At 31.7% G+C, this 63,463-nt stretch overlaps 7 protein-coding genes across 7 annotated transcripts in view; 5 read left to right on the forward strand and 2 right to left on the reverse strand.

Annotated features, from left to right (window-relative positions):
- The first annotated feature begins 5,128 nt into the window (after window positions 1-5,128).
- Window positions 5,129-9,788, forward strand: HELRODRAFT_193036 (hypothetical protein). The gene is given in 15 exon segments (XM_009025391.1): window positions 5,129-5,768; window positions 6,018-6,473; window positions 6,587-6,639; window positions 6,794-6,884; window positions 7,055-7,154; window positions 7,391-7,467; window positions 7,653-7,730; window positions 7,856-7,978; window positions 8,267-8,359; window positions 8,489-8,569; window positions 8,728-8,899; window positions 9,053-9,121; window positions 9,266-9,310; window positions 9,415-9,639; window positions 9,659-9,788. 14 exon segments carry the CDS (start codon window positions 5,309-5,311, stop codon window positions 9,533-9,535), a joined length of 2,019 nt encoding a protein of 672 aa, XP_009023639.1. The 5' UTR covers window positions 5,129-5,308; the 3' UTR covers window positions 9,536-9,639; window positions 9,659-9,788.
- Window positions 9,789-10,045: 257 nt separating this feature from the next.
- HELRODRAFT_193037 (hypothetical protein) lies at window positions 10,046-13,997 on the forward strand (the record flags this gene model as incomplete). Its single annotated transcript, XM_009025392.1, has 11 exons — window positions 10,046-10,163; window positions 10,469-10,569; window positions 10,783-10,952; window positions 11,483-11,592; window positions 11,826-11,902; window positions 12,056-12,193; window positions 12,552-12,687; window positions 12,954-13,051; window positions 13,116-13,325; window positions 13,449-13,551; window positions 13,806-13,997. 11 exons carry the CDS (start codon window positions 10,046-10,048, stop codon window positions 13,853-13,855), a joined length of 1,311 nt encoding a protein of 436 aa, XP_009023640.1. The 3' UTR covers window positions 13,856-13,997.
- Window positions 13,998-14,780: 783 nt separating this feature from the next.
- Window positions 14,781-15,309, reverse strand: HELRODRAFT_84705 (hypothetical protein; the record flags this gene model as incomplete). Its single annotated transcript, XM_009025297.1, has 2 exons — window positions 14,781-14,865; window positions 15,215-15,309. 2 exons carry the CDS (start codon window positions 15,307-15,309, stop codon window positions 14,781-14,783), a joined length of 180 nt encoding a protein of 59 aa, XP_009023545.1.
- Window positions 15,310-16,245: 936 nt separating this feature from the next.
- Window positions 16,246-19,839, forward strand: HELRODRAFT_185861 (hypothetical protein). Its single transcript, XM_009025393.1, has 8 exons — window positions 16,246-16,418; window positions 16,519-16,560; window positions 16,757-16,905; window positions 17,396-17,605; window positions 17,820-17,874; window positions 18,225-18,347; window positions 18,777-19,071; window positions 19,135-19,839. Exons 1-6 carry the CDS (start codon window positions 16,379-16,381, stop codon window positions 18,326-18,328), a joined length of 600 nt encoding a protein of 199 aa, XP_009023641.1. The 5' UTR covers window positions 16,246-16,378; the 3' UTR covers window positions 18,329-18,347; window positions 18,777-19,071; window positions 19,135-19,839.
- Window positions 19,840-29,732: 9,893 nt separating this feature from the next.
- Window positions 29,733-30,735, forward strand: HELRODRAFT_84698 (hypothetical protein; the record flags this gene model as incomplete). Its single annotated transcript, XM_009025295.1, has 2 exons — window positions 29,733-30,348; window positions 30,455-30,735. 2 exons carry the CDS (start codon window positions 29,733-29,735, stop codon window positions 30,733-30,735), a joined length of 897 nt encoding a protein of 298 aa, XP_009023543.1.
- A 22,780-nt stretch (window positions 30,736-53,515) lies between these two features.
- HELRODRAFT_113932 (hypothetical protein) lies at window positions 53,516-58,565 on the forward strand. The gene is made up of 11 exons (XM_009025394.1): window positions 53,516-53,616; window positions 53,709-53,882; window positions 54,412-54,511; window positions 54,832-54,890; window positions 55,025-55,157; window positions 55,502-55,558; window positions 55,894-55,986; window positions 56,175-56,273; window positions 56,420-56,499; window positions 56,749-56,877; window positions 58,145-58,565. The coding sequence occupies exons 1-11, from the start codon at window positions 53,575-53,577 to the stop codon at window positions 58,370-58,372; spliced, it is 1,194 nt and encodes a 397-aa protein (XP_009023642.1). The 5' UTR covers window positions 53,516-53,574; the 3' UTR covers window positions 58,373-58,565.
- Window positions 58,566-60,770: 2,205 nt separating this feature from the next.
- The window catches only part of HELRODRAFT_185863 (hypothetical protein), a 4,046-nt gene continuing 1,353 nt past the window's right edge, over window positions 60,771-63,463 (reverse strand). Inside the window, exons 4-8 of the mRNA XM_009025395.1 lie at window positions 63,116-63,282; window positions 62,485-62,709; window positions 62,215-62,292; window positions 61,868-62,010; window positions 60,771-61,635 (exon numbers count right to left, since the gene is read on the reverse strand). Coding sequence (XP_009023643.1) covers window positions 60,963-61,635; window positions 61,868-62,010; window positions 62,215-62,292; window positions 62,485-62,709; window positions 63,116-63,282 — 1,286 coding nt within the window. The 3' untranslated portion in view covers window positions 60,771-60,962. The remainder of the gene's footprint in view (window positions 61,636-61,867; window positions 62,011-62,214; window positions 62,293-62,484; window positions 62,710-63,115; window positions 63,283-63,463) is intronic.

The raw sequence follows: 63,463 nt of genomic DNA on the forward strand, positions 1-63,463 counted from the left end.
TCAATCGATCAATCAATCGATTAATCAATCAAACATTTAAACAATCAATCAATCAATTAATCATCAATCAATCAATCAAAAAATCAGAACGAAACATGAAACCAGCCAGCCTTCCTAGCTATCCATTATATTCACTCCGCCAATCGAGCAAACATCCACAATATTACGAACATTAAGTCACACACAATTACATACTACATACACCTCAAAATTTTAAGCGGTAGCTCATACGTTTATGCACGTACAAATACTAACCTAGGTGCACAATAAACTTATAATATACAATAATAAACACAGAATCACAAAAATCCGCATACACAGGCATATCAATAAACTACAAATGCACACACACACACATTAAAATGTAGGTACTTCATGCACAAAACAATACAAAAACATGCGCAATAATACACACACATAAGAACGACAAAAACCACACGCCCAAACCATAAAAATTCAAAACCGCAGACGCACGCACGCAGACAAACACGCACGGTTCCACTTTAACAAACACAGGACAGTTACGTTTGTGTAGATATGAATGCTAAACAGATGATGACAATCTTCTAATGGTAGGGCAAATAAGCCATCCTCATCACCACCACCACAGTCGTTTCATCATCATCTTCATTTTATATTCAACATCATTGTTTTATGTCATCGTCATCATGATCATCGTCATCATCATCATCATGATGGTCATCATCATTGTCGTCAAAATCGTAATTTCATTTCACACCGCCATCTTATTTCGTCATCATCATCGTTGCTGTTGTTTTCTATGACTTCAGTTAAAATACTTTCGAGGCGACATCTCCTAAAATTGGATGACTTCCTTTCGCAAATCCACTATATCCCCCATTGTTGATATTTATCGTGCGCACAATTCACACAACTCAAAGAAACGTTCGTAAAAATGTTCAGAACTAGAAAAATTTGTTAAAAATTAAAGATTTATCTAACAATATATTTAGGATCGATGTATGGTTCATTAGCAGGTTCATTGAAGTTTGTAGGGGGCATGAATTGGTTTGACTTTCGGTTGGCTTAGGGACTTTAAAACGTGCCCTGGGACAATTCCTTATTCGCGGTCCTTGATTGAAATTTTAATGGCTGGCACCCTCTCACAGAATCCTCTAATTTATTTTGATCGTCTCAAGTGTAATGTTCTCAAAAACAACCTTATACTTTAACTCATCTTTAATTAATAAATGCAACAAATCGTAAAACTTTAATTAGATAATAAGAACAAAAATATTTCTTTTATGTTCTATATTATTTTTAATTTTTATTGTTATTCACAAATTTTATTTAAAGTAACTATTTTCTTTATAGAAGTACTTGAAACTGCCCTCTTTTAAAATGGCAAACCCGAGTTTTTGCCCGGGTTTGCCCCCTCCCACCTCCTCCTACAAAGCAACCGTTGCTCTTGCCGAGTTGGTGTATATGAATGATGAATTCTAATTGAAATTTGTTATAAAATATTATAACGCTGATGATTTTTTATTAAGTTTGCATCTGGTTTTGTAATTTAAACTAATTGAAAAGCAGTTCACGGGTTTCATAGAAAATGAGAATATACCTTTAGAATTTAAATGTTGACTTTAGAATTTTATAAAAACGTTTGAAATTTAAGAAAGTTTCATTAAATTTGAAATACGAAGTTCTAAACTTGGAAAATTTTGAGAAAAACTCTGAAAAATTTGTACTTACCTACATCAGGATAACGAGGCGTTGAACAATGAATAATTCTTGGAAGAGACTTATTGCAATTTTTTAATTGTTCGCAATAAAAAAATGTCGAAAATAATTATTTAATGCAATTATTAATAAAAATAATTTTAACAATAACTAAACTGATACACTTTAGTAATCCATTTTACTTCGTTTTTATCATTTTCAATTTGAGGACTGTTAAAATCATTAAATGTTATTTGTCTTGGTTACCAGCTGAACTTTCGAAATTAGTGAAATTGTAGCAGCCTAGTAGGCTTTGGAGAAAAAGTAACCAACCAACTAACTAACTAATTAACTAACTGAACAAATAAAAAATAAAATAAATAAATACCTCTCTGAATCCGACGGTGATGATAACGATGGTCTGACCTGACGATGACGTCACTGAAAACCAACATGACCATGATGGTCAACATTTCAATTTTATCCTTCTTCACATAGGTCATTTTGTTAATGGAAAAAATTATTTTAAGTGAATGTTGGATGATAAGAAATAATAATTTTTTTTGATTACTCAGTCAGTTCAACGCTTTCAAACGGTACCCTTCAAATATTTTCTTGCCGTACTTTCACACATGTACACGCAAAACTGTTTGATTTTTACTGAATTCTTGTACTGACATATACACAATACACAATACATATAGGTGCCATATACATACATCCATGTACGTACAGTACACAGAAGATGTGCCTAAGAACAAATATGCATAGAGATGCGGACATTTACACACATACAACACGCACACACAAACACACGCATACACACTCACACATATATATATATTTAAATATTATACAAAATTCTTTTAATTTATATGCGTGCGTCAGTGCTTGCATTTCGACAAATTTTTTTTCTTTTTTATAAGCGACATCGTGGGAGTTTGTTAGTTGCAAGAAAGATGGACTGAGCGAACGTAATTGAGAAATTTCATTCATTCGCTTATTTGTCACATATTTCAGTGTTTCATCATTGGATACGTCCTACCAAACACTCAATAAACAACTCACACCAGCTAGGTAGTTAGCAATCCTACTTACGTGTCATTCTTCAAATATAAATAACAACAACGTACGACAAATCAATTTTCTCGTGAATGTATTTCTAATCTTCAAAGGTAAACACCATCGCCAATGCACAGAGGCCATGTTTTCAGCGACGGAAAATGAGATGCATAAGAGGGTTTTAATAAAAACTTTGTAAGAAAGAAATAACGAAAGGTAACAAATACAATTATACGCAAATTAATTTACAACACATCTCAAAAACTACATTAATACATTAACTCACAAGAAGCGCAACAACAAAAACATTCACAACTCCTATATGCTAATTTAACAGCAGAAACAATTATCCCACACACACTCACTCATACCGTACACACACACTCAGAGGCCCACAGGCGCACACAGACACACTCAAACACACACACACACACACAGGCATACACTCAGGCACACACACACAAACAAACAAACGCACACACATCTGCATACGAACGCAGGCAAGCAAGCTTAATAACGCACGTGTGTATGCGTAAAGTTACGAACGAACAACTGTTGTTAAGACAGTGCAGAATGCGCGAGTTCATTCATGTGTAAAAGGTTGCAAGTCATGCGTTATGAACAATGCTTGCAAGCTGGCTTGTTGTTAGTTAGTTAGCGGCTTGTAGATATTATCATGTGTTACTTGTTCACTGAATGTACAGTTATTAACTGTTACGTATGCTTGCATCTGTGTGTGTAAGTTTGTTTGTGTGTGCGCGTGTGTTTTGCGGATGTGAATAGGATTATGAGTGTGTGCAATTAGTTATTATTATCTGTATATGCTAACCTACTCGTTAAAATATATAAACGAATTTAATTTTTTGCTCTCTTGGCTTCAATTGTTAAGTTTTAAAAATTTTCTTCGTTGAATGCTAGCGTAAATAATATTTGCGTTTTTAAATTTCCATTGATAAAATTATAATATCACCATTGATAAGGAGAATAACATTTCCGACGGTAACCTAACTTCCAAAATACCCCCAAATTTCACCACCTAATCGGATTCCGAACCCCAGGACCAGTTCGAAACACCACTGCTAGTTGTCTTTATAAAGAAGCAAACTAATTTTATTTTAAACCAATTTTCAATTTGATTGATTCTGACCGAGACTAAACATTTCTGAGTTTTATCCTTGTTTTCATTTTACATAAAATTTCAATTTGTTTAAAATCTTGCCCATTATATGAATGTATATTTGTTTAGGTGGTTTTGGATATTTTTGCATGCTTTCCACTGAGTAATCCGATTCGTTCTCTGTTTTGTCTGTGTTGATGTGGATGTATTTCTGTGTTGCATTTATATTTGCATTCGCGATTAAACTGTGTTGCTTGTTTGTGCACAATTTTAATTTTTTTTAAATCAAACAAGAGACAACAACTCAATCACTAAGCAGAGACTATACATACACATACATCGCAAACTGCAGCAGATTACACTAACAGTCTGCTAAAGTGCTAAAGTATAGAAAGAAGACTTAACATAAAAAACACCTCACATGTGTACAATACATTTCTTGAATTCTTCAATTTCCGACAGAGTTCTAAAGCACAAACTGAACAATGAAAATATTGAAAATTAAAATTTCAACTATTTTCAACAACTACTTTTTAATCGTTGCAGTCTTTCAGTAAACGACCAATTGATATCAATATAAACACCAGACATTTAAACCACACACTCAAACACACACACACACTAATTTTTACATAAACACACACACACACGTACACACGTATAGATAAAATTAAAATATAAAAAGCTTATGACGACACATCATGTATAATACATCAGACTTAATACTATGTAGTTAGGTTACATTGAAATATAGACTTATAGACAGTACGGCAGGAAGCCCATACTACAAACATTACACACACGCTCAACTGCTCAGGTATGATTGCGTGTTAAACGTGTTAAACTTTTAGCCTGGCTTTTTCATAAGCTGTTCGTTCAAAATGCGACTTTTACGTGCGCTGTACACATGCCTTTGCGTGAAAGTTGCTCGCCATGGTACAAAACTTCACGTACGTGTGTGCTTCGACCAGTGCAACTATTTAAAAAGACATTAAGGAATAATTTGAATTCTGCAGTATAATAAGTGTGGTAGAATTTGAGCGGGTATTCAATCGCTCGTCAGGCTCATGTTACTTCGTCTCAATTAACATTCACTGGTCTGATAGGTGCTGATAATATATTTAATTATAATTTTAATATTTGTTTGATAAATTGATTGAGTCATAAATTTCAAAAGTTTATATAGCAGCTGACAGCTAACAAACGAAGTGTATATTTAACGCAGAAACAGGTAATAATTTTTAAATTCTCAGGTGAATATACCGTGCAAACAAGTCTTTCAGAAAAATCTTTGCAATTAGTGCAAAAGTTTATTGCTGACAAATTGATCAAACTATAATTTAAACATTTGAGCTTTTTCATCATATTATAGAATAAATTGAAATAAAATATAAAAATCGGATCAGTGTATTAGACGTATGTGAATCTGTTTAAATCGGACAATCCCACATGAACGGATCACTGAGTCGTCCCATCCATCAGGTACATCACATCCCTATCCTGAAGGATGGACTCATCATCACCAACCAGGAACATGCACCGGATTTCAACAACAACACCTTTTATGATTACAACAACAATCCAAAAAGTAGTTTCAGAAACACCAAAAATGACTCGCTGCTGATTCAGGATAATTCATTTAGGCGAAATGGCTATCAGAAGTATCAACAACAACAACAGCAGCAACAACAGCTGCAACAACAGCAACAACAACAGCAACAGCAGTTGGAACTTCAAAAGCAGCTTTGGGAATTGCAACAGCAACAGAAACTACAGCAGCAAAAGATTCTGGAACAAGAACAACAATTGATACAACTAAAACAACAATCATCTCCACAAATTCTGCAAAACTACCAACAACAAAATCGACTAGAGAAAGAGCAAAAACACAGCCACCCACACAACTGCAGTTCCCAACAATCAAAATCCAGCAACACTCCACACAACAACAACATTCGCAAACACACATTTCGTTGCTAAGACGACGACAACTAGCCCTATCACCACAAAAGTTCCAACAACAACAAGACCAAAATTTTTTCATCTATGATTTCGAACCAGGTCCTTCAAGACGCGTCACCACCGGCGGCAATTCACAAACGCTGACCATTGACGTCAACAAACCAATCCCCAAATTAGCATCGCCATATTCCTCCAGTGCCGTGCAAAGAGTTCAATCCATTCCCAGACAAGCTCGCAACCAAAAACCTGACAACAAACCAGATGAAAATTACATTAAAAATAGAGTTTGAAAAGAAAAATTTACAATTTGAAAATAGTTTGCTAAACACTCTGAGAGACTCCCGTAAATATTCTCGAAGCAAACCAACAGTTGTCACCAGCAACAACGTAACAAACAATCGCATGAGTTACGATGCTTCGGACAGCAACGATGAGTTAGATTCCATCAACAAACTTGAGGGGAACAAAAGTTCCAAGAGCTACCAGGCCAAGAAACCTCCATTTGATACTTTGAAAATTCAACCGCCTTCCTACCAGAATTATTCATTATCTTCAATTCCAACTTTTCAACCAAATCCCCAAAACAACCTCAACAGTAGCAGAATTAAGAAGGAAAGTTTCGACAATGTCGTCAAGCCTGGTTTGCTACATAGTTAGTATTCTTTATTAGTGAAAATTATTATCAAACGTGCAATTGATTTTGTTTCTCATTATTGTTAATGCTTTTTTTATGATGCAGTTAATGAATTACTATTTTCACTTCAGCCCGTTCGAAGAGCATGCTTGTCCAGCAAAGCCCCAAATCAAATGTGACCTCTGTGAGTTTCCATGCTTCAACATTGTGTACCAACTTTTTCATTATATTTGAATTGCTCTTTAATTCATCCGCACGTGACATTTTTATAAAAAAAATGTAATTTATTCCACGTTTCAAGAGCTTGAAAAACAAAATCTTATTCCTTAACATTCCAGGCATTCAACGAAAGTGTCGAACTGATTCCAATAAAGCTCAAACATCTGGAGACCTACGTGCCTCGACTGACGGTGCAGGACAACAAAGCATGTATGACGGTTACATTCTTATTATATTGCTCATCACTCATTTTAACAAATCAGTTCATGCAGTTTAGTTAAATTGCACAACAATTTAAATAATTTTCACTCACTAAACTTATATGAGTTAACTATTGAAGACCTAAAAATGTTGTTCAGTTTCAAACAAACTCTATTCAGCAACTCAACCCTCAAGGAGCAAATCATTAATAAGAGCCAACGCTTTAGATGAGACCACCTTCGATAAATCAAACTTGGTGAAGAAGGTGTCATTGGAGAGGTAGGGTTGTCCTTTTAATTAAGACGGTGATGAATTTTATAATTTATTTCATGCAAAGATTTTTATAAAATTAAGTTTATACATTTCTTGTCAATCAAATACTTTCTATGAAAAATTATTAGGAGTCGCTAATTTGTTCATATAACTCTAAATTGAAACATTTAATCAATATCAATCCGATTAGAAAATTTCCACTATGATAATTAAACAAAAATGAAATTCAATCATATCTTCAGGTCGGTGGTTGAAAACAAACCATTCAGAAGTCCTCAGGTATCTGAGTCGTCAAACGTAGTTGGAAGTAACGTTTACGGTAAGAAGTGAATACTGGACTCGCTATTATCGAAAATGGAAATTAACAATAAACTATATATAGGCTATCTGCCTAAATGGTTTTAAAATACAATTAATGTTATTTTATTGTTTATTTTAATCAATATTACATAATAATTCATGTTAATTATTAAAAAAAAAATTAATTAATAAAAACCCTCAAAGAGAGTACCAACGTGAACGAACCGGTAAAAGACAGTAACGAATTCTCATGGTACAGACCAAATATGACCAGAGATGCTGGTGGGTTTTTTTAACAAGTCAATTTTTGTTTGAATAAAAAGTTATTTATAACGATACCTTCGATCAATCCAATCTTATAATAATTTATTTCAACACATCCTGATGCAAAAGTAAAATGTTTCCAGCAATTGCCTACCTGCTGAAAAAGCCAAGCGGATCATTTGTCGTTAGGAACAGTTCATCGTATCCCGGTTCGTATGCTCTCGTCATCAAGGTTGATCCCGTTCACGGATCCAAGGAGCAAACAAGTGAACATCCTTTTGGGAATAATTAAATTTGAATGTTCTTCGTTGGCAGTTGTCATTTTCCTGTTTTTATAAATTTTTTTATCAACAGTTAAACAGATATTAGAAAAAATATCATACAACTTTTCAAAAATTGAGTTCTATATTAAATTTATGTTTTCTGCATGTTACTGTTTTAGTTTTATTTCATTACATTTTTTTCTACGTATCTTGTTTAAAATAACATCGTTCTTGTAGCAATATGAATAAATTTTCCATTGAAATGCAAAGCAAATTGAAAATAACTTGCAGATGAGAACGACGTGAATAGCGTGCGTCACTTTCTCATTGAAACCTCGCCAACCGGAGCCAAGCTGATGGGTTACAAAACTGAAGTAGAGTTCGGTAATTTGAAAATCTTTTACTTACACATTGAATATTTCACTTTAAAATTAATTATTATTATAAATATTGCAATATTGCAATCTTCGAATGTATTTTATATAAAAATAACACTGAATAACTTTTATGAAGATAACTTGAAAGCCCTGATTGATTATCATTCAAAAACTCCACTGGCCCTTCCGTGCCGTCTGCTTCTGCCATCAAATACTCGTTAGTTTTGAGTGTCTGAAATATTTTTTATAAAGTATTTTCATTTAAAATTTTTAAAAAGTTTGCAAATAGTGAATTTAGTCTGAATCATTTTATAAACATTGTTCAACAATTGAATAAATTATTATAACATGAAACAAAACTCTACTCTACATTAGAGTCGCTGGAAGCCTTACACGTCCTCTCTGTACCCGTTGAAGTGTCATCTGACATAATTGCCATAAACAGGACATTCGAAATTTGCGTCACCAATATCTGCAGCATTGGATTGTCCAGAGTGAATCTTAACACAAATATTAACGGCATTCAAATAGACTCTGAACAGAAAATGTTAGTCCAACTAAATAAAACCGCTAATGTTAGGTTTCTCTTTTTCTTCTATAAAACATACTTAACGTTAAATATACACATCGTCTATTTAAATAAATTTAATAATTATTTCAAATGAAGGAATTATTTAATTATTCATCTAAAAATTTGAAGCACACATTTGAAGAGGTTCTATCCGTACGATGACATAACGTACTGTGGAGTTGATCCTCAATTGAAAAGGTTAATTTTTATTATGGTTTGCAATTTGACGTTAATTCTTATCACCTAAAATCGTACATATTCAAAAAAAATGTTAATTTACTTTGATTTAATCCTAAATAAACTTGTTTGTTAACTTATTCATTCATTACAAAAAATTACCAGATTACCTATTAGTAAGGAGATCAACTCTCGAAGCAATGGATACTTGTACGTTCTAAATCTTTTCTATATGTAATTTTTTACAATTTACTTTTTTAAAATAGTTGTAAAAATAATTTTTCTAATCTTCAAATCAATTGAACGTGTTGCAGACTGTTCGGGTTTTTGGTAAGAGGAAGCAGCGAAGGTGACGAATGCCACGTTTTTGCCGTCAATGACGACCACCTCCCGCTCTTTATTGAAACTGTTAACAAAAACTTAAAATTTGTCTGAGTTTCATTTTTAAACTGACTACATATAAATTGATCTAATGCTTGCTGCTTCTTAAATGTTATTATTAATAAACGTTGATATTAATTTTTGTACATACATTCATATATTTTTGTACATTCATTCAATGAATTTGTTATTTGAATGTGAATTTATTACATTTTTATGTTAACAATTTGCTTGATATTTCATTTTCTATTTATTTTTTAGAAGCTAATTTACTAATCTGATGGAACTTCAGTAAACAAAACTTGGCATAAAAGTTGTGTCTCTGTTGATGCATTAAAAATAACAAAATGTTCCATTTTTCTGTTTATTGTATTGTATACTATAATTTATTGCATGTTTTGTCACTTTCTATACACAACAATCATCACAACATAACATTGTAAGTGAATTACACGAATAACAAACCTAGTCAATTGTCCATTGATTAGCCAACAACAAAACATTAGTAACATCCATAGATATATATGGTAACATTCCTACTATATTGATACAAAATAAACAGTAATGTCGGTGCTTTTGAAGTGTGGGTCGTTCGCCTGCCAACTCAATGATAATTTACTTAGAGCAAGCTTTGGGTTGAAAAAAATTGTAAAAAACTTTCACGAAGCTTCATGTGTCAGTGGTAAGTTTTGGATTGGAATGCCATTGCTTCGTTTCTGAACAATTTTGAACTAAAATTGGGCACCATCTTCTCTGATGATCATCATTATTATAATTATAATATAATACATAACGATGATCATATATTTCTATTCTATTTCTCTTTATTAAGCAAATGAATTTTAATTTTTAATGAATTAATTGTAATCATCCGATAATATAGTGTTGTGTGTGCATGTTTACTGAACAACCTGCAATATCATTGTAATGTAAATTAATAATGAATAATCAAACCAATAAACTTCTGAAATAACAAACATAAAAAAGCCACAGATAGATTGGAATCAGAAGATAAAGACATTTACGAACATGCTCTGGAGTTTGCAAAAAATGAATTGGCCCCAAATATGAAGAATTGGGACAGCAAAGTTAGCTAATTAGTATGAATTCAGTTAAATTAAATATGCTACTGAAATTGTCATTTTAGATCTTGAAAATTTTATTTATATTATTTTATTGACAATCACATCCAATATCAAAAGTCATTTTTTCATAGTTCATTCTAGCTAAATTGAATAAAAGACATTTTATTCATGATATTTTTAAATACAAAATAAATTTTCATGACCAAACATTGTCAGAACATATTCCCTAAAGAAGTATTACGACATGTTGGAGCTCTCGGGTTTGGTGCCATCTATTGTCAAGAAAAATTTGGAGGATCACACATGAATCGACTGCAAGCATCAATCATCTTTGAGGCTCTGTCGCATGGTTGCCCATCAACAACAGCTTATATCAGTATTCACAAGTGTGTATGTTTGTTGTATGTATATGTGTATTTGTATGTATTTGTCTGTATGTGTGTGAGTTTGCTTCTAAGTACATATCTTTATGCATGTTATATATTTCTTGTATGTTTACATCTTTATATGTGTGTTTATGCATGTGTGAGAAGGGGAATGGTTTTATGTGGAATTTTATTTCTACATGTTTGTAGGTTTTTCTTAACACATACTTCATGGTTGTATTAAATAGTTAATGTAAATTTCCATTGTTAATCTAGACCATCAACCTTTATATTTTCATCCTCATATCCAGAAGTGGAATTTTGGCCACACTAGCAAACATTTGGTGTATATATTGGCCCGTCCTTAACAAATTTTTTTAAAAATTTTTACATTTTTGAAATACTGTCACCATTGTTTAGATCCGCCACTGCTGACATCTAACAATCACCATCAATTTCCGCCCTCACATCCAATTTTTCTATCATAATCACCATCAATTTTTATCCTAACATCCAAATTCTCCATCACAATCACCATCATTTTCCAACAGCATGTGTGCCTGGATGATTGATACATATGGATCAGATGGGTTGAGGGAGAAGTGGGTCCCTTCACTGGCCACAATGGAAAATTTCGGATCTTATTGTCTTACGGAACCTGGTATAAATATTTTGTTAGTTTAGTCCACATATAACTGTTCAGTTACATGTAGTTTAGTGAAGTGTCAAATGTACAAAATTTGATTGATCTTATGAATTAGTTTATTTACGATTAGTTACAGATATATCACTATATATAAGTCAGTTTTCTCTATCAAATTTATATATTTTTCAAATAATTTCTTCTTTCATTTTATTTTAATAATTTTTTATTGAAATAATATTTATTTGAAGATAGTGGAAGCGATGCATCTTCATTGAAAACATCGATTGTTAAGAAAGGTTCTGAATATGTGCTAAATGGTACCAAAGTATGCACCAGGACATTATTCTATCTTTTTTCATTGTATCCTCTGATATATTTCCCTCATAAACAAACATTTTATTTGGCGAGATTTTTATAATCTAAACTACAGATTTAAATTATTGTAATAATTCATTACATCTGATTATCTGTTGTTCAGAGTTTCATCAGCGGTGCTGGTGAGAGTGCCGTGTATTTGGTGATGGGCCGGACAGGAGAGGGAGGTCCGAAGGGGATCTCTTGCGTTCTTGTGGAGGCTGACCGGAAGGGTCTGAGTTTTGGAAAGAAAGAAGAAAAAGTTAGCAATTAGATGTTTGCTGTTCGTCTGTGTGGCTTGTTGCATTGCTAACTTTGACAACTGTCTATTTGTTATCGTTCATTGGATGTTGTTTTTAGTTTATTTTAGTTTTATTTGTTGATGTTAATTTTTAACAGACTAGTAAAATGAATGAATATTGCTAATAACAAACTAAACAAACAATACCCATCCGCCCACAAGACCATCTTATCTATCCACACAGCTAACCAAACAACCAACCATCTATGCAATCAAACATCTATACAATCAACCAGCCATCTATACAACCAACCAACCAACCAACCATTTATATAACCAACCAATCAACCAACCAACCGACCGACCATTAACACATAAGGTAGGTTGGTGCACCCACCCAGCACGTCAGGTCTTCATGGAGGATGTTGTGGTACCAACTTCGAACTTGTTGGGGGTCGAGGGCCAGGGCTTCAACATTGCAATGCATGGTTTGAATGGAGGAAGAATAAATGTTGGTATGTTTACGTTAATATGTCTCTGAATTTTTGTATGTTTTTTTGGTGTTTGTTTTTATTCTGCATGTTTCAATACGTTGGTTTGCTATGCATTTACATGTTGTGTGCCACACCAAACTGTTTGTTGGGCTGTTTTATTTTCATTTTTAAACGTTGTCATCTCTTAAAAAAGATGATTTATTTATTCAAAGTTTATTTTTAAAAAAAATTTAGTCGATTAAAAAGGTAAAAATTAAAACTACGATAAACAATTAAATGATCGACAGCTTCTGTATCGGTGGGAGCGGCTGCAGCGGCTCTCGAGGCAGCCACAAAACATCTAACTGTTAGGAAACAATTTGGACGCAGTCTCAAAGACTTTCAGGTTCAGATTTTCAATATTTTTGGCGACAAATATTTAATCCGTCATGCTATGACACGCCAACCAGCCTTACATCATGTCACATCGCCTGCAGTACTTACAGTTCAAACTGGCCGAAATGGCCTCCAGCGTTGTGAGTTCACGTTTGATGGTCAGACATGCGGCCAGGTCGCTGGATCTTAAGACGCCCAATCTCGTTTCTCTTGCTGCCATGGCTAAACTCTTCTCTACAGAACAATGCTCCAAAGTAATTCTTGCTGTCGAAATGATTTTGCATGTGAGGCGTTTTTGAAGAAAGATGTGTTTGCTACAAAGTCTTTATCTATTCCTTTTGGGTTATATACTTGAAAATAAATACTTATTTACGATTATATTTATAAACATTCTTTTCATAACTCAGGTATGTGATCAGGCGATACAAATGTTTGGCGGGTACGGCTATTTAAAGGAGTATCCGGTCCAGCAGTACTACCGGGACATCCGACTTCACCACATAATTGAAGGTCGTTACCTGATTTCAATCCTTTACCATCAATAGATTTCAACCATTACTCAATCCTTACGTATAAAATATATTTTCAATTCATTAACCATCAACTAATCTTCAATCTTGCGATGTATTGTTTAAAGAAGTTGAAATGAACAACATTTCAACACTAACTTTCATTTCACAACATTTGTTTCCAATACAATCTAACAACACACCGAAAAGCAGTTTGTATAACAATTAAAGATATATTATATTTTCTATTTTCAGGAACCAATGAAATGATGAGAATGTTGATAGCCAGAGATCTTTTAAAATAGTTATTTTTACTGATTGATTTATTATTATTAACATTAACAAAATTAAATTTCAAATCGTGCCTTCCGAATGGTTCTTTATTTAATTTTTCGTGTTTCTATAATACATCTGCATAATAAAAATCCTTATTACGATTAATTTATCATCACGCATTGTCTTCGTCGTTTGCATAAAGCCACAGCTGTAACCATCAGAAGAAAAACCATCTCATTTTCACAACCAGTTTTGTTATATCAATCTTCGTTTTGCGTCCAGAGACCCGGTCACCCGGGGTAGGACGTTGTTTTCTTTGCCATCAATTAGACGATCAGTTGTATCCATTTCATTTAAATTTAGAAATCATTCTTAATATTATTCAGTATTTCATTTTAACAACCTAGTTTTGTTATGTTGTAGGTTATATTATTGCGTAAACTTGTCTGATATATCGGTCTTTTTAAATTTTCTTTCTGCTATTTATTATTATTATTATTATTATAAAATTTTGTTATTGCACATTATATAATATAACATATTATATAATATATTATAAACTAACATAACCGGTTTGCTGTGAGCATTGTATTGCATGAGTGGAGGATGTATATATATGTGTATTTAAATATATCACATAGATATGTATACATTTAAATACCTAACTTAGAAATAAAATTTTCTGAAAACTGAAACAAGAAGAATAATTGAAATCAAGGTTTTAAGTACAACCATACCATAAATATAAAATGAATCAATATATAAAACTTAACAGAAATAATTTGCTTATTTTCGCAAGGCTAGATAGATAAAAATATAAAAACTACAATAATAATACATAGGTTACAATATTAATAAGTATAACAATAATTATCATTTCGTAACCATAATTTCATATAATAATAATAATAAGTAAAAACTAGAGCAATAGGTTGGAGAGGTGCATTGTGTAGGTTATATATTGAATCCATGTCTTCTCATGCATTCCTTGTGTGCTTCAATTAAGTCCTGGCAGTTCTCTTCACCTTTCTCCGCAATGCTATTCGTTTGTTATTCATTGGTGTAATTGTTGCGATTTTTGTTGATGTAATTTTTTGTAATTTGTTGATGTAATTGTTGTAATTAATTGATGTAATTATAGTAATTTATTGATGTAATTGTTGTAATTTGTTGATGTAATTGTTGTAATTTGTTGATGTAATTGTTGTAGGTTTTGAAAAATGCTGAATTCATAAAAAATATTTAGTAATGATTAACAACAAACAACATGGATCTAATCTTAAAATCTTAAATGATTTTTCTTGATGAATATTAATTATTAATTATGGTCTTATTGTTCATACAAAACATCTTGCTTGTATTTTTTTAATCCTAATGTACCAACTTACCATTCATCTCTTGGTTTTCTGGTTTCAGGACAAGCACAGCATGGCTTTGGTTTGTTTTCTTTGCCCTCTGTCTTGTCTTTCACTTCATCTGGCATCTCTGATTTTTAACAAAATGAAATAGAATTTTCAGTAATTTATTTATGAATGAATGATTGAATGTTCAGCTTTTGAATTTTTAAATTTAAAAATCAAACTTCCTTCGTGAATAAAAAAATGAATGTTGCAGCTATATTAATTGTATGTTAGGGTTATGTTATTTTAATAATTAAAATTTTACAAATTTTAATTATTAAAATATAATTTATAAAATTACAATTTTTACTCAAGCTAAAAAATAAAATAAGACTAAAAACTCAACATAAATTCAATCTAGGATTATAAAAGTTTAAACAGAGTACAGAATAATTAATAATATTATTTATTAATATTAAGTTTAGAATTTAACTACAACCAAAAAATGGAAAAATGTTTCAAAAAACCAAAAAACCTGCTATGAAATTTTAGGATTTTATTTTTTCGATTTGTTAATCTTCTTTCTTACTGTTAATTAAAAAACCTTCTTACTTCTTAAAGTCAAGAATGAACTTTCGCAATGCAACACGACAACACCTTACCGTCCCCAACTAACACTAACTGACTGACACTGAACTTCAGTGAAGGTTAACTTTTTAACAACCACTTGCTATGGCTATATTACCGTTATAATTATTATTTTTATTATTTGACTTTAGTTACATGTTTCGTATTCACCCGGATAAAACGTGTAAAAGTAACGTAAGACATTTTGAAGGTTTGATCCAGTCTGACCATTGAATTATGAGGCTGGAATTGTGGTGTAAAAATAATGGATATGGCGGATATAGCTACGTTATTTATATGATACTAACACAAACTTAATTGTAAATTACGCATTTTTATTTTAAAACCATATGAATTCACAGTTTTAGTATTGAATAAATGTATAAGATGACGATTAGAAGTTTGATCTGCTAGTCTGCTGTTTGGTCAAACCTAGTAGTTGACAAGTCAAAAGTTAATCTACACTAGATGGATTAGTAAATATTGTTAATATTATATTATAATAATTAAAGATTACAATTTAATTTAGGAGCTAATTAGATCTCGTTCGCATTTGAAAAAAGTTAGGATTAAATTGAACTTTTGATGGCCTGCAATAATAAAGAACCTTTGTCACTTGCTAGGGGTTTGTTTCCAAAATTCCAAGTTTCAAAAAATATTTTTCATTTAAAATTATAATTATGAAAATTAGTTTTATTTAATATTTTTATTTCTTTTTTCTTCAGATGTGCAGAGGGCTGTGGAAATATTGGATATACTTCAGAAATGTTAGTCTATTTTATTTTTTACATTTACAAAACTAAAACATATATAATATTTCATGTATAGTATACATGCAATATTATATATGTTTTAGTTTTGTAATTGTATACTCTTGCTTGGTCATGTAAGTATGTGTGTAAAATGAAGATCGCTAATTTTAAAGTTTAAATTTTACTACAAATTATTTTTCCACCACAACAGCTGGTGATTTTGACAATTTCAAACTTGCATCCCTTCAAAAAATCCTACAAAGTGAGTTCTGTGTAGCTGTTCGAGAAGTTTACGAGCATGTGTACGAAACTGTGGACCTCAGTGGAAGCACCGATGTCAGGGCCAATGCCACGGCTAAGGTTTCTCTTTATATTTCATCATTATTTGAATATAAATTCTAGGTATAATTTTATTGAGAGTTTTTGCTCCCGTTGGAAAATGCTCCATTTTGTAGTTGTTTCGGTAAGCAGTTGTGTAAAAATTTTTTTAATGTTTTAATTTTTTTTTCAAACTATTGATTGTCAAAGCAAATTTTAAATGATCTGAATGAAAAGGTACTGGATAAATGCACTTATTGTTGTCCAACAGCGCTATTCGTAGACAAAAGCAAATAAATTTGTATACAATTTACTTATTTGAAATATATAAAGTAAAGTACATAAAGAAATAAATAGTTGTACCGGTGGGTATAGTTTTATATCATCACCAAACATACAATACAATCACATCAACATTTTAGCTGTTTATACTAGTGTTATTTCATTCACATGATGTTGAGTAGACATTAGGAACATTTGCAAGAACACTATTTGTTAATGGATCATCATTCCTCTCTCTCTCTCTTTCCAGGCGACAGTGGCAGCGTTTGCAGCCAGCGAGGGCCACGCCCATCCTCGAATCGTCGAACTCCCGAAAACGGAAGAGGGATTGGGATTCAACGTGATGGGAGGCAGGGAGCAGAACTCGCCGATCTACATATCGAGGATCATTCCAGGAGGTGTGGCCGACAGGCATGGAAGCCTGAAGAGAGGCGATCAACTGCTCAGTGTCAATGGAGTTGTCAGTGTTGTTGGCGTTGTTGTGGCTGCTACTGGTGTTGCTGTTGTTGTTGTTTTGTTTTTTTTGTTGTTGTTGTTGTTGTCAGAGTTGTTGTTTTGTTGTTTTTGTTGTCATTGTGGTTGTGTGTCAATTTAAATTTATTTAATTATCAATTTATATTTATTTAGTTATTAAGTTTTGATTTGTTTGATGTCAACTTATTTATTCAATGCAGAGCGTTGAAGGTGAGCCTCACGAGAAAGCTGTTGAACTTCTGAAAGCCGCTCAAGGTTAGTTATTTTTATTATTATTATTATTGTTTTTATTGTTTTTAATGTTTTTTTTTATTATTTTCTTGTTGTTGTTGCTGTCATTGTTGTTGTTGTTGATGTCGTTTCTGCTTGTGGTTGTTGTTTGTTATTTCACTGTTGATAGTTACTAGGTTTCAACTAACTTTATCATTCAGTGTGGTTCTGTTGACCATGTCACATATTATCTTCTTAATCTTTTCAGTCATTATCATCTCAATTTTTTCATCTATTATCATCTTAATCATTTCGATAAACATTACTCTCTTTGTTGTTCAAATTGTTGTTATCTTGATCTTCTTAATCACAATGCAACACACATTTCACGTCAGGTTCGGTGAAGCTGGTTGTTAGGTACACTCCAAAAGTCCTTGAAGAGATGGAGGCGAGATTTGATAGGCAGAGGATGGCCAGGAGAAGACAGCAGAGTCAATGATTGGTTGATTAGCTGATTGGTTGGTTGATTGGTTGGTTGATTGGTTGATTGATTGGTTGATTGATAGGTTGGTTGGTTGGTTGGCTGATTGATTGATTGATTGATTGATTGATTGATTGATTGATTGATTGATTGATTGATTGATTGATTGATTGATTGATTGATTGATTGATTGATTGATTGATTGATTGATTGATTGATTGATTGATTGATTGATTGATTGATTGATTGATTGATTGATTGATTGATTGATTGATTGATTGATTGATTGATTGATTGATTGATTGATTGATTGATTGATTGATTGATTGATTGATTGATTGATTGATTGATTGATTGATTGATTGATTGATTGATTGATTGATTGATCGATTGATTGATTGATTGATTGATGCAAAATTTAGCCCAGAAGTCCAGTTTTTTAATGATTCCATGTGTATTTTTTTAGAAAATTGTTGGTATTAGTACGAAACAAAAGCTCAACTGAACAAAACAACTTGTAGATTTAGAAAAAATTATTCCGACGCATGCGTAATGGGATGATAATTAGTTAATTAATTAGTTCTTAATTAATTAATTAATTAATTAATTACTGACCGATTTCAGGCAAATGTATAATTCAATAATTTATTTTAATTTTTTTAATAATTTTAGTACACATGCATCTGCATGCCAGTCACAATTCAATTTCTCAAGTAATCATCATTTTATTGAGTGGGTTTATTTCAATAGTTCTAGATTTTGTGTTTTTGTTTCAGTCAATCAATCTTCGTTTTGCGTCCAGAGACCCGGTTTCCCGAGGTAGGACGTTTTTGTTTGTTAATATTTTGTTGAAAACTTTAGTTAGTCGGTTCATTTAATATTTTTCTAACTTTTTCATTCATGATATGTTATGGTTGAGTGAATGATCAGTTAAGTAGATGAATGAATGAATGAATGAATGAATGAGTGAGTGAAATGAAAGAATGATTGAATGAATATTTAATTGAAATAATAGTTTTAAAAATGAATATCAAGGCGAATGAACGAACGAACGAATAATTGATTGTATGAACGACATCCAGATTATATCATCTTTTTTTTCATTCCAATGCTCATTGTCAAATTTGTTGCTAATTTTTTTTAAATTTACTTAAAATAAACTAAATTAGAATTCCGTCGGTATATGTACGTTCTAAGTAAGCTGCACAGCACAGCGGTTTAAAATAACTTCTCAAGAGATTGAGAATTGTACATATTTGATTTCAGTTATTTTCGATAAAAACTTCCTAGCCATGATTTTGTTTTTGAAGATCTTGTCAACATGCTCACAAGTTTTTACCTGGTTCTATCGTATTGAGACATTTTAAAATTGAAAATATGTGTATAAGTAAATGGAAAAATCAATTCACCATTGGAGATAATTGTTTGAGTTAGTCATTTGTTGTTGTCATTTATAGAATAGTAGTTATTGCATGTATTTATTATTGTTCTTCATCTTGTAATGTCATGAATAAATTTATTTTTATTTGAATGAGATTTTGTCGTTTCGGCCTTCGTCATCAATATTAGTTTGACATCGGCAAACATGCCGAAATTTGATGTATGCTTGAGGTGCAGTTGTATTTTCTGGTCAAGCAGTTTAGTTTAGATTCATTTATCGAATAGTGCGTGTATATGTATGTTTATGTGTGTTTGTGTGTGAAAGAGAGAGAGAAAGAGAGAGAGAGAAAAAAGAGAGAGAGAGAAAGAGAGAGAGTTTGTGAATTATCTGTCACAACATGTGACTAACATTGTAAGAGAAACGAAAATCGTGATTAAGGATTTATGTGTATGTAACGTTATGTGTGATTATGATATCCGAATTTGAAGAGTTTCTTGTTAAAACACAGCACAGATTTTTGATTTTATAGTAAAACAAAAAAAATTTCAATTAGATTAAAATTTTACAATGTGTGTTACGACTGAATCCCACAAAGTAGTACATCATTCAGTGGTTTTCTGGGAACTAAACGCTGGCTACCTTAATGCACCTAACGCCAAACAATTAAAAAACACATATTAATCTTGTTCTTTCATTTTCTTCTCCAATGATTTTGCATTGCAATCAAAAATTAAACATTTTTTAATTACTTTGGTTGAAATAGATTTGAATGAAACGTTTTGAATGAAACGTTTTGAATGAAACGTTTTTACTGTGGTCTAACAGAATTTATAAAAAAAAAGGTTTAAACGCTGCCAGCAAGAGGAAAATGGAAAAATTATCTCCAAGAATTTTTTGTAATTGGTTTCATGCCAACACTGAATTTTAGCTTCAAATTTCTGTTAAAATATTCATGTATGTATTGTAGATTTCTGTGGAAACTTATAAATAGTTTTGTGTATGTGTGCGTGTATGTATGTATGTGTGTGTGTGTGTGTGTGCCTGTATGTGTTTTTTTATGAAAGTGTATTTTTGAATGATCGATGAGTCATGAATATGACAATCCAATCACGATAACATGAAATCTGTTTGATAGTTTGTGTTAGTCAGTCGCAATTAGATGTGATGAAAAGTTCCCAGGCTTGTTGAGTCACCACTTTAAATGACATTTCTTCATTAGGCCATTGACCCGTCAATGGTCCGTTTGTTTGTCTTTGGTCGTTCACCTGCAAGACAATTCATCTGAGTGTTGCTAACTGAAGAAGACATTTTATCATGGATCTCTAGACATCTCTGGTATAAGTATGTCAAGTGATCCATACTTTTTATTACCAGCTAAAACAGGATTTATGCTAAAAAAGTTTTACTCGTATGGACTTTCTGCATGGAAGTCGCATGGAAGCGGTAGCCGCAATCTGCAGATGTCATTTGGTCCCATCAACAGCCAGCGATTGGAAAGGACAGTGCCTCAATTTTGATATGTGACATTTCAATTGGACGTAGATAGAACTTTTGAAAAAAAAGGCGTTTTTTATACGTTACTAAAATATTTTTTGTAAAATATATGCATTTAAAAACGACAATAAATTAATTAAATAAATAATTAATTAATTAAAAAGTAAATAAGTTTGCTCATATAAAAACTGAAGTTAATGAGTTCGATTTACTTATTAACAAGTGGATATTTGTTGATTGCTTTTGTCGACGTTGGGATAAATAACTGAACGATTGAATGGATGAATGAACGAATGAACGAACGTGTTGGTGAATGACTGACAAATGACTGAATAAATGACTGAATAAATGAATGGATGAATGAGTGCATGAATGAGTGAATGAATAAATATATTTAGAGTGAATCATAGAGAGATGCAATGCCGACGACGATGATGACATTGCATATTGTTCGCCTGCTACAAGACTTCTTTGTTTAAGCTTGAGACTGTCTGCAATATTTCAAACATGTAACGTTCTGAATTGCGTTCAATTTTTCATTTTTTCAAAATATTGTTCAATAAAAAATATGCAAAAAGTGATCCACTGAATTGTTTTACTCAAATTATTGTTATAGATTTTAACGACAAATTTTGAAAATAGAAATTGTATAAACGACTATTTAACATAGCGGGTTGTTTTTTCTGATGTTTTAATTATTTCATGCTTCTTGCTACACGTTTAAGTTTAAAAAAAAAGAACTTTGAAAATGTTACGTTAAATTTTTTTATCCAACCGACCAACCACAGCAACACCATGCAATCATCCCAGCATATTTCCTATCCTCATTTTCAAAAAAACTTTAGAGAAGGTTAATTTGGTCCAAAAAATTCAACATGCCATTCACAATGGAAAGCTTTCAGTCTGGCGCGTTAGGCATTGGGTTAAAAATGGTCCTAGAGGTTAAAAGTTCAAGTTTAAGGCCGGTTTTCTGAGAAAAACATTTTTGACCTGTAACCTCTACTGGTAGTGCAACTTCATGAATTAAGATATTGTAGGGGGTGTTGGTACCTATCATGGATGTTGAAAAATTTAAAATGACCATCTTGAAATGCAGCAGAGATTAAAACAAAAACAATAGCTATGTAAGACAGTGCAAAAAAAGTATTTAATTTTTTCAGTAGTTTTATAAAAAATATTACGTCGAATTATATTTTTTATAAATATATTTGTTTTCTAATTGTAAGGTGAAATTTGGGAAAAAAATTCAAGAGTCGAAATTTTGGAGTCTGAAATTTTTTCAAAAAGTCGGATTTGGTGAAATTTCGATCTGACTCGGAAACACTGGATAAAATCGGAAGTTTGCCGATGTGTTTCGCCACAGAAAGCATTTTGGACAAAACCATTGTAACGAACTTAGTATATAAATCAATATTTCACACGCAGCACAAAGAAAGCATCGTCGTATCCGCAGTAGCACTTCTATACATCATTCAAATGTTTAGCAACACTACTACTACTAGTACCATTGTTATTTTGCTATTGCTACGTGTATCATGGCATGTGATAGTCAGGGATCTCGTTGTGATCGAACCCTGACACTGCAGCAGCGGTGTCAAACACCTTAACCATTATACTATCGGGTACATCATGTTTACTTGGGTACATTTACCTCTTTTGACGTTATCTATCTCAATACTTATAGTTAGCTTTTCTTTGAGCTTTTTCACTAAATAAAAATATTCAAAACCCTAGTGAATTAATTGACTAATGGTTGTCCAAGTGCTAAAAAGAGAATACCACTTTACTAGAAACTTACTTATGCATTCTTAAAAAATACATTATTAATGACAAATGACAAATACATGCAGAGTGTTTATAAACATTTCGTTGCTGCCTTCTATTATTTCATTACTCTCTTTTAGTTTCTTCTATTTCTCTTTTTTTATTGAGCTATTTCACACAGACAAACACACACACATACACACGCACACACACACACACACACACACACACACACACACACACATGCACCTATGATTCAACGAGGAACCTACTTGAGTGTATATATACGTGACCAAAAATAACTTAATTGCTTAGAACTTGCTTCAAAATTTCGATTGACTTAAAATTAGTCTTGTAATTTAAACTAAACAATTTGACTAAGTGTTTGTTAGACGTAGTTGTTGCTCTGGTTAAACTGACAAAGAGTGATTCAGGCGAGCAAAATGAAGATATACTTTGCAATACTCTTCATGATTCAAGTTCGTTTTATAATTATTGAAAATAAGTTCAATAAGAAAATAAATGAAATTAATTTAATATTCATTTTAATTTTTTCTTTCGTGAAAAAGGTTTTGCCGTTGGGATTTGCCAACCCTCCCTCCGACTGTGTACCCATGCAATACGTCAATCAGTGCAAGCAAGTCAAGTGTGAGGGTCCCAATTCCTTCCCGGTTCGATTTGCATTGCCGATCATCAAAAAATAAAATTGTTTTATTATTTTTTTAAATAATATTTATCAAATAAGAGTTTCTGATTATTTATTATTCATTGTTTGTGTGAATTCTATCTTCATTCTCTCATGAAAGCATCAATTGTGATCAACTTTTCATCTATCGAACCAAAAACGTTACTTACACTCTTTGAAAATTTATCATTCGAGTCATACAAACTTCGCAACATTTTCTGCCATAGCAATTCTCTTGATGTTGAATGGCTAGTTACATGCATGTAATTTTTCCACAGAGTGTATCTTCACTAAATATTTTTGCTACGTCCAAATTTTTTTGTTTTAAACTTTTACACACCTCTACTTACATTCACAATATGCACACGCACACACATACACATATTCACAAAGACACACACATACAACACAACACACACACAAACATACACACAAACACACACACACAAATACATTCACACAAACGTGAGCAGAACTGCCAAAAAAAGGTAAATCCTTACATAGGAGGCAACCAATGTTGCGACCAGGAGACTGTGGCAGCCTTTCGAAGGGGTAGATCGAAGAGGCAGGCATACAATTTCGACAACTACCCTGCTGCTAAATGGAACAAGCTGATACCATACTATCTCAATTTCACTAATTGTTAGTCCGCGCGTCGTACCTACACAGCTCATAGTTGAAATCATTTGGTTCCCAAATTTTAATGAATTAATTATAAAATCGACACAGATAGCCCAGAGACGGAACCTATGAAAAAATTTGCAAACAAAAAAGTCATAAATAACAATTATTTTCTTTCCAGTAACCTACGCATCAGCCATAAAAACCGCCATCAACAACATCGAGATGAAAACATGCGTCCGCTTCACCGCTTCCTCGACGATTCCAACTGAGTCCCACATTGTCTTCCAGACGTCAAATGAAGGGTCGGTAGAGTTGGGAAAGAAATTATTTGTCGCTATATAACTTGGAACTTAAATGGTTGGGGTTGATTTTTTTAACGCTTGAATAACTAATGTTAGTTGGTTTCAAAAATAATAAAAGTACAAAACAAATGGATTCAAAGTAAAATAGTTGTAATATGAAAATAATGCGTTATTCAGATGCGTTTCGTTTGTCGGGAAGTCAGAGAAGGTTGCATCTCCAATTTTCGGCGACAGCAAATGCCTCAGCAACGTTTGTTCTTTCTTCTTACGACTCCACCCAAGCAATTCACGCTAAACACCAACAAACAAAACATTGAAACATAAAATTTCAAACGCTCCAACAAACACCATCAAACATAACATTGAAAACATAATTTTAAATGCACCAACAAACATAACATTGAAACAAGCAATTTCAAACTCTCCAACGAACAGCAAGGGCAGATGGTATACTTGATCGTGCAGACGTTGGGACTGTGGCACCAGAGCCAGAGACCAGATGCCCCCCAGTACGTGAGTGTTGATAGAAGCAACATGGATCAAATTCATTGGATGGATTTCAACACTGTTGACCAGTCGTACCTCACCAGCTTCGGACTGGCATACGATTATGCTTCCATAACTCAATATCCAGCTAAAGTTTGTAGTGACATTAATAACATTTGGTACGACGCGTATTTGTTTATAGCTTCTGGCCATCCAGTAATTAGGTTCAAATGCAAAAGGAACCCTGTTACCATATGCGATGTTTGTGTTGTGTGGTTTTCACGCGTATTCACACACGCTGTGTGTATGTGTGCGTGTGTGCGTGTTTGTGTGTGATCACCTTTTTTATACAAGGTTTTAATAATAAAATACTAAGATATTGCAAACGACTTAATTTTGAAGGCTGTATTTTAAATATTTCATTACGGAGAAAACAGTTCGAAAGTATGTTTTATATTTCTGATAGATATATTGTTATATTCGTTAATAACATTTGTTATATTTGATATTTCTTGTAGATATTTTCGAACAACGGCAAGCCAACTCTGGTCCCGAAAGACGCGCGTTATACCAGCACGATGGGACAGAAGGTTGAACTTTCATTCATCGATGCCAAACTCTTGAACTACATGTACTGCAAATGTAAGACTTGTTTAATTTCAATTAAAAATTATTTTCAAAGATAATCATTATTTTTATTAATATAAAACTCTTTGATGTGGAAAGTTGTTGGCATAATTTATAAAAACATAATTTGAACTATAGTTAATTGATACGCCATCAAATTTTAAACATGACAATTCTATTTAACTCACGTTAGCTATCAACATAAACCAGATTTTTAAACTTTCACACCAAATTTAAACATTTTCATTTGAATATTTCTACTTCTATTTCTATATTTAAATCTTAATGTTTAAATATTTAAATGTTAAAATTAATCAAAATTAGCTGAATGTTCCAATGTTCCAAATTGTAAAAACGGTGGTTACGTAAATTATAACAACTGTACCTCATGTATTTGTCCTCTGGGCTATCAAGAACCTTTTTGCGATAAGATCAGTGCACCAGCTAATCAAGGTATGATTAGTTTCCATAAAGAAATCTATTTGAATCTTGAGTGATTGAGTGGTTGATGGGTTTTTAATTACATAATAATATTTAATGATATTGAATAATTATTAAAAATATTTAATGAAATTTCAGAATTTTTCATAATATTTGATAATATCCTAAAATGTGTAATAATAATTATTACTGAATTTTTGATTAATTTAATGTTTCAATAACGAGTTTGTTGGTTTAGAGTAATAAATTAAAAAAAATTGCAAAAAATCTAAAACTGTTAAATAAATTCATAAAAATTTTTTAAAATTTTTCACCAGTATACAGTCCAAATGACTGCGGAGGCGAACTGTTCGCGACGAACAACGAACAAACAATCATGTCGCCAGGCTATGGCGTAAGAAATTACGAAACTATCATGACTTGCAAATGGAAAATTTCTGTAAGTATAATTTAATTATTATGCCAGAGTTTGGCCGTAGCTACTATTTTGTTCTGAAATATTCAATTGTAGGTACCGGCAAATAGCAAAGTCTCTTTGAAGTTTGTCGAAAGTTTCGGCATATATTCCGACGATTACGATGCCTGCCAAGATTGGGTTGAGATCAGATACGACAGACCAGCTAATGAAACTGGGCAGAGGTCTGTTTTAAATATTAGAAATAATTTTTTTTTAACAACTTGGTCATCAATTAATTAATATTCAATCAGATTTTGTGGTTCAGTTCTTCCAACTGATGCTTTAAGTTCAACTCTGCCAGAAATCCTCATCATCTTCCAATCGAACGATCCAGCAGCATTGTTTCAAGCAAGGACGGGCTTCAAACTTCAGTTTAAAATCGGTTGGTTGATTGAGCAGCACATGCTAGATGTTACGACTCCACCTGTTGTTTATCAAATGTTCATGTTTAGCGAATCAACATTCACATTTCATTGAACTGTTTTATAATTTTCTAAATATTAGTTTTATTATATTTTTATGAAGCCTTCTTAAAGGAGTGACTGACTATAAGTCGCACTTAACAATTTAATAAATAACTGACGGGGTCCAGGTAACAGAGCACAATTCAAGTTTGGCATATTGCCATTGAAATATATACTTCTCAATCGATATAAACCGCTCGTTATGACGTCATTGTGAAATAGAGATGTACAAATATTATATTTATATCTTATTATCTTACTAAATTCAACAATTAAATTTCCACTATACCTTACGACAAAATTTTTTCCTCCTAGAATCGACAAGCGTTGTTGGCTCCTGCAGTATGGTTGACTGCCAGAACAATGGAACCTGCGTTGAAACGGGCCAGGGGTTCAAATGTTTATGTCAGGCGAATTTTGCTGGCAACTTTTGTGAAATCGGTCAGTGGTTATTATTTAGAATAAATATTCTTTAGTGCTGATAATAATAATAATCCAATTCGGTATTTTTGGTGTGTGTATGTTAGTGGATTTAGGATCTGAGAAATTTGTTTTCAATTTTTATTCAACAGTATTAAGTCATCATCATCACTTTTAAAAACTTCAATCTCAATTCGTCACTTTTAGTTCGTCAATTTTAAAATTACTATTGTCATTTTCTTAGTAATTATCATCGACCAGCCTCATCTCCATCACGCCGTCAACGTGCTCCCATTCATCAGATTTAGGAACTTCGGGCAATCCATGCGACGCGAAACCATGCCGTAACAACGGCACCTGTGTAAGGAATGGTTCAGGCAGTTACGAATGTAAATGTCAGAGCGGTTTCTCGGGAAAGCAGTGCCAAGATAACGGTAGACATCTTCATCCAATTTTATTCAAACTTTCATAAATCTTTTTGGAAGTATTTCAGTTTTGTTTTGTTTGTTCCACAATTTTCCTTAGCGTGTAAATAATGGAATCAATAGATGCTAAATCACTAGAACTGTTAATTTCAATGTCAAAACTTCAAATTATAAACACTTTAGTCGAAATTGTTAACTTTGGTTTCATTTATAACAATTCAACAAATTTTGGAAAAAAATCTATCGCAGAGTGTTGTGGTGGTTGTAACATTCCGCCTGGTTACAGATGCGGAGCGGACAGGCTTTGTGACATCAAGTTCAACCCGTCAAAGAACTGCACTGAGGAGCGTCTTTTCCGAAAGTTTTCAAGCAACAGATGGTGGAAATTTGATTACGAGTAAGTTGCTGATGATAATTATCAATTATAATTGAATTGGCAATTGAAAACATTTTTTGACCTTCAACCTTAACGTTAATATAGAAGAATATTTCGTAATTTTACAATTTCGTAGTCTTTTAACTAAGTTATCTTGTATTGAGTTTGCCATCAAATTTCTCACAAGATACAGGAATGTAACCTTTGAATGCATACAATATAAGGCCTGTTGCGATAACGCTGTCCAAGTGAATTCAAGATGTCTTGGTATGTTACTGTCGTTGTTATTTCTGGCTATATAATACTTGTGTAATGTTATATGTGCATTTGCCACAGATTATTGCAGAACGTGTAACACAACCACATACTTCAGAAAGCTCATTAAACATTTTTTATTCGGCAATAAACAAAACCACACATTGCAACACGCCATTCCACAACATTACACAACTCTACAAAGTTTTATTACATGGTTCTTATTAAAGTTTATTACGCACAAAAGCCCTAGGTTGGACTGATTGGTCATACTGTGGCGCAGATTGCACGCAGAACAGGTACATGTATGGCATGAAGGACGGAACTTATCAAATGTACGCTTCTATTAATTCAGTTTTTAAAACAAAATTTGATCAAAATAAAAAACAAAAACAAAAATACATATTAATTGATTGGTAATAAAACCAAGCATTAATTTACACGCATGAATCATATTATTATGGGAATAAACGTTCCTAACAATAACAGACTGTAATATTTAAAATTAAAATGTTAATGAATCTCTTTTTTTGTTAAATTGTTTTCAGAGTGAATTCTGAGGAGAGAACGTGCTCAGACGGTTTCTGCAGTTATCATCGGTGGGACTGGGGCTTCTGGGGTCCTTTCGATGACGGGTGAGTCCATGTTTGCTGGAGTTAGCGGAGTTGTGTTTTAGCATTGTTTGGGGTTTATTTAAAATGCGATAACCTGTAACTGTATGGTGTGTATAATATAATTCCATTAAATATTTAATGCACGTCTCTTGCTATTTGGCTATCAGAAAAATTCTTCTATATTAGTTTAGAATTTGAAATATTTCAGTTGTTTTCATACTTGCTTATTAATATAAATTTGAAAATATTAATTCTTTTAAAGAGAAAATAACATGTAACACATGCTTCGTTGGTCTCTATGTTCATATTTATACTACTCTATCTTCATATTTTTGAGTTTTAAGTTTCCAATGCTAGCGTCTTTTCCTGTTGTTAGTAGCAGTAATTTAAATGATGTTAAATGCGGTTATTACGGTTATCAATTAGTAATTTTTTTAATAATATAATTTTCAGTTAAATTATGAATTAATTTTAAACGGTTACAAGAGTTATGACCAATGCTCTTACAACTATAACATGACGTAATAATGAAGTAATAAAAAATACTGAAGTAATGATTAATAATGAAGTATTAAGAAATATTGAAGTAATAAGTAATAATTAAGTAATGAGTAATAATGAAGTAATAAAAAATACTGAAGTAATGAGTAATAATGAAGTAATAAAAAATACTGAAGTAATGAGTAATACTGAAGTAATAAAAAATACTGAAGTAATGAGTAATACTGAAGTAATAAGTAATACTGAAGTAATAAGAAATACTGAAGTAATAAGTAATACTGAAGTAATGAGTAATACTGAAGTAATAAAAAATACTGAAGTAATGAGTAATACTGAAGTAATAAGTAATACTGAAGTAATAAGAAATACTGAAGTAATAAGAAATACTGAAGTAATAAGAAATACTGAAGTAATAAGAAATACTGAAGTAATAAGTAATACTGAAGTAATGAGTAATAACGAAGTAATAAAAAATACTGAAGTAATGAGTAATAACGAAGTAATAAAAAATACTGAAGTAATGAGTAATACTGAAGTAATAAGTAATACTGAAGTAATAAGAAATACTGAAGTAATAAGAAATACTGAAGTAATAAGAAATACTGAAGTAATAAGAAATACTGAAGTAATAAGTAATACTGAAGTAATGAGTAATAACGAAGTAATAAAAAATACTGAAGTAATGAGTAATAACGAAGTAATAAAAAATACTGAAGTAATGAGTAATACTGAAGTAATAAGTAATACTGAAGTAATAAGTAATACTGAGTAATAAAATAATAAAATACGAAGTAATAAAAAATACTGAAGTAATGAGTAATAACGAAGTAATAAAAAATACTGAAGTAATGAGTAATACTGAAGTAATAAGTAATACTGAAGTAATAAGTAATACTGAAGTAATGAGTAATAACGAAGTAATAAAAAATACTGAAGTAATGAGTAATAACGAAGTAATAAAAAATACTGAAGTAATGAGTAATACTGAAGTAATAAGAAATACTGAAGTAATAAGAAATACTGAAGTAATAAGTAATACTGAAGTAATGAGTAATAATGGAGTAATGAGTATACGAAATGTGGCGATGTTGTTGGAATTATGTGTGTAAATAATTTTCATTTTGGAACCAATTTCAGGCACGACCGCGGCCGCAGGCACTGAAGAGGCTGGTAGAAAAAAGGAACCAACTAAAATGAAAACCGACATTTCTAATTATTCCAGATAATAAATATAACAACATTATTAAAACAATTTATTAACTGTCATTTCTACACAAACTAAAAGGTTCCTAATAAATTTTGACTCACCATTTTGACGAGAAATATTTCATTTCATAGTTATTCTACGTACTATTTTAGAGATTTATATATTTGAGGAGTTCTTTTTTTCTGCTGTTTGACTATCAGAAATATTATTCTATATTAGTGTAGAAATTAAAACAGTTTAGTGTTTTTTCGTACTGCTTATAAATATAAATTTAAAAATGTTTTTTTTTAAAAAAAAAAACATAAAATGTTTGCAGCACAAAAAAGAAGGTTTCGCCTTAACCAAAATCGATACAAAATGATTGACTTATTCTTACAATTTTCGTGAGATTATTTGTTAGCAGTTTTTACATTTGTAACAAATTAAATTCTCGAAGGTTGGAATAGAATCTATGTACCACTGTCGGAGCCTGCGATATGTTTGAGTGTGTGAGTATCTCTATATTATATATCTGTGTGTGTGTGGTGTGTGTGTATCTCAATATTATATATCTTTGTGTGTGTCTTGTGTGTGTGTGAGTGTGTGTGTGTGTCTTGTTTGTATGTTTCAGTGTGTGTATCTCAAAAAAATCAAAGACGTTAGAAAACAATTTAATACTTTATAAAGGGGAGCATGAAGTTACCGAAAAACATTGTCATCGATCAGTTTGACATATTTCTTTATATATATGATATATATTTCGATATATGTACAGCCATTGTTGCGTGGAAGTTTTGTTATCAGTATAGAATAACATGCAAGCAACTCTGCGTTTGACAGCGTTGCATTATAAAGAATAAAGAAAAAATTCTTCCCAATATTGTCTTCATTATCCGTAGTTATTGTTAGAAATCATCTGATCGTGACCGATTTACGATGTTGTTATCATTTACTTGAGGTCATTTGACATGACATTAATTTGTTTTGTGCTTCAATTTTGTTGTTACTGATGTTGTTGATGTAAAATGTAAATATGGGCTGTTGTAATGAAGCACGGTGTTTCTGTTGTCTTTCGTTTGTTTAGATTTATTTTTAAATGTATGTTTCTTTTTATTATAATGAAAATGATGACGATAATAATGATTAACAATGACGATCAAGATGTCAATAATGATGTTTTAATAATTTTGTCAACGATTCACATTTCATTTTACATTTAGATACATTTACACCGCTGAGACTATTCAGTTTTCTTAAAATGCTGTTTCAAGAAATAAAAATATCATCTCGCTTGCCAAAAAATCTATTAAATTAACAGAAGTTTAGTGGAATTGTCAAATTAAAAACAGATTTTAAGTACGCTTTCTATAAATAAGACATGTCAAAACTTGTGTGACAATTTGCGTACGTTTAGGCAAAAATGAACAGAAGAACGTGTGACGAGTAAGTTTGAAAAAATCGATTTGCTTTACTTCAAAGGTTCGCAAGTCTTGCCAAAAAAATTTCAAAAGTGTATATAAAAAATTTATTTTCAAATGTATGTTTTTTTTTTAATAAAAATGATGACGAAAATGATGATTTACAATGACAATCATGATGTCAATGATGATGTTTTAATAATTTTGTCAATGATTCACATTTCGTTTTTGATAGAAAACCTTTTTGCCAACGGTTGATCGTAAATCATTTTCAAGTTTCTTCAGTACAAAATCAAATTTATATATATAGATTTTTTCTGATTTGATTCATTAATTATCATAAAAAATACTACAAAATATGCTTTTAAGACTTTCAAAACATGAGCATATGACATCGTTACTGTTATACACCATCATTAATGTTGCATCCTTACCTCTCATCAAACACAGCATCAAGAACATACAAACACTACATCTCCACAAATGGTGGATTTCTCCAGTCAGCATTAATAGCCATGATAGCTGTCAGCGACATGGACGGAATAATTTACAACAAAACTTCAGTTAACATGAGCAGATCTCACGCTGCATGCATGCCTAGGTTCGTCAAATGCGTCCACATCTGTCATCTTACAGCTAACTGTTTCCGCGCTGGTGTCGGAGTTTATGGGACGACTTGTTACCTCCTGCAAAATTCTTGCCTTATCTGAAAGATTACTTTCAGGTTATTTCAATTGAAATAATATTTAGAATAAACTTTTAAATCAATATTTTTAAAATTTTAATAATTATTTTGAAACATTTTTCAAATTTAATGATCGTCAATTATTTAAATAAATTTGTAGATTGTAGAGCAAAATGATGCGAAAATTCATTGCAAACGATGAAGAGGACGCCAGCAACAATATAAATATTGTGAAAACTTTAAATAGAAGTTTATTATACGATCAACTGAAACTTATTTTATTTTTTTATAGCTTCAAACTATTGAAACATTTTTTTTTTCAAAGCTGATTAAAAATTCCAAATTTGTTGACCTAATCACAAGATTATTTGGAATAATTATTACAACGTATTGATGTTATTTCGTAGCTCACTGTGTTTAACACGAGTTTTATTAATCAAGTAAAAATTACCTGCCTCACTAAATGTCTGCAATAAAATTGTCCGCAAAACTCCATCCAATATATTTAAAAATTTCGAGACAAAGTGTTAGTCAATTTGTTGTCTCATTCTGAAATAGTTTGTCGACGACCACGATAAAAGTGAGGAGACATGTTGCCAAACAATGTCTCATGACGCCAATATAATCTTATCGATCAGAAATCTAAACGTCAGAAACATTAAAATTAATTTCTACTGCCAGTCAGTAGCCATGTCAGAACTCACCGCCTCTTCAAATTCCTGCTTCTAATTTTATTTAAAGACGGATATTTAAGACAAAAGCTTTTGTGGAAATGTTAGCAAAAAATTAGCATCATCATTGTTGATTGTGTTTAGCATAAAAGCCAAAATGATGCAACATTAAGAGCAGACGCCTAAAGATTCATTAAACTTCAACAAAAGCGATTCAAAATACAATGGTGAAAGCCGAAGATATCGATTTCATCCTATGAATAGTTCCTATAAATGTTTCATTTCTCATTTCTCCTATCTCATTCCTATAAATGTTTGCCATTTATTTAAGGAATTGAAATACATTTTATTTGGTCAACAATGTTGATGCTTAGCAACAAGACTCATTTTACAGTGAAATAAAGAGAAATCTACCTTCAATGCATTTTCATGTGTGCTTTTATTACCAGTTAAATAATTGGACATTCGTTGCAGGCAAACAGTTGAATAAATATGAGTAGACAGTGTTGATTATTATCGTATTTTCTCAAATTATTTGCAGAATTGGTTTACAATAAAGTTAATTTACAAATACTTTTTTCATTTACAACAATCAAAATCATGTTGCCTACGTTTATATTCATCTTAATTTTGAATTTCCTCCCGACGTCCCCCTCCTCACCACCACCAGCAACATTCCAGCATCAAACTTCTCCATCCGGCATTACTCTTTTAAACACAAAACTCTTTCCTCCAATCCCTCTCAAATCAGTAGAGAACTTAATTTATGAAAAAACCTCTATGAACTTGAGCAAAACTCAGGTTGGATGCGTCCCTGATATAGTTAAATGCATTCTCCTATGCTCTCTCACAACTGATTGTGTTAAAGCTCTGATAAATTACACTTGGACCTACTGCTATCTACTAGGTGATTCAACAGATTATGTTAATATTTACAGTGTTGGGCTTTACGGCTATTTTCAGGTTGGATTTTTTGTTTGTTGTTTTATGAAAGATATTTTTGTAGATTAATATTAGAAAACTTTACGTTTTTAAAAGTTTCATTAATTTAAATTTATAACAATATCAGGTCCCCCTAGTAATGTATTTTGATTCCAGTATATCATTTTTTTTCATAAATTTTTGGTTTGTAATAAATAGTCACAAAAATTTTGTCAGTCTAACAATTAAAGTAATATTGAATTTAATCAAAATAAAAAGTAATTTGATTCAATTTTCTAACTTTTCACAAATGAACTATTCGACTTATTTGTTAACTTAATTTAAGTAAATTTTTCAGAAAGTAAACAGCCAAGAAACGCCAGCGATAGTTTAAACACACACGAACATGGAAGATGTAGTTTGATGATAAACTTAGTAAAATAGAAAATATACAAATAAACATTTTTAAATAAATGAAGATCCTTCGAAACATTCCACATCTCGTCTTTTCCTTTTTATATGTGAATTATAACAACTAAAACAATAACTTCTCACTGGCAACATAACATATTTTATTTTAGTGCACAAATGTTTAACAACTGTAGTTTGTGTGATTGGGGGGGCAGGAACCTACAGGGCATGGGAAGGATTTGGTGGTCTGAAAGCCCTGGAAACGATAAAATATTGACAACGTTAACAACGTTAACAACAATAGTGAACATAGTTTTGTTATTTGTTATTATCTTGGCAAGTTTGGCTGTTGTCATTATCATTACCATTAAGAGTCCCTAGTGGTAAATGTAGTAAAATTGTTGTCCTTACATGGCGCTAGTAATTACCATTAATTATGATAAAGTATTATCTATTGTTTTACATTCTTTGTTTGAGCTGTACGTTTAATTATTTAGAGGGAAATATTTCTGACAAGCGACAACAATGATGTGATGACAACAATGAGTGACAACAATGACAACAATGACAACAATCTATAATCACAAAATAATTTTTTAGGCCACTTTTAAATTTAAAACCAGCTAAAATCTATAAAAACAACACAATAGAAGCTTTTGAACAAATTCGTAAATGTGAAATTATGCTGCGGTGGTGTTTATTTTATTTCAAATTGCTTGCTCTTCCGCTAACTTGTTTGTTGAATTTTATTTGTGAATTAGCTGGTTTGGTCCGGCAGGTCTGCAGTTAGCTGGTTTGATCAATTGTATTGATGTATGTTCTCACAGCATCAATGAGAACATTAACATCATCATCAACAACAACACCAACAACAACGTCAATTAAATAATTACAATAAATAACAGTTCTTGACACTTGCACGTTAGTGTTTTTGTTTAATGTGTTAAACGTTCAACGACAAAGACAACAGCAGCAGCAACAACAACAACAGCAACAACAACAACAGCAACAGCAACAACAGTTTGTTGACGTCTGCACGTCAACTACTCAATGCTAGTTTTGGTGCGTTAAACTTTCCATGTAGCCCGGCGAATATAAAATAACGAAAAAACAACATCATAAATCAACTATCCACAAGTCTGCAAATAACAATAGAAGCATTTTCTAATGATTATTTCAATTTATTCTAATGATTTATTGAATATTCAATTACCAGACAATGTATTTGAATGTCCAACATTTCTTTTATTTTTGTTTTTTTAATATTGATATTATTCTTATTATTAACGGCACGAAATATCAGAACACACAAGCCTTCACGTCTTCACGTCTAAAAGAAAGATTTTATCATAAAAATTGTTAAATTGAAAATTTAACAAATTTTAACATCGTTAAATTGAAATTTTAACAAATTTTAACATCGTCAAATTGAAAATTTGACAAATTTTAAAATCGTTAATATGAATCATTGATAAATTTTAATTCGTCATTGTTTTCCTGGCTAAGAACATTAACCCATTATTCTATTAATAAATAATTGTAAATGTTTCCTACTACATAAATGTTGTCGGTCGTTCGTTCATTGCAGTGGCTTTTTACAAAATTAAATAGCAATTTTTAATAATTTTCACCATAAAATCACATTTAAAAGTGTTCAATACATCAAATTATTATTGAAATGTTACATTATTGTAAGAAATATATTGAAAAAAATTCATTATTTAAAAAAAAAATATTTCAAAACGCTGTCATCTTCAGCCATGCTGCTGCCTTTAAAAGTTACATTCTTGTCACTGCTGCTCATCCATCTCAGTAATGAATTGTTAAAATCATCCACCTTCAAACATCAAATGACAACCGGATATCGTTTATTCACTGAAACAACTTATGGCGATTTGGTTGCAGTTAGAAAACTGGATGAAAAAATTTCCAAAAAAGTGGGAATGATACTTAGCGGATCTGCCATTCCAGACGTTCCTGATATCGTCAAGTGCGTTTACGTCTGCCACCTCACGACCGATTGCGTCAAAGCTGCCATAAATTGGAAAAGAAGTTATTGTCTTCTGTATAAAAAAGCATTGGGTAGCATAACCCGTGGTACGTTTCCGAATGGATTCTATCAGGTTTCATTTCTATTCGTTGTTTTTTTTTGTTTGGGTGTTTTAGAACTTAAAAAAATAGTGAATTTTGTTTTAAGAGATGATATGACTGAATATGATAGAATGGAAGATTTTTCATGTCTTGCGGAGTGATTGATGTCTTAATTTTGGAAGTTTCATGCGTTGATAAAGATTCTGAATTTATGATTTTAGATTTTTTTAGTCACGATTTTTTAGTCACAATTGATTGATGAATTGATCGATTAATTGATCGATCGACCGACCGACCGACCGACCGACCTACCGACCGACCGACCGACCGACCGACCGATTGATTGATTGATCGACTGACTGACTGACTGACTAACTGACTGACTGACTGACTGACTGACTGACTGACTGACTGACTGACTGACTGACTGGCTGGCTGGCTGACTGACTGACTGACTGACTGACTGGCTGGCTGGCTGACTGACTGACTGACTGACTGACTGACTGACTGACTGACTGACGGACTGACTGACTGACTGACTGATTGACTGATTAACTGATTGACTGATTGATTGATTGATTGATTGATTGATTGATTGATTGATTGATTGATTGATTGATTGATTGATTGATTGATTGATTGATTGATTGTTTATTATTAAAACTTTTAAATCTAAAACTGGACATACAAGAATCTACATTTACAACGTATATGACACACTAACTCTGTGTTTTTTTTAATCCAGAAGATGCCCTAATAGCCTACAACTGTGAACAGAACAAAACATGAAGAGTTCCTTGAAGAAAAATAATTTGTTTATAAACGTTTAAAAAGACCACAAACAAGATGTTGAAATCAATACCTATATGTAAATGTAATTACCATTTTCTTATTGATTCTGAATAATTTTATTTTTATCTTCAATAGATATACACTCAAGTACGACTCATTAATTCAGTCCCATGTAATTGTTCCATAAAACAAAATAAAGGATAAATACAATACATGATTTATTGAATGTTTATTCATTGTTCCCTAAGATGCAGGCGGGTGTTCTTCATAATTTATTTCCATGCAAAGTAATAGGTAAAAACGATCTAAGTAAGTCTCCAACGTGGATTTATTTGGAAGTTGCTGCTAAGAACATTATTCTAAGCAATAAACAAACACACGCACACACACACGCACACACACACAGCTAAAAAACGCTCTGGCAAGAAGTGAACCATCATAAACTCTGAAAAGAAGATCGCTAGCATCCAGTAAGACTCATCAACCATCTGCAATTAATTCATTGTTCATTGGCTGGCTGTGTCTGTATTATTCTATTAGCAAAACTCAATTGAATTGTCCTCAATTGAACCTCAATTGTTAATATTATTAAAATAACATAATTTTAGGTATTTGGTAGCAAAATAGAAAATTGAAAAAACTTCCGCAATAAGGTTAAAAAACATTTATATATATAGATTGAGTCGTTGTATAAACTAAGAGTAAAATAAATTTTCCTACTAAATACTACTTGCGAAATTTTTTACCTGACAATTAAAATTTCTTCACTCAACTATGAAGATGATCGTTTCGAGTACTTCGACAGGTGTACTGTTATTTACAGCCAACAGCCTGAGCTTAACTTCACCATCATCATTATCCATAATCTATTTTCACGAATTTTCCGCCGGCTCGGTCCAGAACACGGCACTAATCAGCACCGTATCGACTAAAAGTATGGACAATCTGATCCAAAACATGAGATGAGTTGACTTCGGCAAGTTTCATGCATGCGTTCCCGATGTCATCAAATGCGTCTACATCTGCTATCTCACTAGCAACTGTGTCAAAGCCGGTATAAGTGTCAATAAAAATGTTTGCCACCTACTTAGGAATGACACTTACACTGGATCGTTCCCTCTTTTGAAAGAATTCTTCAGGTTAATCAGTGTACATGCATTATGTTATCTAGTTGGTGTGTTTTATTTTATAAGGCAGATTGTAGTTTATTTCTTAATTAATAAAATTTTTGAAAATTTTGACATATTGCACCTAATATCAAAACAAAACCGATGATAAGTGGTTACACTTTTTACAAATTTATTTTGTTTAAATTTTGCGAAGTAGTAATTAATTTTTGACGAATCACGCTCTTAATCTTTAATTGCAAAGAAACTTTGATACTCCATTTGATTTTTAATTTAATATTGGCACTAATCCGTGTCGATGAAACGTAAATTTCATAAGTCGATACATTTTTTCAAATAATTTTTTGAAAAATCATACGTTCAATAGGTTATCAACCAATTAGATGTAAACAAGACAGCAACGATGATGGTGATGATGGTGATGGAAAGTTGAATGCAGATAGGAGGATGGGAATGTGACAGATAACAATGACACTGATAATAAATCACTTTTTAACTTTCAAAAAACTTTGAATTTTGTTATTTTAAAAATTATTGTCAGTAAATAAATAAATAAAAATATCTGACCAACAAACGTGATACGTTATAACATCATTTGGAGGCTCCATTCAACTACGTCATGTTGTTGGATAAATGTGTGAAACTTTTTTGGTTAAACCAACCTCATCATCGCATTCAGAATATACATTTCAAATTAGGGCATAAAACTGAGTATGAGGTATACATATAAATAAAAAGAGTAAAATGACCGAGTGTGTCAAAGCTTTAAAAAAATCGGTGAATAAATGTTTTAACGATGTACTTTTAAAGAAATGGAGGACAAGAATGAATTGATTGAGTTGGAGTGTCATGCACCCGCTTAGTTGTAATGCTTTGTAATCGTGATGGCGTATTTCTATTATGACAGAATGATCATAAGAGTGTGTGAAGCGGTAGCTGTATAACGAAGAAAAAGATGACGGTTAGTGGGTGGATGGCGCCACAAATTGAATGAGCCAACGGATGCAAAAGTTCCCACTGGATGGTCTACTTAGTTAGATAGGGCAGAACTCTTATGGCGTTGAAATTTCGTTGATGGTGAGGATGATATGGGTTATTGGCTGAAATAGAATATAAGATGGAACTGAAAGTAGAATGTGTGGTGGAATATATGGCAAAATATATTGTGGAATATATGATGGAGTATATAGTGGAATGAACGGTGGACCAGTAGCCCCGGGAATGAAACTTTTTAGTAAGTGTTATTTAACGATTTTTTAAAAGCTTTCGACGCTTCAAACATCTCTTACCTTCACTTTTCTTGATTTTAAAGGAAATTCGTGATGGAAATGTAGACGATCCAAAAATGCTGCTGAACATAACGTTGGATGAATGATATTTAAAGTAAGTGAATTAAATTTATATGAATAATGATTAAAACTAAAACATTCAAAAATGTTCTATTCAACTGCGATAATTAATATGTTTTACGGCGTAGGGACATATAAAAGACGCAATTTATGTAATCAATGAAGAGGCCACAATGCTGAATTGAATACAAGTAAAATGCTTAAAAATTTATTGTCGCTTAGCAACGCGGGTCTTCAAATTTCTTCAAAAACCTTTGACGTATTAGAAGTTCTCGAGAAATTTAACGTTGTTTTACAATAAAACCTAATGCAAATAATTTATTTTCAAATTTGAGTTATTTTATAATGATGATTATATATAATTCAATAAAATTCATTTCGTTAATAACATTAGTGTTTATTGGGAAAAAAGTCTTCCCATCCTCTACACCACCAACAACGACAATAACGACTTACAAATATCAAAGAGCGCCACTAGACGGAATGTTCTACAACAAGACAGTTTTCAACAAGTTAGCCCTCAGTGCCATGGATGGCTTATTAAACAACCTGACCATGGCGAATGTGAGTAGATCTCAAGCTCCATGCATTCCAAACATCGTCAAGTGTGTCTACATCTGTCACCTCAGCAAAAACTGCGTTCTGGCTGGTATTGGTGTTAATAAAAATACCTGCTGGCTGATAGGGCACGATACCGTTACAAACACTTACCTATATTTGAAAGAATTTTTTAGGTTAATTTAGGTTTTTTTAGGTTAGTCGAGTATATAACTTAGTATCAGTGTTTTAGTGTCCTAGTATTTATATTTATATTTCATTGAAACAGGGCAATTTGACGTTGACATTTTTGTTGATTGCATCTTTATAATCAGTTTGTCGATCGATCAGTGATGATCCGATAGACCAAGATCACAACAGCACAAGCTATTCTATTTAAGTTTTTTGATAGCCATTGAAGTTTAAGTTTTTAAATTGTAATTGTAATTTGTTATTTATATAGCGCTAATTATAATTGCTTCTCGTCAGCGCTCAAGGAAAACGTAATTGTTTTTTGTTTAAAAATGTGAGTTTCTAAGTTTAAACCCTTTTAAGTTTAACATCTTCTAAAGATTTTTCAAAATTTGATAGAGTTTGAAATTTAATAAGAGTTATTTATTAAAATTATGAATATAACAACTGTTTATTTCCTGTTCATCATCCGACTGACGTTAATATGACGATAAAGATGAAAAGATTGGTAGGGAATGAGCTAAATAGAACATATTTCAGCTTAATTACCAACAAAGTTAGAAATTTTTATTGAACTAATGAAATTTTAAATTAACTAACAATTAATTAATTAATTAATTAATTAATTAACTATTTTACTCAAATAGCATTGTTTGATGAACTTACAATATGTTATCAACTCTCGTTAAGTTGTTTTGAAAAAATTTTTATTAATAATGTAATATTATACAAATTGTAGTGTAAAAAAAGAATTCTCGATCCATGAAGTATAAACAAAATTTAAGCACAAAAGAATGTATATACGACATCATGATATCAAATGAAAAATCAGTTTTAGAAAATTTTTCAACTTGGTAAACATTTTTAATTTTTTGTAAAATAGTGTCAAAATATGAAATGTAGTAAAGCAACGATTTGGATGAGTTAATCCATGATGAATATGTAAATTATAGCCAACCAACATATTTAAATTTTTCAGCATCGAATTTGTAATGTACATGATATTCAAGTACCAATTTTTTTTATTGTTATCATTTTTAGTTATTTCAAATTAGCAAATTAAACTAATTTAATTTGTTTTTTAATGTTAATGAGATACTTTTTAACATATTCATTTTGTTTTTGAATGTTATGTAGAAACTTTAAAACATCGAAATTTACATCTACTGCGTTGTCTATAGGTTCTCAAGCTTTTCAAAATTAATTACGTTTAAAATTAAACACTTAATCATTTCCATTTGTTTGTGGAGCAATTTAACACACACACGCACGCACGCACACACACACACACACACACACATACACACACAACATACATACATGTACGTCATCAACACAACAGACAATGGAAATACATGTACCCTTTGACTCTTTGTGTGTAGATAATACCACCTGAGCATCTGAGTATTGCAGTATATATATATATATATATATATATATATATATATATATATATATATATATATATATATATATATAATTGATATGAATCTGAAGATACGTTTTTAAATAAAGTTTGTTTTGTAAAATTTATTAAGGCGGAACTCAGTTACAAGTTTTTGTTAACTTTATTCACATAATTATTGAATTAAAAAAGTCTGCCATATAAGCTTCGTCGTGTTATAATCATTTTTGTAAATGTTGCTTACATTTTTTTTTGTCAGAGCATCAATATTCGGCAGATCATGCCAGTCATAAAACAATAACATCAAGCCGGCATTTTCCATTTGAATCGAGTTTTGTGATGAGTCACCACTATAATATTTTACAATATTTTTTACTATTTTCAGTTATCTTCCTTACATATTTAGTCAGATAATTTTAATAAATTAATTTCAACAAATAATTTGGCCATTATTCTCGTTGTAGTCGTAATTATCACCGTTGGCATCTTCGACAGGGTACATGAATGCAAGTGCACTCAAGCATTGAATGCTATCAAGAGCATGGATATAATATATATATATATATATATATATATATATATATATATATATATATATATATATATATATGTTGGTAATAGACCATAATTTTTACCAGAATTTATAGAATATTGTAAAAATATATATATATATATATCCATAATCAAGAACCGTCAACAATAGCAAATAGACGAGTTCATTCATCCGAAACGTTACGTTCCAGTTGGTTCTCTGTGTACTTGGATGTGCAAATATTTGCCAGGCCAATACTCAACTTTTTACTAGCCGTCGTTTATAATTTTCAGATAATGTTGGATTTAATAAAAGTTTCTACCAACAGTTCACACTTTTAAAACGCAGGGTAATTAGCAATGAAGATTTTGTTCTCATCTATAAGATTTATTAGTTCTCAACCAAATTCAGTGACAAAAAGTTCAACGCAACTACCAACAGCAACATAATTAACTGATGTGATGACAACGACAATCGTTTCCGTGTTAATAACATTAATATTTGTGTGTGTTGTTATTAACCTCTATGTGAGCAGTAGGACGAAGTTCACACAGCCTGCTGCATGTTTAGGCGAGGATGTCTGCAATTTGGATGTTGTTGACGTCACACTGAACCACACGCATATGAACGAACTATTCGCCAACACTACGTTCAGTGCAGCTTCTTTACCTGACATCAAATCTCTTACTAAATAAGTGAAATTGTGAACAATCTTTTAAAGTAAATTTTTTTAAATGTTAAATCTTTATGATCTCATTAAAATTAATTTTTTTTTTCAAATTTAAAGTTATTTGAAAAAATTTAATTCATATCAAAATAATAATTTTTACTCGGTGTTATGAATAATGGAAATGCTAGTTGTAACATCGCTACCGCGAATCTTTAGTTACTTTTTATGTAAATTTGCGTTTGGTGATAAACCTTGTTTTTCAAAAGGAGAACGTATAGTAGTTTAACATAATATTATTGGTTCAATTTTGTTTGCAATATTGTTTAACTTCATTTCAAATTTTTACTTGAAGCGTTTTTTGTTATTTCACGATGAGCTGCTGTATAAAACATGAAATTTTGAAATGATGCGACGATATTCGTGACTGATTAATTTTACATTATATGTTTAATATTTCAAGGTTACAAAAACCAAAAGTACAGCAAGTAATACTCTGTTCTTTTTTACAATTTTGATAAGTTTTACGTGTGATCTGTGTATGAATGTTGATGCTACTATCAATGCTAATCCTGAACTTTTTCTAAAATTAAAATTTTCGTGTCCATCTGAAATTTTTTTCAAAACATCAGGTGTAACATATCTGACAAATCTTTCTGCCATGAAACCTTCGTGTGAAAGTTCCATGCTGCTGACGTCCACCAAACATTACGGTTATCCATGGCTGGCTGTTGACGGCGTGTCAGGTGCAGACTCGGTGAACGGGCAATGCAGTCGCACGGGGTACGAATCCCTTCTAAAGATGACGGCCTGGTGGATGGTGGATCTCAGTGATGTTTACGCCGTTGTCCATGTGAATGTTCTAGCCAGAAAATTTACGTGGGTCCATGTTTCTCCGTCAAACATGCATTCAGCAGTATAACAACAGTATTCAACAGTTTTTACTAAATAATAATATTATCAATGCAAAAAAGTTTCATTTATTTAAAATTCTAATTATCAACACAGTTTTGCGGTAAAGCAACCTAACAGTGGGACTGACCAACACATCGTGGTCAGTACAACGTCTAATCAGAAAGAATTACACTCTCTGCGGTACTTTCAATGATGCTCTTAAAGCCGGGGTTGTTTGGTGAGTCTTAACATTTCTTGCACTTTTACACCAGACGTTTCCTCATCTGTATCACTAACACCAATTATTATTTAATCAGCATTAATAAAAATCATCATTATAATGAAGTGTTTTCACTTTTCAAATAATAGTTGTTGATTATTTGATAATTTTTAAAAGTAAGAAGTATGAAGAAATAGCATAGTATTATAGTACCCCGTTTCGCGATCCTTTTTTAGCAACTTCTTCGATATATACTATGTTCCAAACCTCTCAAAACCTTACAAAAACTCTCGTCAGTTTTCCAAGTTCTTCGAGACGAGCTTTTGAACAAACTGCCTAATTAATCGAATGTTACACCATCCATCATCATTTTATTATCACAATGTCTGATACTCCAGCATTTGAGCCCTGTATAACATTCCTACAATGGCATCTGCCAATAGGTTCAGAGTGAACTGCACAAGCGACATGAATGGAACTCCTCCAACGGGTAGGTTAGTCGTCATCCAACACGGGACCAGATAAATACCAACCTACTCTCGCTCTGTGAAATTCAAGTTATGGGCTACAGCCCTGCTACTGCGGTTGCTGCTGGCCATAGCAGTGGTTAATTCTACGTTTTATGTTGAAGTAAATTGTAATTATTATTCGTACTAAAAGGATACAATTCAGTAATAACTCTGGATAAAATAAGAAAATTTTATTTTTTTTCGGGCTAAATTTGTTTTTTTTAACCTTATTTTGAAATAGTGTAGAAAGTGTAAATTCGCAAATGCAATTATATGAACACTTTTTGTACGTGAAATGACGTTTGCATGGTTACTCTGTATATCTATAATAATACATGTATATATATATCAAATTTATTTATCATTCTCCCCGAATTCAACATGTAAATACACGAACAATCGATTTTTACGTGATGTATTGTCGAAAATAATTGAAACAAAGTAACTCTGAGAATGCAGGCTCTGTTGAACAATTGACCATTTCAAATGATTGATGATACGGCAGTTTTATTTTTGTTAAATGGCGAAATTATGAAGTATGAATGGCTAAAACTCCAGAATCATGTCATATGAAATTGAATTTTATTATAAATTGTGAATAATTTTATATAACTATGAATAATTATGACCAATTTTATTTAATTATAAATAATTATAACCAATTTATATAATTATGAGTATAAACTTATAAAAATAAGCACCCATGGTCTCATTTTTTGGCCGTGTGTAGTAGTGCACTTTGTCTACTCAAATATAAGTCGAAACTCAAATAAAAAATATATCATGCAACATTAATTTAACGTCAAAAAATTTATTAAACCTTATAAGTTTCAGTTTTTCAATGACTTTTTAACTTTTTTCATAATGCACGAATATTTACTTTGTTTTAAAATAACTTTGTTGTTGATATTTTCAAGTGGAAAAGGATTTGTTGAGCCGTTAGGCAGAGGCACTCCATCACCCCAATCAACCTTTATACTAAAAATACTTCAAATGTTTTTTTCTATAACGTGACTCCCACAATTTTGTATTACTTCAAAAGCATGGAGGACATAATCTACAACAGAACGTCTACATTTATTTTAGTGTGAAGTTAATTTGAAAATAAACCTGTGAAAAGATGCATCAGAAATTTTCTCATTTCTATTATTAATGCAATTTTTAATGCCACTACACTATATATACTAGTTATTTTTATCAACAATTTAAAAATTTTATCAATAATTAAAAAAAATTTCAAATTGATTTCATTGCGATATCACTAATGATTTTTGTGACCTGACTGATTAAAAAGCATCAAAGAAAGTTAAAATAGGATGGAGAATTTGTTATATTGGGATATTCGTTTAAAAAGCGAGCAAAATTTTAATATAAAAGCGCTTATAAATCTAAGGTGTGGTCTTAAACTATTTTGAATTCTCCCCGAAAAATTTGAACTGCGTGCGTACATATATAGTAATGGCTACTGTTGTTTTTTATAATGAATTTATGCATATTGGCTCAGCTTGGCTTGGCTCGGCTTGGAATCGGATGTTAAGCAAGGTGTGGTCTTAAACTATTTTGAATTCTCCCCGAAAAATTTGAACTGCGTGCGTACATATATAGTAATGGCTACTGTTGTTTTTTATAATGAATTTATGCATATTGGCTTAGCTTGGCTTGGCTCGGCATGGAATTGGATGTTAAGCAAGGTGTGGTCCCAAACAATTTTGAATTCTCCCCGAAAAATTTGAGCTGCGTGCTTACATATATAGCACTGATTACTGTTGCTTTTATAATGAATTTTTATTATATATATATAATATAAAGTGACTGGAATCTATGTATACAAATAATTAAATTATATTATATTAGATTATGTTTATATGAAAAGCAATATAGCAGATTCAACCGCCAACCAGAAAGTTTCGAAGGCGTTCGTTCGATGACTTCAATTTAGTACGGTTAGCATTTTGGTTAAAACTGTATAATAGTGTAGTACGTACATTAAATAAGTTTTTTATTGATGTGAATGATTGAAATGATGAAAATGTAAGGTTAAAACGAGTATAAATAGGAGCTGAAAAAACGTTGAAATCAGATCAGGCATTTCTGCCTCGCTCGAGTCGGAGTGCCTGATCTCATTTTTTTATATTTATATTTTTTTAATTTATTTATTTTTATTTAATTTTATTTTATATAGAGTTATATAGAGTTATATAGAGATATATAGAGTTATATAGAGTTATATAGAGTTATATAAAGTTTGCATGTCTGTGGTTTGTGTGATTGTATGTTGTATTTTTTTATATTTTAGGTGGGTTCGTTAGCGGTTGCTCATACATACATACATACATCATGTTTGTTTGTGTGGTAGTATTTTATGTTCTGTTTTACTCATTTTTCTCTTTCTTCATGAGTCTTAAGTTAAGTTAATGAAGCATAGGTAGGTGAGGTAAAAATTAATTTATTATATAGGTAGGCTAGGGCATAAGGTAATTTAGTTACATAGGTAGGTTAGGGACTCCTATTCTTTTGCTCTACTTGGTGGTGTGATTTTTGTTTTGTGTTTTTTTGTTTTGTTTCACATCATACATTCAGCAGGTACGCGGTGGTTCATGGTTTTAGTGGGATTTTTATTGATTGAATGTGGTAGTGTGCTTGGTTATATAGAGTTATATAGAGTTATATAGAGTTATATAGAGTTATATAGAGTTATATAGAGTTATATAGAGTTATATAGAGTTATATAGAGTTATATAGAGTTATATAGAGTTATATAGAGTTATATAGAGTTATATAGAGTTATATAGAGTTATATAGAGTTATATAGAGTTATATAGAGTTATATAGAGTTATATAGAGTTATATAGAGTTATATAGAGTTATATAGAGTTATATAGAGTTATATAGAGTTATATAGAGTTATATAGAGTTATATAGAGTTATATAGAGTTATATAGAGTTATATAGAGTTATATAGAGTTATATAGAGTTATATAGAGTTATATAGAGTTATATAGAGTTATATAGAGTTATATAGAGTTATATAGAGTTATATAGAGTTATATAGAGTTATATAGAGTTATATAGAGTTATATAGAGTTATATAGAGTTATATAGAGTTATATAGAGTTATATAGAGTTATATAGAGTTATATAGAGTTATATAGAGTTATATAGAGTTATATAGAGTTATATAGAGTTATATAGAGTTATATAGAGTTATATAGAGTTATATAGAGTTATATAGAGTTATATAGAGTTATATAGAGTTATATAGAGCATAAATCCTATATAGATACCTTTCTTTGCTCTTCTTTTCTCTTTTCTTTGCCGACCGGTCGGTTTCTTTGCGGTTATTTACATTTAAATTGAATAAATAAGATTTTACCATTCATTTAGGTTTTTCAGGTTCATTTATCCAGGTTGAAGCTTCCAGAGGAGTTCATCGTGGAAGATCAGGATGGTTGTGATGTCACGCTACGTTCGTTCATTCGGTGGCAAAGAATGCACGCCCTGCTGGGGTACGTTTTACGGTTTCTTTGCGGTTCTTTTTTTTGCCAGTTGGCTGGCTTTTCCGGCGGAATTCACTGCGGCTCGTTTTTGTATTTTCATTTAAATTAGTCAAATAAATAAGATTTTTCCATTTCATCCATTTTATTCAGGTTGAAGCTTCCAAATGAATTCATCGTGGAAGATGTCAGGCTACGTTCTTTCATTCAGTGGCAAAGAAGATACGCCTGGCTGGGATACGTTTTATTCTTTTTTCTCTGTTTTTCTCTGTAATTTAACATTAAGTAAGAATGCTCACACGCACATACACACAATTACATTAAATAATTATATAGGTAGGTTAGATAGGCATAATTTTAATTGTAGGTAGGATAGATAGGAAGCATCCAACACTAATGTAGTTGAATAGATAGGCAGCGTAAGTTTATCTCTTCTATTTTTTCTCGCACCCACATTACACGCATCAGCGTATTATACACACACACACAAATACATACATAAACACATATTAGTATTTGAGCGTTATTTTATTTTCATTACAAATTCTAATTTATTATTACTAAGGTTGAGAGTAATTTAATTTCATAGGTAGTTAAGGGCAATAATTTAATTCTAGGAACAATCTTATAACTTAAATTAAATAAACGCTGTAAGTGTATCGATAGGTAAGTTATTTATTAAGTTTTACGTTATTATTATTAGGTTGGAGCCCAAGGCATTACGTAGGTGGTGGGGTGGGTGCCGAAAGGCCAATGAATTGGGCTCTTGAGTTTTGTAATTTTAGGTAAGCTAGGGCCATAATGTAATGAATAGGTAAGTTAAGGCTACGTTGTAACACACACTCATTAATAGATTTAGGGTTTAAGTTTTATATTATTACTAAGTTGGAGCCCAAGGCATTACGTTGGTGGTGGGGTGGGTGCCGATTGGCAAATGAATTGGGCTCTTGAGTTTTTTTGTAATTTTAGGTAAGCTAGGGCTTAATTGTAATGAATAGGTAAGTTGAGGGTACGATAGCCGATAGACTCTGAATTTCGAAGTCTCTTGTCAGAGGTAAGCCTTGGTGGCCAGTGGTGTACCGGCAATGGTTTACTATCCGGACGGCAATGGTTTACTATCTGCACGGTAATGATTTATCATGCGGCACGGCCATAGTCTACTACCCGCACGGCTTCCGGACGGCAAATGGTTTACTATCCGCACGGCAATAGTCTACTATCCGCACGGCAATGGTTTTCTATCCGGTGCCCTGGCTGTCGGTGAACCTCTGTGCAAGGAGGAAGAATGAAGGGGGACTTTCGACTATCGTACCATTAACAATTTAATATAGATTTGTTAAGGTAATTGAATAGGTAGATAGGATTATTTTTATTAAGCAATTTGAGATGCAGGCACCGCTAAGCTTTCTGATGAGAATCTACTTTTTCTCTATCTTTCTCCATCAACACGGGCTGTGTTTCAACAACAACCTCGAGGAGGAACCGGACCGCATTCAACATTCTGCCTTTGTCGAATGGACGACGGTAAGTTTTTTTTACATTTTACTTTATTATTTTAAAATTTTATTTATTTGACATTATTTTCATTTTATAATTTAATTTTTTTTGCTTCTAAGATTCTAACATTCATTTACTACTACGCAAATAAAAAAATTTTGTTTACAGAATGATGAGAGGTGGGCAGTGGTGGGAGTCAGCACGTTTTAGATGGTGGTCTCATGATGATTTACATATGATGATGGTGATGTAGGAAGAATCAGCTCGTTGGCTGTTCGACTGACACTCTGAAGTTCGGATGGTATTTTGTGTGCCGACCAGATGGTGGTAGTCGGTGCAATGGAAAGTACAGTAACGACGATTTTTGAAGTAAGGTTTAGTTTCGTTTTTTATTTTTCTCATTCGTTCATTTTATCACTCAACCTTTTAAATTATTCTTCTATTAATTGATTCGTTAATTCATTCTATTCATTAATTGAATCATTGATTTATTAATTAATTAATTCATTCACTCATTCATTCAATCAATTATTCAATCATTCGGTTAATCATTTATTCGATCGTTCCTTTGTTCCTTGATTTACTAATACGCTATTAAAAAAATGTCTACAGAATGATGAGAGGTGGGCTGTGGTGGGCATCAGCACGTTTCAGATGGAGGTCTCATGATGATCGTTCCGATGACAATTCGAAGATAACAACGACGGTTTTTGAAGTATGATTTAGTTTCTTTTTTTTATTTTTCTCATTTATTCACTCATTTCATCACTATCTTTCAAATTATTTCTCAGTGAATTTATTCATTGATTCCTTCTATTCATTCATTAAATCATTGGTTGATTAATTAATTAGTTAATTTATTCGTTCAACCAATCGTTCAATCATTCAGTTAATCATTTATTCGTTCGTTCCTTTGTTTCTTGATTTACTACTTCGCTAATTAATAAAAACTTGTCTACAGAATGATGAGAGGTGGGCTGTGGTGGGCGTCAGCACGTTTCAGATGGTGGTCTCATGATGATCGTTCCGATGACAAATCGAAGATAATGTTAAAGGTAAATTTGTTTTCGTCTCATTAAACATTTGAAATTACTCGAATTTGAACAAAGATTGTGTGTTATCTCAAAAAGATAAGTTGCCTATTTTTTCCAATTGCTTGTTTTTTATTTTAGTGAATTTTTTTTCAATATATTTTTCAGTATCTGGTCAAATTCATTCCATCGATGCGTGTCAGATGATGGTCGGTGCAATGGAGGTTCGTCGGTAGTGAGTGAAGTTTCTGGAGAGTGCGCGCCCGCACATTTACATACACACACAACACACATCAATACAACACATACATACACAACATCCATTCATTCGGTGTCGTTGTTGTTATGTTTCTCTTCAACTTTATATTTTCTTTACCGTGAACCGGGCTTTAATTTAATTCATAGGTAAGTTAAGGACTGAGATGGGTTAAACAATTGTAGGTAGGCTAGGGCTTAACACTAGTTAAAAAGCTTCAAGTAAAATAAAAACGCTAAAATATGTTAAATAAAATACTTGAAACATCTAAAACGAGAAATACAAATTTGTAGGTAAGTGAGTTGAGTCAATGTCTATAAGTAAGATAGGGCCCTGAGAGTAATTTTATTATAGGTAGGTGACTGACTATTATTCTTGCGACTTCTTACTAGTTTTTAGTGATGTGTTTGTTTTCGCTTCACAACACCACACCAACAAAACAAACTACATTTCATTCTCGTCGTCGCCTTAAGTTGTACCTTTTTGAACAATCTTTTTAATAATGTCTATTTATTTATTCATTAAATGTTGACTGGTTTCTAGTTTTTTTTTTAAATTGGTTATATAATTTTTGGATATTTCTTGATTTACTTTGTATATATGCATGTATAAATTATTTCTGTTTAGTATGTTGATTTAGTCATTATGATATGTTGTGAACTGTTCTTACTTAAATGTTCATGTTACGTGGTTTATTATCCTTCGGGAACTTCTAAGGAGTGTGTATGATAATAATAATAATGGATAATAATTTTTATCGGTCGATATTTTGTTGTATTTGTTTATTTAAAATACGAATTTAAAAAAAAAATTGACATTTTAAAATTTTAATTAACCGTCACTTTTCATTTTTGAATGAATTCAAATAAAAGCAACTACTGTGTTTTTCTTTCTTTACTAAAATCTCGAAATTGTTTGTAGATCTGTACGGTTAACTGTTTGTTCGAGTTTGAACAGGCCTTGCAAATTTTTTTTATCTATTTTTGTTTTTATTTTTGTTTATTTGGTTCATTCAATTTAGTTGATCGGTTGATTGATTGGTTGGTTGATTGATTGACTGGCTGACTGGCTGGCTGGCTGGCTGACTGACTGACCGACCGACTGACCGACTGACTGATTGTTTGTTTGTTTGATTGATTTATCTCATAGTATTGTATACATGAGAAAAAATCCGATTAAGCCAACCTACGGCTTCAGTAAGCCACTGTTTTTCACCTGACAAAAGCAATTTCTATATTTATACTGACAAAAATAATTGTGGTATGAATATATTGATTTATTTAAAGCATTATATGTACAAAAAGTGCTATCGTAAGAGTTCTATGAAACCCTGTAAGCCACTGCTGTAAGCCAACGTATGATTTCAGCAGCCAGTTTCTTACGAGCACCAGCAGAATGTAAAATATTCATTGAATATAATGAAGATAGTTGTTCAAATAACAATTTTGATTTATTTAGGCCGTTTATTTCATAAGCAAACCAATTTTTAACATGATCGAATAGTGTAAAAAAAAAGGGTGACTATAGTTCAATCCTACTAAGTCAACCTTCGGCTTCAGTAAGCCAACGGATTTCACCTGACCAAAAGCAATTTTTATATTCAAATTAACAAAAACAATTTAATAATACATAATTCTATTAATCATTATTAAAATTAAATAGAATTACTACAATGTTTTAAGCATATTAAATCAAGTAAATATTTCATATAGCTTGCTTGTCAAAATCCATGCAATTTCGTAAGCCAACAATCCAAGCACGACAAATAGCCCGACCGATAGATCGAATTGATCGATTAGTCCTATTATTCTAGTTATGTGGTTTGGAGCAAGGGGAGACATTACTGAAAATAATTAAAAGTTGAAAAAATTGAGGTTCTTTGCATATCCCTGCTTCAACCCATAAGAAGGTGTTGTATGCTGGTAAATAGGCCTCCCCTTGATCCAAACAGTTGAAGCCGGTCGGCATGCACATAAAGAATTAAAGCATTTATCAAATATGTTATTTGCTCTTTTTTCTATGCATCACAAAAAACCTAATATCGTCGGTTAAGATTTTCAAACATGATGAAAGCTCTGTCTGCTTATAAACTATTTGCCAACAGAGTAACATTAGTTTTTTAATTAATTAATTTAAATATGTTAAATTTATTATTTTTTAATTCTGTAATATAAAAAAAACAAGTTTTGTTTTTCAGAATGTAACTGGGGCACTGCTGAAGAAAAGCACCACCACTAGCCACTTGCAAGCCCTGCAACAGCAGTATAGGTTGAGGTCGGGCCTGCCACTGAACACCGCCATTTTGTTCGTACCCCAACAGGAAGCATGGATTGCCGAACGTTTTGGAAAGTTCTACAGGGTCTTAGAACCTGTGAGTTTATAAAATTTATTAAATTAATTTTCAAATAATTTTTAGGTTGGTATGACTTTTATTCGCTTTCAGTGGAAAACTAGGCTGTAACTAATCAAGGTTGCAAGGAAGATATGGTGGAGAATGAAAAAGAAAGACATACAATTCATACATGGATTGATAAATATGATAAAAAGCTATATTTTTTTATAATTAATTTGTAAAAAGAATTTTAAGTAAGTATGGTTAAGCGTTAAGATGAGACTCTCACCGTGAGAGTATAAGTGTGTGTTTTAATTTAAAAATTGCAAGCACAGGGGTAAATGTATTATAATGAAATTTTAATTTGTTTAATTTTAACCACATAAACATTTTAAAAAATATTGGCATGAATTTAAAAATACTCCTTAAACTTAAACCTAATAAATTATTTGAATGTGTTAGATACACTGATAATTATCACCACTGATCACAATTAAAATAAATAACTCTATTATCATTCTCTTCAGTTTGTGTTTTGAATTTTAAGATTTCATTTAAAATTGAACAGGGATTGAATTTTTTGATTCCACTAATGGACAAAATAAAGTACGTTCAGAGTTTAAAAGAACTTGCTATCGACATTCCCCAACAGAGTGCCATAACAGCTGGTTATTTTAAAAAATTTTTGTTCTAATTTGTTTTTTAATTTTTCATTAATGAATATAGATTTTCAATATTGTGATAAATTAATAAAGAAATAAAAATTTAATTTTTTTTTGAGAGGTTTATTATTGTGACTTATATATGGAATTTTATTTCTAAATATAAACTAGTTTCACATTTAGGCTTTTCTTAGCAAACATTTAAATAATTACAACAACTGATAAAATGATTATCTTAATGTAATTATGTTTTTTTAACAAATAAAAAATTTAATTGAAGTATAATGAAAACTAACTATAATTAAATATTGTATCTATGTCCACAGATAATGTAAACTTACAAATAGATGGTGTCTTGTATCTCAGAGTTGTTGATCCGTATAAGGTTAATTATGTTGTTTTTATATTACTCATAATTTTTTATAGTAAATAATATTTATTATAGAATCACTAGAACATTTTGATGTTTTAATCTATCAGCTAGATTTAAAGTTTTTTTTCCACAATAAAACCAAACAGGCAAGTTACGGTGTGGAGGATGCCGAGTATGCCATCACTCAACTGGCCCAGACTACGATGAGGTCTGAGATTGGAAAAATCCATCTTGATACTCTGTTTAGAGAAAGAGAGTTACTTAATGTTGCTATCGTCGGTTAGTCGGTTGGTGGGTTGGTTGGTTGATTGGGTTGTTGTGAGTTGGTTGGTTGGTTGGTTGGTTGGTTAGTTGATCAATTGATTTGTGAGTTGGTTGGTCGATTGGTTTGTAAGTTGATTGGTTGGATGATAGGCTTTTGAGTAAAAGTATAATTAAAGATTGACTGACTGACTGACTGACTGACTGACTGACTGACTGACTGACTGACTGACTGACTGACTGATTGATTGATTGACTGATTGATTGATTGGTTGGTTGATTGATTGATTGATACGTTGAATAACAAATAGTTATTTGACTAAAATATTCTCACCTAAAAAATAAACATCAACATTAACAAGATGCGATCAACAAGGCCGCAGAAGCTTGGGGAGTTGACTGCAAACGTTATGAAATCCGTCAGTAAGATTCCTTCCACTCAATGTCATCATTTTTTTCTTGATTCTTTACAGTTCTCTTTTTGATGCTTAAATGGGCACACAGCGTTTCTTAATGAGCATAAAACATCATGCACATCACATAATGTCACACGAGTAACTTCGTATTCGCTTCATCGATTGAGGCATTTTTTGATTTGTCTGGTTGATTAATTTTTTTGTTCATTTATTTGTTGTAAAATCAAATCAGGTATCTTTGTTATAAGTATTATATATTATCATTATATAATTATATATATAATTATTAATTATTTTTATATTATTCAATTTTTTTGTGGTTAATTGAATGTTTGCAGGTGATATGAAGTTGCCAACGAGAATTGAAGAAGCCATGCAGATGCAAGTGGAAGCCGAGAGGAAAAAGAGGGCTTCCATATTGGAATCTGAAGGCATGATGATGGTGGTGATAATGAAGTTAACGTGATGATGGTAAAATAAACATGATGATGTTGGTGATGGTGATGAAGATGAGGACGCCGTTAATGATGGTGATGATGGTGACAACTATTATGATGATGCTGATGATGGTGATGATGATGGATATGTTTAGAAACAATTCTTTCTCTCTCTCCTGCAGGTGTGAGAGAGGCGGAAATAAATGTAGCCGAAGGCAAGAAGAAGGCACGCATCCTCACATCTGAGGCCTACAAGAGTGAACAAGTCAACCAGGCTCAAGGTCGGTTTGCTATCATAGCAAATTTCATTCAGTCATTCTTTCAGCTGTCATTCACTCATTCGTGCCATTTCAATGAGAGCAATACGTTGGAAGCAGAACGCACCACCACAAATAATATTATTTCATCCAATCACAAATGAACACAGGTGAAGCAGAAGCCATGATAGCAACAGCAACTGCCCAAGCAAGGGCCATTCAGCTTGTTGCTGAAGCTCTCTGCAAAGAGGTGTGATTAACACAGCGTCACTCTGGATGTATTTTCCAGAAAATACGTCCAGAGTGACGATTTTTTACTATGCCTTTTCAAAATATATTCTGTTTTTCAAGCTTTTTTTTCACCACTTAACACTTGTCTACAACTGTTTCCAAGCAAACTGTCTCTGTTTTTTACTGTCAAAGTTCTGTGTGAATAATTGAACAGTCTTTTTCACCCATTCTATGATCTTAAACAAATCACGCACCACCACTACCACAGAATGGTCAGAATGCAGTGTCTGTATCAGTAGCCGAGAAGTACATCGAGGCATTCGGCAACATTGCAAAGCAAGGCAACACCGTTCTTCTGCCCAGTAACACAGCTGATGTTGCCAGCATGGTCACTCAGGTCATCACTATTATTATTATCATTATTATTAATATTATTAATATTGCTATTAGGGATGCACCGGATTCAGGTTGGACTTGGCCGGATTTGAAATTCAAAAACCGGCCGGAGCCGGGGCCGGATTTTAGTTACCATTTTACATACGTTAGAAAAAATACTCACATTTAAGGTTATCTACATGTTGAACATCATAAAATAACACCAAGCAAATAGTTATTTAATTCAAATATATGAATAAGTTGTGTGATACGCCAAATTCTGTACACAAAGATCAGCTTATAATTTATGCATATTTGCATAACCCAAGTTAAAGCACAAAGAAAATTGTCCAGCTCACCGCACAATTAGTGATGTTGTAATTATGTGTCATGTATACCTAGCCTAACCTTTAACATACCATGTTTTTAAATTATGTGCTCATGTATCTCTCTCTCTCTCTCTCTCTCTCTCTCTCTCTAAATATATATATATATATAGATATATATCTTTATTTATATATATATATATATATATATATTTATATATATATATATATATATATTATGTAACTATATGATCCGTCATGTGCAATTATCAATATATAATATATACACGTGCTTAAGTTCTTTTACACAAAGATCAGCTTATAATTTATGCATAACCCATGTTATAGCATAAAGAAAATTGTCTAGATCACCTCACAATTAGTGATGTTGTTATTATGTGTCATGTATGCCTTTAGCTTAGCTTTAGCCAATAACTTATTGACATAAAATTAATTGAATTCAATAAAATTTTTTTTCTATTTCTAACATTTTTAAAAGTTGATAGACGCTTAAATCCGGCCCTAAATCCGGCCACCAAATCCGGCCGGGGCCGGATTTGAAAAAAAAGCCGGATTTTGGCCGAGGCCGGAGCCGAACTTCGGTGCATCCCTAATTGCTATCGATTTCATTTGCTGTTCACTTGACTTGAACATGTGTTTTTCATTTAATTGTTATTGGATTCAATAATTTTTTGACTATAAATAATGTTAAAATAAATTCAAATGAAAACTTTCTGACATGATCAGGAATTGTGGTTTCAAGAAAAATAAACTCAATCTTTTGATGAAAATTATACTGTCATATCTGGTGTATCATAGCCACACACGTTCATCTCGCGAATGTTAAATATGAAAGATAAAAAATTGTATTATAAAAATTTAATTAAAATTTGTTACTAAAACTACTCACTTAACGCCAAAATCTTTTTTTGTCACTTCTCAACAACCATCATTCTCATTCAGGCCATGGCCATATTTAAAACCGTCAGTACGACAGTTACTAAACCAGTTGGACCAGCACCATCGCTACCGCCATCGCCGCTACCATCCTCACCGCTGCCGTCATCACCATCCAAATCAGCAGCGTCACCACCCAAAATGTCATCATCGTCACCAGCCTTGACGCCGTTGTCGTCAGCAGGAGCAGCCGCGAATCGGGCAGCTAAAGCAGACAAACCAAAATTTGTTTAGATGTTTCAAGTTTCTAAAATAATTTCAGTTCATCAATATGACTATGTTAAACACAACTACCCACATCCACTCATTCATTTTTGTTTGCAAATTGTTTTTAAAGTATTATTTTAGGTTTTTTGGTAAATTGGACAAAAAAGCTTCCAATTATATTCTTTTCTTGAGAAAATGAATTATGCACAATTTCTTAAAACAATCTTTAAAAAAAGAAACTAACGTAAATGCAATGAATTGAAGCAATAACATTCATGGATATTAATCTATTTTAGTATTATTGCATCTTACATAAGAAGGCACGCGTCATAAAAATATTTAAAATACTGCTCTGAAAACAATGTAGCTCCATTTGACGTTATAAGTAAGTAGATATGGACATGCATATATATACATGTGTACTTACATATATTTGTGTGTATATGTACATACATAAATGTACATCATACTTCATAAACATATCTGCATGGTACTTAGTATGTACTAATTATAATATAGACAACTGAACCAGAGGTTGTACTTATAATAAACAACAAATAAATAAGAAAAAATAAAGTTCATAATGAATATTAGTCACCAGAACCAATTTATTTCTAAAACAATAAATTAAATGAATTCATTTTAACAGATCATTAAACAAATTTTATATAAATAAGAAAGCAGTGTAGGAGTGTTCAGATAGATGCACAATGCAGGTAGATGGGTAATATGGTAATATTTGAGACTTAACAATTATATAATAGCCTAATATATAATAATTACATACAATGGTATGGATGAATATTACAAAGTGCCTAGAACTAAAAACAGGCTGGCCATAGGCACATATATGAGATACTAAATTATATTGTATAGTTTAAAGATCTGCTACTATGGTGCCTTATCTTTGTGTAGTCTGTCACTAGCCACGTTAATTTCAAAATCAGTGCTGTCTGTATCACTGATATTGTGACTGGGACTGCTGTCAATTTTATTTTGGTGAGTCAGGTTCTGTGATAAACTGTTTGTATACGAAGATAGTTTAGGAATTCTGTCAAAAACTGTAATGTCCTCATCCTCTTCATCGTCATCTAGTGGTTTCATCTCAATGGGGTCATCTTTGGAAGCTATTAAACCGTATTTGCGAGTTTTGCTCATTTGGTGCCGATGTCTGTTAAAGGTGAAAAGAAAAATCACATAAATAAGAAATTCATTTTTTTATATAAATAGCCAGCAAAACATATAACTATTATATTTATTAAAAATTAGGCTGAAAGATGTAATGGTAATGATAATATCAGCAAATGACTTTATATTAAATTTGTTGACAAATTCTGGTAAAATGTGTGACTAGCATTTTATAAAAATCAAAACTTTGTCGTATGATAGATAAAAATATAATTCAAATAACCCATTAGAAGCTAATTAGATAATTTATCAAATAAGTTTAGGTTTAGTAAGTTAGGTTAACTTTAGCCAAGGTTACTTTTTTATGTGTAATTATGTATTAATAGCACTTATTGACATATATTTATATATATATATTTATTATTTTTTATTATTATTTATTTATATATATATTTAAAAAAAAAAATATATTATATATATATATATATGTTTAATTTGGTTTTGGTATGGCAAACTCAAATAAAAAGAAAGAAATAATTAAAAACAAACCGCAAACAACGGATTAGCAAGTAGACAACAACAATGGCAGACACACAGACGACGACGAGAAGCGCTCTCGTGAAGACATCTTTATTTTCAAGCAAAGATATTGTACCATCATTATGTTTGATGTCAGTCCCATCAGCAGTACTGTTATTGTTGGCTGTGATGGTGACGTCTGTGGACATGGAGGACCCGGATGAAAAAAAAAATGCAGTGGTAGTAGTTGTAGTCGGCACGGGTGGGTCAACAGAATCTGTAGTTGTCGAGTCTTCTACAGGTTGGCCATCATCAGCAGTGGTCATCTTACGGCCAGATTCCAGAGCGATGACGAACGTCGCAAGAAAAAAACAGATGAACATCACGTGCCTTACAAACATCGGGATGAGTAGATTTATTAAAAAAGAATTAAATAAACAAACATTCTAGACTCTAAAAAATAAAAAGAAATTCAAAAAAACCAACAGGTTTAAAACACTCAACGTAAATAATCAAGGTAAATCTAATCTAATAAAAAAAGTTATACTAGCGCTTAACTGAGATTTAACAAACCTTTATAGAATACAATGGATTCAATAATTAAAGGTCAAGACAATAATTACGGTGAATTTAAATAATGCAACTTAACTTGAACGTTGTTGAGAAAACGTTTGCGCCATTATCGTTATATTTTGAGCTATTTCAAAATTCGAGTAAAAAATTATACTTATTTCGCTATAGCGAAAAAATTGAAACTATTTGTACTTGTACATTTTAATTTTTTGTTGGTATCATAGTACAAAACAACTATATGATAAAATGCAAATGATACTGATCAAACCAAATTTTTTTATTTAAAAACATCGCAACTGCCTTTCATGATATAATTTTTAACAAGCATTAACAAATCAGTAAAAAATACTAAAAAAAAATTTAACAATAACGAATTAAAATTCCATAATATTTATTTTTAATCGCTATTTTCATGAGCTGAGTTTAAAATTGAATACATCGCCACGTTTCTTCTTTTTAAACTTCGTGACTTGTAGCTAAGGTCTGGTTTGGTGCCCGACGTATTCACATTCCCTTCGTCATCTGATTCCTCCGAAAGACGCCTAACACCGCGGACTTTTGATTCATTTTGAACAATTCTATCATCACCATCATCTTTTGTATCACCTTTATCATCTGAAAATAATTTTTCACTAACATCCAGAGCTTTCTGTAAGTTGAAAGGTGAAGAAACTGAACGATCACCGGTAGTATTAGGTTCACCATCAGCACAGTCCTCATCGTCCAACGATATTTCATCAGGGTTTTGAGATTTTTCTAATAGAAAGGAATTTGAGGTAGACATTTGAAAACCGTCTGACAACTGACTATCATTTGCAGAGAAACTTCTGTTTCTATCTTCAATGTTTTTTAAAAACGTGCCATACGGATTTATCAAATCCAATTTGGCGCACAACCTAACAGTTTGTTCATTTAAATATAGTAAAGAAATGTGACTATGGCGTTCATTAGGCCTATCAGTAGCCAATAATGGCGGAGCAGTTGGTCTGAAATCTTTTGGGACTTTGAAATCGTCATTAAATGCCATGGCTACCTCCTTCATATCTGATTCTGATGCACTGAAATCATACCTTGAAATCACAAAAAGTTTGTTACATCAATATTTTTTAAACATTAATTAAAATGAAAACAACATCTTATATAAAGTAAGTGCATGGTAAAATGTCAACTGTAGTAGCAAGTTATTCTGGGCAAAACAGAAAAAAATTCAACGATTTTACTTTGCACTGATACACTTAAGTTTATTAACAAGTATTTAAAACACTGCTATAAAATTAAAAAAAAAATGTAACAGATTCAAACCTTCCTGTGCTTGCTTCATCTGGCAAGAAGCAGGTAGCTGGTGACAAGCTGAAAAAATCATTAGTTGATTTTAAAATACTCATCCATTCGGCGTCAAGTGAGATGCTGATGTCGTCATTGTTTGATGACTGCACTTCTATGATCTGGAATAAAAATGTTCACATTGTTTGTTAACCATTGAAAATATATTGCAAGTTGAAAAAGTTTTTACAAAAAAATCGATTAAAATTATAAAAAAATTAATAAATAAATTATGACTAAAAAATTTACTCAGATACACTCTATTGAGAAAATCAAAAATTCGGAAACAATTTCAACAAAATTGAAAATTAAAAAAATTGAATAACCTGTAAGAATTTTCTATGTGGCAAACATTTGTCCAAGGATAAAAATTTTGTTTCGCCATCTGGTAAGCCTGCTTCATTCTATGAAATGTATAAATAATTATTATACAACACTTGCTAACTGTTTTTCAAAAGTATTTTAAATAAAAAAAAGTAATAAATGAATCCAGTAAGGAGTGGAATAAACTCAGTTAAAATAATTTTCCATGTGGTCATGGTTAGTGAGTGTTGCAAGTCGTATCTTTTTTAGAAAATAAAAAAATTTCAACTCACAAGATGTCCAACGACGGCTGAAAACTTGCAGTGAAGATGTGCCGCGAACCAATACTGAGGTTTCAGTTTAAACAGGAGCTCCCTGCCGACAGGACTGCCCAATGTTCCAGTTTCTACCTCTTCTCTGAAGTATTTTTTCTCATGTAACAGCCCTACTACGTCCCCATAGTCATAAATGCCTTGTGGCCAGTCATGGGACAGAAATATATCTATCTTTTTGCGAATCTGTGAAGAAACAAGTTGAAAAGTTAGTTGTGGTAAATCATTAAATGAATAAAAGTGTGCCATAGAAATATAAACCATTTAAATGTTGGTAAGTCTTTCAATAATATCATCACTCAGGTTGAGAAAGATATACACTCCGTATTAAATGAAATGATCTCATGAAAGGAAACTAAATTTAAATTATGTCCATTTTGTTCGCATTTGAAATAATAGTGAAAAACAGTTACACAAAACAACTTTTAAGCTGTGAACTCTAAGATTGAGAGTAAGCTAAAAAAAATATTTGAAAACATCTTTGCTTATTAATAAAAATTTAACTTGCAAAACATGACCTCATCGCCACTTTTTAAATATTCAACTCGAAAAAATAAAAAAGAGAGAAAAACTGAAAAATAATCAAAAATACCTGCTTCAGTCTGAAAACATCAATATTTCTTATGTGGTAGCACGATCTGAGGGTCTTCTCATCGTAAGGAGGATGTTCAAAATGACCTCTATGGAAATTGTAATCTTTGTAGATGCCCGACAGGCCAGCTATTCTCACCCCATTTATATTTATGACACCTGAATAACCTATCAGACAATGAAATTTCTTTTTTATTTTAAAAATTTATAATAGTTTTCATCATTATCACACAAAATGTAATCAATGATACTTGATAATTTAAACATTTTTATTATAAATGAAAATAAAATTATCATAAACATTGAAATAATCATACAGCAATATCATGAACTTTTATAATCTAATCTA

This window comes from Helobdella robusta, assembly GCF_000326865.2.
Source record: "Helobdella robusta unplaced genomic scaffold HELROscaffold_41, whole genome shotgun sequence".
Taxonomy (NCBI): Eukaryota; Metazoa; Annelida; class Clitellata; order Rhynchobdellida; family Glossiphoniidae; genus Helobdella; species Helobdella robusta.

Excerpts from the sequence above, each read along its gene's own strand:
- HELRODRAFT_193036 (XM_009025391.1), top strand. The coding sequence starts at position 5,309 with ATGAACGGATCACTGAGTCGTCCCATCCATCAGGTACATCACATCCCT. Across the intron at positions 8,360-8,488 it reads CAAAACTGAAGTAGAGTTCG|ATAACTTGAAAGCCCTGATT; the intron begins GTAATTTGAAAA and ends ACTTTTATGAAG. Across the intron at positions 9,122-9,265 it reads GTTGATCCTCAATTGAAAAG|ATTACCTATTAGTAAGGAGA; the intron begins GTTAATTTTTAT and ends AAAAATTACCAG.
- HELRODRAFT_185861 (XM_009025393.1), top strand. The coding sequence starts at position 16,379 with ATGGCCTGCAATAATAAAGAACCTTTGTCACTTGCTAGGG. Across the intron at positions 16,906-17,395 it reads GGGCCAATGCCACGGCTAAG|GCGACAGTGGCAGCGTTTGC; the intron begins GTTTCTCTTTAT and ends CTCTCTTTCCAG. Across the intron at positions 17,606-17,819 it reads TGCTCAGTGTCAATGGAGTT|AGCGTTGAAGGTGAGCCTCA; the intron begins GTCAGTGTTGTT and ends TATTCAATGCAG.
- HELRODRAFT_113932 (XM_009025394.1), top strand. The coding sequence starts at position 53,575 with ATGATGAAAGCTCTGTCTGCTTATAAACTATTTGCCAACAGA. Across the intron at positions 55,158-55,501 it reads ACTTAATGTTGCTATCGTCG|ATGCGATCAACAAGGCCGCA; the intron begins GTTAGTCGGTTG and ends AACATTAACAAG. Across the intron at positions 55,987-56,174 it reads TTCCATATTGGAATCTGAAG|GTGTGAGAGAGGCGGAAATA; the intron begins GCATGATGATGG and ends TCTCTCCTGCAG.